We start from the raw sequence: 70,284 nt of genomic DNA on the forward strand, positions 1-70,284 counted from the left end.
CAAACCGGAACACACAGGACGTGTGCGAGGCATGGGCGTAGTTCCATGGAAGCATGGCTTCAGTGGCGACATAGAGATGTATCGAAGCCTGCAGAGAAGAAAGGCTGAAGTAGCAGAGAAGGTGCGTGCCCTAGAAGAACGGGTTGCTTCGATCGAAGGTGCACTTGCAACTAGCCAGCAGCAGCCACCAGAAGCCAGATCAGCGGCTCAGTTGGAGACTAGCCCCATTGACTCGCAGCGTCGTAGCGGCGTCGCTTCAACGGAACACCCAGCCGTAGATCGAGAGGAAGCGGTTGCGGAACATTACCCCGTGGACGACATCGCCGTGAGGACCCCCTGTGAGCTTCTATATCAGCTCAGGAAAAAACTGAAAATAGTCGCTCACGGGGTTGCTGAAGTCCCCGTTCAAGGCGGGACAATCCATGGCATGGCGATCCCAGAAGGATATGCCAGAGTCATGGTTGACCATGTCGAGAATGGATGGGAAGACCTCGACCTCAAGATCCCTGGAGGCGATGGAGAAGAAGAGTTAGGACATGCCCTCCACACTTGGATCTGTTGGAAGAAACAGTACATAAGAATTCCAGGAAGGGATCCTAGCCCGTCTCCGAGGTCACCGCCAGCTGCTCAAAGGTCTTCGAGGCCCATTGTGGATCCACCGTCACCGGCCACTGCCCAGGACCCTAGCGTTAGTCCATCGCCATCACTGGCCACTTTCGGGGAGCCCAGTGTTAGTCCGCCTCCGCCATCTCCCCCCCCCCTCGCAAAGAAGAAGAAATCTGCTTGGGTGCTGCCACCGCCACCTCCAAGGCCGAAGAAGACCCATGCATGAAAGAAGAAAGAGAAGCCCACGCCAGAGAAGTTAGGTTACGAAATGACTCTAGAGGAATTGACTGCTTGGGTGCAAGAAGACGTGCGCAAGCAGTTGAAGCCAAAGAAGCCTCCGCCAAAGGAATCAGTGGATCCAGCAGTGAAGAAATTCTTTCTATCCATGATGTGCCAACCAAAGCCTCCACTGATGTCAGATTACGACCGCTCAATTATAAAATCATGGGAGAAGAAGAGTAATCGGAAGTACAACCAAGTCCCCCAGCTCGGCAAACAACCCAAACAAAGTGTACCGGATCTCAAGGTCCTTTCAAAAGAGGATGAAGCACATGCTGAAAGTGCATCTCGGCCCCTAGTGTGTTTTGGTGGATTGAGTGACACCACGATTAAAGGGCTAACTATCTTGTTGAGTATATGAGCAAGAATTAATTATCACAATTGTAATCTATGTGATGTAATGAATCAAGATTCAAGACACATGCTCATATGACAAGATGAATGACATGTTCTAGTATGAGAATTTTAACAAGCAACAGCTACCATGGAAATTGGGATATGTATCAATGATAAAGAATTTATTCATATATCCAAATGAAGCTTGTTGACGTAAGTGGAATTTAAAATAACAAGCCAAGGTATTGTGAATGAGACAAAAGTGTATGCTTAGGTATAGTCTCACAATTGGAGAAACTTGTCATAAGGAATGTACGAGATAGTTGATGATCAAGCAAGCATGAAAGAAATGATGTTCATTGTAATGGCAAAATCAATGTGAGTTCAAGAGGGCTCTTGAGGATAAATGGATGGGATCGAAAGGCGTGTTTCTAGAGGCTATGTAAGCAAAGGCTTGGCATGAGCAAAGAAACCGATAATGATCAAGTCCAAGAATTCTAAGAGACATGGAGAATTTCATATTGACAAATGTCATTCATTAGAGAAGAAAAATTGCTTGTGGATCAAAATAGATTTCATTGTAAATTAAATGTGATACAAGTCTACATGAAGCTATATGTGATGCAAGTATGAAGAGTTGGAATTCAGGAATGGGTTTCTAGGTACTAAGCTTGGAGAAGGACAATTGTGGTTGTGCCGAGGAACCAATGCTAGGGTGACGAAACGTTCTTTGGGTTCAACTTGAAGAATCTTGGTCATGTGTGGTGTTCATGTTAGCAAGTATCAATTTTTTCTAGAATCTTGTTGTGAAGATGGTGACTTGGACTAGAAGTGGATTTCATTCAAGAATAAAGGTTCAAGGTCACTAGCTCAAGGAAGATATGCTCAAAGTAAAGAAGCCAAGTTGGATGCACACCTCAGATTATGATTGATCAACACACGGCATAGGATGAAAAAGAGAATCTCAAGAAGTTGAAATGTAATTTATCTTTTGATCTTGAGTTTAGGTATGCCGTACTATCAAGAGAGATGCATCACAATGGTCTTTGGTTTAGTCTCAGTGCTCAAGTAACCCATATGAGTTGAGAGAGACACAAAAGCCTCACGTACACATTTTAACATTGCTGCCAGGGCAAATCCGGAAGTTCCGAATTTGGCACACATAGTACTAACGGCTAGTTGGTTTGAAAACCCGGAGGTTCCGGGTTGTAGAATCCGGAAGTTCCGGGTTCTAACTGTCACATAACGGCTAGTTTTGTTGGGACCAGCTATTTATACCCCTTAGCCCCCTCCTTGGTGGGCTGCTGTTCCATGCTCTATTTTGTTCATTGCTGGTCGTGCAAATAAGCTTGGTAGCCATAGTTGAGCTCTCCCCAACCTCTTTTTGTGAGATTGTGTGATTAGTGTATATCCTTGAGTTGGGTTGAGAGAGTGATTGCTTGAGAGCACTAGAGAGCACAACAAACCTTGAGCACTTGAGATTAGCAGTGATTTGTGTGATTCGCATTTGTTACTCTTGGAGGTAAAGCCTCCTAGACGGCTGGGCGTCGCCGTTAGCTCCCAAGGATTGTGGTGAGTAGCGGCAAGTTTGTTGCAGCACCGATCTTGTGCCACGAGGGCACATGGTCATATAGTGGAAGGAGAAAATAGCTTGACCTTGGGGTCAATATAAGCTTCCTCAACGGAGACTAGGATTCACACGTGGGTGCACGGGGTGAATCTGAACTTCGGTAAAACAAATCCTTGTGTTCATTGCATTCACATTTATTTGAGGATTTGAGGAGCTCTCCATTAGACACTTGTGTCTTGGAAATATTGTTGTTTCGTATGTGCAGGATCTGCGTGGATCTACTCAAGGAACTTCTCTGAGTAGACTCTACAATTGGGGTTTGAATTTACATTCATTTATTAGCACTACTCTTATTGTGTTCACTCTGTTCTGAGTGAACTCGGAAGTTCCGGATTGACAAACCCGGAAGTTCCAAGTTCACCTACTGTCTAGTCCAAATCCGGAAGTTCCGGATTTGAAACCCGAAAGTTCCGGGTTTGGAAGACAGTGAATTTTATCCGCTGCGTTTGAGTGAAAACTTGTAGGTGCGCCTATTCACCCCCCCTCTAGGCGATATCACGGTCCTTTCACTTGCACAGTTTGTGGCTGAAACCGGGCTCACAAAAGCTCAGTTGGAAGGGAAAGACAATGTCCCCGTTCATGAAGGAGTAGGCAGAAAACCATTTGTACTGGGACAACCTCTTATGTGCCAGAGTTGATTGACACGCTACCAACGAGAATGCGTGAGTTGCATAACTGGTACATAAAATATTCTTTAGAGGGAAATGTTATGTTCGCTGCTCGCATTAAAGATAGCCATTTCCATCGGGGGATGGACGATGTATGGATTGAACTTGAAAATCTGTGGGATCTATAGCATGAAGATGCTCTAGACAAGTCCCTCCTCAGTACATTTTGCATGTAAGTGTTTTCTCTCTCATTTCTATACTCTCTAGCTATACTAAGTATGTGGTTTCTCATCCCGTCCTCGTATTTCTAATCATGTAGGATGAAGGTGCAAGAATGCCGAAAAAAGGGGATCTACAACATCGGCTTCATTGATCCACATGTCGTAAAAGAAGAGTCGGTACGCAAATGGCCAAATCGCACCAAGAATATTATATTCACGGCCATGGATAGGCAGCACGCTTGCACATTCATTCTATTGCCGTACAACTTTGAGTGAGTCCTTTAACTTTTTACATCACTTCAATTTATCGTATAAATTTAAGTGAGTCCTTTAACTTCTTTTCATCACTTCAATTTCAACAGCTTCCACTGGATCTTAATCTCTATCGAGATTGATCGGTCCCGAGTTGTGGTGTTCGACTCCTTGCGGAGACCAAAAGAAGACTATCAATCTCTCATAGACATCCTTCAAAGCGCATGGGCTCGGTTTATCCATAATCACATAGGGGTTGCGACACCGCCTTCTGATCTTTATATCAAAACTGACTTTCCGGTACGGATACATATCGCGCATCTACTGTGATTTCACTAAACATCATTAATATTTCATAACCCATATCTATATATAGTGTTTCAGACAGAAGCAAGAAACCAACCTATGTAGTTACTATGTATGTGAGCACATACAGGATTTTTGCTCCTCCACCAAGAGGATGACACAACAACAATTCGATGTACGTGTTACATTAATATATAACAAGTTCTTTCATTTAATTCCATGGAGGTACTAATAGAAAATTTTGGTGTTTGCACTTGACAGATTTGGTGTATGAAGGAGGACCTCATCAAACCGGAAAGAATCAGGGCAATTCAAGAATCACTCTGTGGATTCCTGCTAGATGAGGTCATAAATCGAAAAGGAGAATTTTATTCGGATCAAAGGATAAGCGTGGGTCGACTTGATAGAAACAACCGCGGGGGCGACAACAACGACGACGACTACTAGTATTATTTTCCTTTTTGGATACTTGTCGGAAAAAACAAATGATCATGGATACTTGTAAATATTTTTGTACTCCAAATTACTATTATAAGTACTTGTAATTAATGAAGTGTATATCAATATAATATGTATATATAATTGCTTTTGTTTTACGCGAACAATATATATGAATGCTAGATACGAATGCAAATACGCAAATGGCTACGAAATACGAATACTAATTAACTAAAACTAAAATGAAAAGAGGAGAAAATATAATTAAAAGAAAACAAACCAAAAACCATTTAGTACCGGTTGGTAAAACCAACCGGTACTAAGTTGCCACGCCAGGAGCTGGAACGTGGCAGGTAGTTTAGTACCGGTTGGTATTACTGCGCTTTTAGTACAGGTCAGCCCGGCCGATGGGGCGGTACCGGGCGAGAAACCGGTACTAACGTGAGGTTCCCGCTCGGTACAAATGCTAGTTTTTCTGGCAGTGGGCGTACCATGGGTAGTATCTAGCTAGGCGCGGTGTCAAGTGGGAGATCGATGATGTGTGCAAATTCGTGCATGGAAATAGATTAGGTCCCCTGCCTTCATCATGGAAATAGAGTAGGTCCCCTGCCTTCATCATCCAGAAGGAGGTTGGCAGGCTTGTTTGGTTTTAGCTCCGGATTCGCTGCCTGGACCAGGCAGTATACTCAGGCCATCGATTTTCTTAGCCTCGGGTCCAGATTGCTGCCTGGTAGTGGTTGCCTGGCTCAGGACTCCAGCCAAACAGGCCGGCCTGAACCGGGAAAAACATGAGCGCCTGCACAACATCTCATCATCTCCAACATACACGTGAAACTTTCATTTCTGAAACTAATGCGCCCAAGACCGTTATATATATAAACTGAATATATTTGCTGGTCTTAATAAGTTGACTTTGTATTTTATCCTTGTGTGTCTTAATTCACCTTTAATTTTTAGTTGATTCTTGAACGTAACTCACGGTTGGCACATGATTGATCCCTGGATTTATATGGAATGGGTTGTACAAAATTAAATGTTCTGAGGTAGAAGTGAAAATTTGTACTACTTTGAAAGAGAGGGAAAATGTTCTCACGTGTTTGTTCCAATGATAAAACTTAAGGGACACTTACAAGGAATATCCGTTCTGAGATGTAAAGCATTTTACTTTATCCTAAGTTAAAGTAGTCTAAATTTGACCTAATTTATAGAGAAGAATATTAACATCTAACACATCAAATAAGAAAATTATGAAAACATATTTTGTAGTGGATCTAATTATTCTCGCTCATTTGATATTCAAGATATCATTACTCTTTTCTATAAACTAGTATAGTGCCCGTGCGTTGCTATAGGTAATATAATAGACCTACGTAATACCATCAATTTTGTATCCATTCACTTAATTTAAAGGATTTGCCATGATTGTGCGAGACATTGATTGCCTATGTTCTGATTGGGATTCCGACTGATTTGTTTAGGTTCGATTATGATCGGTTTGATTTGTCCGGACTCTGACTAGGATTTCGATCGATGGATCAGGAAACAGTAGAGATTTGGTAAAACTTAGAACAATTTGACTTAGAACAAATCAAAAATATATACATTTCAAGTACGGAGAGAGTATGAATCATATGGTCAACATGTGGCATTGAAGCAGGGGATTTGACGCGGCAGCTAGTTCGCTGGTCAACTCTGCATCAATAGACTCCAAAGGTGTGACTGAACGGCCTCTCGTGATCTTCAAGCAATCACATCACCCAGTAGGCCAGTACGGATTGTTCGGCTGCGCGGTCGTGTCCGGGAGACCATTTCGTCAATGCCGATGATAACGTCGGTACGGGTTGAGCCATTGAGGAAAGCCTATCGTTTTTGGGCTGCCTCACGGAGATGGCGTGGCACCTTCCAAAGTTACAACCACTCCACGCTTTAGTTGTCATCACTGTGCAGTCCATTGCATGCAATTCGTTCGCTCCATTCATTTGGATGTTTGCATGCTTACCTACTGCCCACACGAGCAAAAGTTACCGAAGAAAAATCCAACTTCGAAATATCATTAGCAAGGGAACAAAAGCTATCCAATAAAGAGGAGGCCATCCAATAGTGCTTTTTACATAGCGTTTGGTTCAGATAATACTATGATAACGGTAATGGAATCAGCTCCCGCCGTGATCTGTTATTACAATGTAATAATTATCAGCTTTTGTTTTTTTTGAGAAAGGGATTGAATTTCATTAAAAAATAACTCCTTTTACATCTGAGACCTCAACACAAAATAAAATTACATTGAAGCACGCCACTGGGTCTCTACCCTTCGTCTTCTTTGCAACCGGCGCCGTCCATTGCTTCAGGAAACTCCATCGCTGTGGAACAGCACCAGACCAAATAGAACCGCAGTCCCCACCAACAGAATACTCTACAGATGTGGACGCCGCAAAAGAGGCGCTGTATGCTCAACCACTGTAGGGAGTAAAAGGCGTCGACAGCACATCGACTGTATCTTCTGAACGTTGAACCGAACATAAGATCCGACGCCGCCATTAGCCATTACCAATGGCGGCCAGAAGAGCAGATCCGCCGCCGCCAGTAGTAGCACCAGCGACTGGAAAGACGATTCCACCAGAGGGGAAAACAGATCCAATCCCTCCTCAAAGAGGATTAGGCCAACGTACCTCGATCCCTCAATGAAGGATGTGACGTCTCCGAAGAAAACGACACATCCACCTGAGATCCAATACGACATAGAAAGCCAGATCAAAAACATCGAAAAGACGATCTAAGGTCTAACCTAATTATTCTGGAGGAAAGAAAAATTATTAGAAAAAACCTAACGATGAAGTAGATCTTCAAGAGAATGGACCCCCGCCCCCTTGCCACCGGCTGGGAGGCCGGAGACGAGAGGAGACGGGGGCCAGAGGTGGCGGGTGGCAAGCGCGGCGCGGAGGCGATCCGCCCGAGTCGCCCTGTGGCGACACGGGGGACTAGGCGGCTGGCGGCTGTTTTTTAACCAGATCGGAGTTGCCAACAGTAGTCTAATTATCAGCTTTTGTTTGGTGGTGACGTTTTTCACTAGGTGATTTTCCCGCACGTTGTTGCGGGATTTGAGAGAGCTTTTCAATAAATTGTGACTAAATGATGCAAAATATTTTTAAATAAAATAGTATGGAGAATATGCAACATTACAATATAGTATTCAGATCAAGTTTGTTGAAAATATGACTAATAAAGGTAACTTGTCATTGAGCTAATGAACACACAGATGAAATTAATTGAACTGATATTCACATATAAAATAGATAAATGTTACTTAACACATAGTGGTAGTTTTGATTTAGAGATGTAATTTTAATTGTACTCGGCTTACATGCATGAACGTTTAACCTCTTTGTTGGTTAATTAATAAATAGTAGAAGAAAAAAATCAAGAAGACATATACATCTAATGGATAGAAGACGTGCACGAAGTTGATCGGACGAATATGTTAATTCCGATGATATGGAGAAGAGAGAAATAGCATTTATGAAACTTCTGGTGATCAATTCTGTGGTACTGATATGAATTTGACTTGCATGTTATTTTTTATCGGAAAGAAGATCTGGTAAAAATAGGTAAGATAATAGCAAAAACCAATAGAATAGAATATTTGATCACATTATAGAAGAATAGGTTGATGAAAAAATAACGTATGTACGTTAACCGATTAAAGATTAAAAGTATCACATAGAGTAGAGATGACATGGACATTTTTTGTAATTAATAAGGGAACATAAATATAATGCATGAAAGGAATAAGGAACATAACCAATACGGGGAACAAGGGAATACCGGACCATATCTGCTTTTGCGCCATGACAATCTCACTCGAATTACAGGGACCTACACATATTAGTACAGTATACTAGGGTCCCCGGCCAGAACCACACGTGCAAGTTTCCCTGCATGTGGCTCGTCATTGCTTTTATCCGAGGCGCTGCCTGCGACCCTGCATGGGAGAAGAGGGCTGAACTGCAAACTTTCGTGTTCAGAGCATTGCATTGTCTAAGGGAGTAGGGTGAGTAAGCAGCGCCTACCAGGCTAAGCTTTCATCGAAATTGCAAGTTAGTGGCACATTTAGTGAGGAATGATGTGGACACCTTGCATGAAGAGAGAATACACTTAGTAGAAATCTAATTGCAAAGTTAATGGGACACTTAGTGGAGAATGATGTGGACATCTTGCATGAAGAGAGAATACATTTAGTGGGGACCAACTATATAGGATATATAGATTCCTTTAACAGCATTTGGTTGGGACACACGGTAACACCGGCTGATAATTAAGAAATAGGCTTTGGACTAGCCTTTCCATTGGCGAAAATGGGCTCTGGTCTTCTGGCTTTTTTCTAGAGTTCGCGGCTTCCTGAGCCACCGTGCTAGAGGAGGTCGCCGATGCCGTGGGAACTCGCCGGAGTCCTTAGTCATCGCGGCCAGCACCTTGGTTGGGTGGCTGAGTCTCTCAACTCCGCGAGCAGGACCATAACGATGCGCTCTTTGCAGAGAGGGACTGATGGGATGGGAGCATGGTGCCCTCACAGTCAACCACATGATTCTAAAGAGTTTTTTTTTTTGAGATTACACAGTACAACTCAGACACTCACAACACATGCATACTCACACTCCTATGAACACACGTACGCAAACCCTACTCCTATGAGCATTTTCAAAGACTGAGCCGGCAAATCCTTGAGATTGACGAAGTCACCACAGGTGCCTCGGTATCGACGGGAACGTCGCCTACCACTTAATGCACAACGCCGTTAAATTTCAGAATATTTGCTCCCATGGGGAGTCAAACCCAGGACCTCATGTGCTACCGAGGCTCTTATAACCACTAGGTTACATGCCCTTTCGCATGATTCTGAAGAGTTAATCCTGGCTGATTTGCAGAAGGGAGAAGGCAACGATCTACCTCTCTACCAATCTCGACCATCTTGCCGAGATGGTTGCTCCCTTCCTCAATGGTGATGGTCCTACTGCAGAGCCGATGGTCGAGGAGCGACACCAGCAACAAGATTGCTCCTGCGGGGCCATGGCAACCACAGCAATGCAATAAGTAGGTTATTTGAGATATCTTTATAATAAGTAGGTTAGGATTGTATCCGGACTTTACCATAGCGTAGGATAGGCTTGATCTCCAACTTATGTACCCCAATATATACCGGTTTAACCTCAATGTAATACAATCATCCATTATACAGAATTATATTCTCCTACGCTGGGTGCCCAATGCCGGCGAAGGCATGAAGCCCGGATCAAGGAAGGTTCGAACATGGAGGGGCTAGGGGCGAAAGTTTGGATCAGGGCCAGTGGTCAAGTTATTGTCGTCTTCGGCAGCGCCTTCCTTTTCCCCTCTTTAACGGGATATCATGGAAACAGATTACAGAGCACATGAAAAAAGACATTTAACGGGATACAATCGCGGTGTCACCGGATTGTGCCCGAAAATACCAAACAGCACCAAAACTGTGGATGGGGCATAGGGGGGCTATGCCCCCCTATTAGCTTTGTCCGTGCTCTTAACTAAATTTCAATTCCAATAATAAAGGTTATTAAGCCAAATTCCTAAAGAAGGTGATCCACCCGACCACATATTCAAGATCCTTTGTTCAAGTTCTGAGATCGAAGCCAATGAAGAGCCGCTTTAAACATACGCGTGAGGCTAGAGACAACCGGGATAGTAGAGAGCTGGGTGGAGATTTTCGTGATGGTAGAGATGTCCGTCAACGTTTTGGGAATGCTGGTAGAGAATTCTGGTTACGAACACAGAGAGCAACGGGGTTCCAGAGAGGGGCCTAGAGATGAGGGGCTGTACAGAGGGACCTACGCAGGGCAGAAGAGGTTGGGTGAAGGGGGTGCTGGAAGGGGAGTGTGCCAAATGACAGAAGAGGATCTAAGGCACAAACTCAATACAGAACATGAGGAAAAACGCCGCTTTCCCCCTCAGCAGACCATCCCGCAAGCCTACGAACAACACCGTATGGACTAGACTAGAAGAGAGGATTTCAGAAGACCAGGGAAAGAAGGGGGATCATATGCTACAATTATCACCAAACTGGTCATCACAAATCCCATTGTCTCAATCTCTCTTACTGCTATAGCTGCAAACAAACTGGGCATATTGCGCCACAGTGTCATAATGCAAAAGTAAATAAAGGCATGAAGCTATGTGGGTTTGTGCCTGGATAGTTATTCTACATCATGAATATATCTGAGGAACAGGTGGATGAAGACAAGACAATTAGAGGTATTGTGACAGTGTCTGAAGGAAGAGGAACTAGGTTTAGAATTGACACTGAGTCGAAGTATTCACTGGTAGACTCTGAGTGGGATTAGCAAGTTAAAAGACTCTCCTCTGACCAATTCATGGTGTCCATTCCTTAGTGACGGTGAAGAAACTGCTTAAGAAGAGGGCGCTGCTGGGGTCACGCGGGTGACCCCCAGCAGACCTGTCACCCACTACAAATTTTATGTTATTGGGTCTAAACTGGTCCAACAAACTGGCTCATAGTCAAATTTGTTCTAGAATAAATTTATTTTATTTCGGAATAATTTTTTAATTGTTCTAGCAATACAAAAAAATTGTTCGGAAATAAAAAAATTATTCCGGAATAAAAAGTAGTTATTGGGTCTTGTGCGATGGTTTGACTGCCAGTAGCCCGAGCGACTCTTTATTCAAGAAGATGGGGACCGAAAGGTATGGAAGCTAAAATCTACAAAAGATGGATAGAAATTCGCATTTGAGGCCTGCTCTAATGGGCCGAATCACGGCTCATCCTCATGCATCGGGCCCCTGATTCGGCCCATTTACAATGCGACCCACCCCCACGGCCCCACCTACCCCGCCGCCGGCTGCCTTCCCCGGTCGTCCCCGCGTGATCGATCCCCTATCCAATCGCCCCACACCACCTCCGTCTCGCGGACCTCGCCTCCCCCACCGCCTCCGGCCGGGCCGCGCCTCCCCCCAAGCCCCACCCCAGCCACGCGCCCTCGCCGCGGCGGCGGAGATGCAGGCCGCTGCCGCCTTCAACCGGGCAGCCGTCACCGCCCGCCCGCTCCGTCGCCCCCCGAGGCCTCCTCTCCTCCACATGTATGTATCCTCAGCTTAATTCCGTCCTCTTTGTGCCTTAGCCAGTTAGCTGCTTGCTTCCGCCTCCACGCGACGCGCTGATTACAACGTGTGGTTTTGGTGAATTATGCAGAGCCGAGGCGGAGTATGGTCCGGGCGGAAGGAGAGGCGCGCCCCTGACACCGCTCCGGTGCGCCGGGAGCCTCTCCGTCGGCGCCGGCGGCTACGGCAACGGTAAGGACGGAGAAACCGTAGCTCAGTTAGTGCCGTACTCGATGTCCACATTCATCCTGCTACCTTGCTTACCTAGGAAGCTAAACCTGGGAAGCATGTGTTGTAGTTTCTTTGGAGAATAAAAACAATTCAACACCCTAAAGGAAGAGGCCGATGCAGAAGGTTTTGATTTAATATATAATAGGGTATTGGCTGTTGCCACCAAATAAGGTTCTTTCAGCCTAAACAAAAAAGCTTAGCAATTGTCCGAAGGCACTCAATGTGACCAACTGAGCCTGCCGCCATCTTGTTGCCTGTCTGCGAGAATCATCTCATCTAGTCGTTGCTATCGTTCTGTGAGATAATTGGAATGACAGAACACAATTTTCCCTGTGAAATCCACAAACTTTTAACTGTTTGGATTGGAGTCACCCATACCCCAATCCAGTTTGCCTAACTAGTCCTCATTTTTTAGTGAATCTGGGAAATTGTTACTTTCTGATAAGAACTGTTTCCCTGTGGACTCGTTGTTCTGATACGATCAAACCAGATGGAATCTTAGGTACAAAACTTACTCGTCATATCGTGAGACTGAGATTTACCTGTCTTTGTTTATTAAGGCTCTGGAGAAGCACCTATAACTTTTGGGGGCATTCTCTATGACTGCAATTGTTTCTAGAGCACAGTTTGTTAACAGAGTTAGTCAACCCTGTTTCAGCTCAAGCTCCTCTATCCTATTGTCGAACCAACTGGAAAAGAAATCAAAAGTTTCATTCACTTAGTTGGGACAGATATTTTGAACTATGTCTCGCTATTTTTGAGTTTTGATGTGTGAAGTGAAAATCTTGCAATTGAAGCCTCTTGTTTGCCAACTGTCCCTGGTGGAAATGAATAGCCTAACTTGTAACGAATAAACCTTGAATGCATTCCCTTTAATGTTGGTTTTGCCAGCTAATATTTAAACTTTCTGTAGTTTTTTCTTCATCATAGCTGTTACTTCAGTTATTTGTTTATTGTTTAATCTGGTAGGTTCTGTCTTCAGTTGTGTTTTTGTGCTGGTGGTTGTTTTAGTACCAGAATCAGCTACTGTTTCTGCTGCTGACCTATTTGTGTGTATCGGCAGAGCGGGTTCCAGTGTTTCCAAGACAACAATCATGGGATCCCTACAAGCTTCTTGGTGTTGATCATGATGCATCCGAAGAAGAGGTCCGGAGTGCAAGGAATTTTCTTTTAAAACAATACGCTGGGTACGAAGAAAGCGAAGAGGCTATTGAAGGTGCTTATGATAAGATAATAATGAATAGCTACTCACACCGTAAGCATTCCAAAATGAATCTTAAAAGCAAGATAAAAAAGCAAGTTGAAGAATCCCCATCATGGGTTAAGGCACTGCTTGGATACTTTGAGGTGCCATCACTAGAGATTATTTCAAGGAGGCTTGCATTTTTTGGTTTCATTGCTGGATGGAGCATTGCAACTTCTGCTGAGTCTGGGCCTGCATTTCAGGTATGCTTTGGATTCATTTCGTATCTTTCACGATTCAATTTTAAGTTCTGGAGTTTTTAAATTTAGGGAGCTGTTATCCCTGAATCATACAGGTTTATTTAAGAGCCAAAACTGTCAGTTCGTGGGAGAGGTCATTAGTTTTTTCCTCATTATTAAGGCCTCAAGGGTGCAAAAGGGTCTAGATGATTTTCTAGTGTTTACCTTCAAAGTTTTGCTCTCTAGTGTCTACCTCCAAAAAAGTCAGATAGTCAGTGTCTGGAAGATCTTTTCCTATTTGATTTGACAATTAGAATCATAAATGGACTTCATATCTAAGATGAAGCTAGTACAGTAATCTTTTCAGCTGTAACAAAATTTGGACACAAGCCATTGACATCTTTCTCTTTCGCAGCTTGCGTTGTCACTTGTATCATGCATATACTTCCTCAATGACAAGATGAAGAACCTTGTTAGGGCATCCACCACAGGGTTAGTGAGCATTTCCACTGCATGCTATCTTAGATGTTATTGGTCATGCCCCAAGTTTTGATTTGTTTGTTTTTTCCAGGCTTGGAGTCTTTGTGGGTGGCTGGATCTTAGGTTCTTTACTTGTTCCAGCCATACCAGCTTTCATCATCCCACCTACTTGGTCCATTGAGCTCCTTACTTCGCTGTCAGCTTATGTTTTCATGTTCTTGGGCTGCACTTACCTCAAGTAATAGTTCTCCTTGGGAAGTCCTGCTGTTGCCACAAAGATTGCTCTTGCTGACATCTCCACTTGCAAATCCAAAACCTGATGAGTGACTGTCTGACTCGTGAGCAGCCTTCACATTTTTGGTCCGAGAGTATATTATGATCAATGCTCTACTGTACCTTGCCCCAGGATGGTTCAAACTTCAGCTACATAGTTCTTTTTAGATATGTACGTTTTTGTTGTCCCCTTTAGTCCTACCCAAGTGTATTGATTAGTATTCTAACCCATACCTACCTTGTTGATTAACTTATGTTAGTACGTTGTTAAAGCATGCTATTGTGTTTTTCTACCTGTTTATTAGTGTACCACAATTGCAATCATGCATTGCTGCAGTATAATTTCAGTGTCTTGTTTGTGATTCCTCTCTGCATGTTAAAAGCGATGGAACTCGAGTCCAGCTCGAATTTTGGGTGTTTCCAAACCTGGACAGCTGGTATTTTGGGACAGGCCTCCTCCGTAAAGCAGAGACTAATGTGTACTTATTATCGCTTCCGTTAACACTGTGACAAGAGTATCAAAATTTGCAATTTTTCTGCTGTTTTATTCGCTTCTTACAAGTATTGTTCTTTCAGCAGCCAGACAATTTCATCACTGTTGAAAAGGGATGTAAAAGTTGGATTCTTCCACGGCTGCAACACTGTATCCCTCTGTAGGTGAACAGAAATCACGCAGCTTCATCAGTGGAGCTCCGGATTTGCTCGCTCGGGTACTCCTCGTACCTCACGGGCTTGTACACCAGCGGTTGGTCGCCGCCGACGAGCTCGTCCATCGCCCTCACCATAGCGTTGTCCCTGGCCCGGCAGGCGAACAGCACCGAGAAGCGCTCGCGGTTGCTCGGCGTCCTGACGCGGTGGAGGCACGCCGGCACCCTCCCGTTCGTGACGACCTGTAAGATGCCCGTGGGTGAGACTACTCAATTCGGGGAGAGTAATCGTGACGGGTCGGAGGCACGACGTCGATCCGGACGTACCCTGAGCTGCTCGCCGGCGACGAAGGTGACCGTGCCCGGCTCGGGAGGCACGGCGTGCCAGCGCCCGTCCCCGGCCTGCAACTCGAGGCCCTCCACCTCGTGCTGCACGATCCCGGTGACCATGCTGTCGTCGCGGTGCTCCTTCATGGACACGCCGGTCTCCCTGTCCGGGGGCGCGCCGTAGCGCGTCAGCCGGACGCCGTGGGTGAGCGACGCGAGGTGGTCGCCGATGCACTCGTCCCGGACGCCGAGGCCCTCCAGGGTCAGCGTCTCCACCATCCGCTCCAGCCTCAGCATGCTCTTGGCGAACGACACGATCGTGTCGCTGGAGTCGCCGGCGCCATGAGGAATTTTACACGAGATGGTTCTGCTATGTTGAAAGATCATCGATGGTATGAAATGCTAAAAGAGTCGGCGGTTTGCATACCAGAATTCCTGGTTGCCCCGCGGCCAGAGGACGCCGGCGAAGTCGCGGACGCGGCCGGCGTCGTCGGCCTCGGCGACGCGGATGCTCTCCATGGCCATGCCGGAGATCTGCAGCGAGATGTAGGCCTTGAACGGGCCCCAGCGGGAGTCGCTCCGCTGCTTGGTCTCCAGCGGGAGCGCGAAGAACTCCGGGATGGCGCGGCAGAACAGCGCGCGCCGGAGCTCCGGGCCGAGCGCGTCGTGCTCGACGACGACGACGGCGCAGCCGTGCGCCACCATGGACGCGGTCACCGCGGCGCGGGCGTCCTCCCACCCCGGCCCGCCGGGCTCCACCCCGCGGAGGTCGATCTTGTCGAGCTCCATGGTCTGCTCCCCCGCGGCTTCGCTGAATCCGCTTTGCCTTGCCCCCCTGCTTTATTACTCCCTTGGGGATATCTAGCCTCGATTAGAAGTCAACCTATGAGCAATAATTGAGCAGAGCAGGAGTTAAGGTCTTGTTTAGATGCAAAAACTTTTGGGTGTAAAGCATTGTAGCATTTTCGTTTGTTAATTAGGCTTAAAAGATTCGTCTCGCAAATTATAGATAAACTATGTAATTAGTTATTTTTTTAGTTATATTTAATACTTTATGCATGTGTTGAAAAATTCGATGTGACGGAGAATCTTATAAAATTTTGAAATTTTGAATGGGCCTTAATCGTATGCGCAAGTGACGTTTTATCCTGAGCTAACAGTAGATGTGACAGAGTGGCAGACTGGTAGTCCAAATCATTCCAGTTAAACAAATCTCATGTTATAAAAATACCGTGCCCCACTAATTAGTTGCTGAACACCAAACCGGCTATTGAAAATATTTCAAATAAATACTCCTTATATATCCAAAATAAGCTACTTTAGCATTTAATTTTTTTCTCATAATATAGCTACTTTTAAATTCTCATGTAGGTTTTTTTATATCAGGTCTAAAATACCGCTTCTTGCATGCAAATTAATTATAGCACGCAGATATGTACGCAAGCTAAATAGAAAACTATGTTTATTCTCTTAATTAGTGCATGGTAATTAAAGAATGGTATATTTTTGAAATTTTATAGCTCCGGAATGTATTTGGTAATACGGTATTAGTGTTAAAACAATATGTTTCTGTTAGACATCGACATGTATGAGTATGACTATGGACCACCAACCAGTGCGGCCGACAACCAAGAGGAGTCTCTCATGAAAGGGGAAAAAAAAAGAAAAGAAAACCCCCAACCAAGAGAAGGAACCAGTACCAGACGTATCACCAGGAGGCATCGTTCGTCATAAACTAGACCTTGCTTTTCTTGTTAGTGCAATTAGTTGCTAGTCATGTGCCTAAAATAATATATTGGACTTTCCCTGTGTTATGGCGACTATGATGTGTAACTAACTTTGGCATATTGCTCTCTTTTAACCTTCAGAGCCACTTGATTTTTGACCTTTTCCTCTAGAATTCCTCGTGCATATTCTATAAATTCCAAATGACTTTTGGCTAAAGACCATATCACAGTTCTGCAGCAACTGTTGGTTCATTTGGCTGCAAGAGTTGTCCTGCATGCTCCCTCCGTCCCCAAACATAAGGCATTTCAAGTTTTTAGAATAGATTTTGGCTGCATAGAAAAAACTCCCTACCCCTGATTATTAAGCATTGAGACTATTTGGCTAACTAAATATGTGCTAATTAAAGCAGCATGCCGTTCCCATGCATCGATATCTCCCCTTACATGACTATATGCACGTCTTTCTGCTGGGAAAGAGCCAGAAATGATGCACAATTAAGATGGTTGAATCCACTCGCAACTCAAGATATTTTACATTTGAGTACAAAAATTTGAACTCTAGAATGTCCTACATTTCAGAACGAAGGGAGTATGTTGCCCTAGATTGTCCGATGAGAATCTTTCCATTGGCCGTTCAGGGACTATCAGTGCTCTATAACAGATAAATTTGTTTTCAAAGACAAATATACTGTCATCACTTTTGAATTTATAACGTCCAATTTCTGTTTAAAAGCTGATATTTAATAGAGTCAAAAGTTTCCATAGAATCAGTGTATGCAACTTAAACCAAACCGTCATTTAATTATGTCACATACGGAGCACTGAATAACAGTAGAGCACATTCACAAATCGCAATGGCGACTTCCGAACGGCTTGACAAGCTGGCATGTCAAGCTTTCCATCAAACGATGGCTCCGACTTTGTCCACACCACAGAACACCTTGAGTGGATCCTCAAACTTGAGCCCCCCTTCCTCCGAGTAACGCCACTTGGAGTACTCCTCGTGCCTCAGGGGGCTGTACAGCAGCGGGTGCTCCGCGTCGACGAGGTCCTCCAGCGCGCGCACCGCGACGCCGTCTTTCTGCCGGCGGCCGAACAGCACCGAGAAGCGCTCGCGGTTGCTCGGCGTCCGCACGCGGTGGAGGCACGCCGGCACGCGCCCGTTCGTGGCGACCTACGCGCGCGACGGGTGCACAGCAACTCAGCCGAGGAATAATAGCGATGGCCGGCGGCCGCGACCGAGGAGGGTGTGGTAGATCGTATCGTACCCTGAGCTGCTCGCCGGCGACGAAAGCGAAGGTGCCGGGCTCGGCAGGGACGGCGGCCCAGCGCCCGTCCCCGACGTGCACCTCCAGGCCTTCCACCTCGTGCTGCACGATCGTGGTGACCATGCTGTCGTCGTAGTGCGGCTGCATGGACATGGCCGTCTCCGTGTCCGGCGGCGCGCCGTAGTGCGACATCCGGATGCCGTGCCCGAGCATGTCCAAGTGGGCGCGGACGCTCTCCCCACGGACGCCGAGGCCTTCCAGGACCAGCGTCTCCACCATCTCCTCCAGCTTCAGCATGTCCTTGGCGAACGACACGATCGTCTCGCTGGGCGTAGGAGGACATCACGAGGAAAAGGGATCGATTATAATTTGTTCCCCACAATTCAGAACAGAAGAGCATCTCAACTTCTCAAGGTGTTAGCAAATCAAAAGACAAGACGGCAAAGGATCTAGCGGGTGGCCTCACCAGAACTCCGGGTTGCCCTCCGGCCAGAGGAGGTCGGCGAAGGCGCGGACGCTGGCGGCGTCGGTGGGCTCCCCGACGCGGAGGCTCTCCCAGTTCATGCCGGGCCGCTGGCCGATGTAGCCCCTGAACTGCCCCTTGGTGGACACGGTGCGCTTCTTGGCCTCGAGCGGGAGCGCGAAGAGCTCCGGCAGGGCGCCGGCGAACAGAGCCCGGCGGAGGTCCGGGCTGAGCGCGCCGTGCGCGACGATGACGAAGCCGTGCGCCGCCATGGACGCGGCCACCGCGGCGCGGGCGGCCTCCCACCCCGGCCCGCCGGGCTCCACGCAGCGGAGGTCCACCGTGGCGATCTCCATGGCTCGCGCCTTCCGCCGGATCACGGGGCCTCTCACCTCTGTGCTGGCTTTCTGCTGGATCTTTTGCTTCGCGGTGATGTGACGATGCAGCTGCAGAAAGTCAACAGGGTGGCAGTGGATCAATTCATCATGTGACGCCGCTGGGGGGCTTGGCCCTTTTGCATTCGGACGAGCCTCGTGGGCAGCTCAGCAAACTTTTGATTTTTATTTTTTTGGGGCAGGAACAGCAAACTTTTGATTTTGTGTCCATTTTCTTCAACTTTTGAAGACGCAAGGTGCACTAACAGCACAAGAAAACAGGCACCGTAAATAAACAAGTTACTACTCCCTTTATTTCAAATTGTTAGTTATTTTGACTATATATATATGTCCAAATGCATCATAAAAACTATGTACATAGAAAAGCTAGAATAATTTGGGATGGAGAGAGTGCCTACCTGATGTTATTGTGTCTTGTGTTGAAGACAACAGGAGAGAGAGTTCCGACTTCCAAGTATGTTGTAATAGGCTGGTGGCGTATAGGCTTAACTCGGATTTTTTTTTGATGGTCACCGGGGGGAGGAGAGCATCCCCCACCTGAATTTTGATTAACGGGCTTTTTGCAAGCCAAAAGTTTTACACTTGGTCTTCAGCAATTTTAGGGAAAAACAGGGGGCCAAAAAACTGGAAAAGGATTACATATTCGAAAAGAGAAAACACCAGGCTTCGTTCACTGCGTAGTCTGCTGACTTCCACCTATAGCTCCATTCTCGAGCATCAGTTTTGCAGGCACACCAGAGTCTCTCATGCGAAGGGGGGAGGCTGTTGAACACCACCTCGTTGCGGTGCTTCCACAGGTTCCAGCATACTAGCAGAAGAAAGCTGTCGTAGTGCTTGGCCGGGATTGTTGCTGGGCGCGGCACCTTCCAGACTTCCTGCACGGCGCACCCTTGAGTATCCACGCCTAGTTTGCTCCAAGCCTGAGCTGCAAAGGGACATGTCAGGAAGAGACGATCGCAGTCCTCATCTCCACTCTTGCATAGCTCGCACGAAGCTTCTTCCAGTATGTGCTTGTGCTTCAGGTTAGCACGGCAGTTGAGGCGTTGCAGCACCAGTAGCCATCCAAAGAACTGTACCCGTGGTGGTGCCTTGTTCTTCCACACAAATTCTGCAAAAGTGCATTCTGGTGCTCCGGTCGCAAGCATGGTTAGCCGGTAGATAGGCCCTGTTTTCAGTTCGGTCTTCATCTCTGAAAGCGGCGAGAAACGCTGGTCGTCGGCGTCAGTCAGCTCAAGGTGTTCGAGGATCGCCTTGACTGCAGCCAGTTCTTCCCTGGCACCGGCAGAAAATCGTGATGCCAGGAAAGGCTCGATCCCATTGCGGTGCACCTCAGCCACCGAGGCCTCCGTTGTGGTAGCATGGCTGTATAGGAGCGGGAATTTGTTCATGAGTCGGCCCTGAGATAGCCATTTATCCTGCCAGAAGCTGGTTGTCTCCCCGTTCTCCACTTTGCTCACGGTTACTGCACGGTACATAGGCAGCAGCTCCTCAAGGTCGCATGTAAGGATCGATGGACCAAGAGGGGGGGGGGGGTGAATTGGGCCTTTTTCAAATTCTAAAACAAAGTAAAGCAACCTTATCCTATGCAATGCTAGTAGGGCACCAATTCACCAACCGGATAACTAAGCTACTAACACAAGCTAAGAGAGCTAAAACAAAGTAAAGCCTAGCAAGGTAGAGCTAAGTTATGATCTCTAAGTCAAGCACATGAGTAAATTGCATGAAAGAAAATGCTTGAATAAAAGGAATGGACAAGAGACAACCGGATTTTTTCCCGTGGTATCGATGTGTTGGCACACACCCCTAATCCACGTTGTGACACTCACAAAGAGTATTGTCACCTCCCAAGTCACCGAGACGAGGGCGCTCACTAAGAGTCTCCGTTCACCATCCCGGCGTGGTGGAGATCAAGCCACGTACAATCTTCTTCTCCGGGCTCCCACAATCCTTGGCAAGCTCCGCGAGAAACACCTCGATCACCAAGATCGCCTAGGTGATGCCAATCACCAAGAGTAACAAGCTAAGGCCTTCACTTGAGCAAGAACCGATCACCAAGAACGGATGCACACTAGCTTCTCTCTACTCAAGTCCTTAATCTTGCTTCTTGATTGATTGAATGCACAAGTATGTGAATGATGAAGCTCAAGGTGGCTCTTGACTATGGTATGAGTGTTTGGATGTTGCCTGGTGTCAAGAGTGGGCGAAATGACCCATTGGAGGGGTATATATAGGCAGCTCACACAAATAGAGCCGTTGGAGAAAAGCTGCCAGAAAACTGCGTAGCGCCGGTTAATCCGACGTACCCCCCCTTGACATCGTCGGTTTAACCGGTGAATGTAAACTGCCTCTTCTGAAAACTAGCCGTTACAACTGGGGCAGATTAACCGACGTAGCATCGGTTTAACCGGTGAGTGTAGTTGTCCACTGAACCACTGAAAAATCAAGTCTCTGGACAACTGCACCGACGTTAACTCAAACCTATCGTCGGTTTAACCGGTGAGTACAACTTTTAAATTCCTCTGAAAAACCATCTCACTGGTCAATTGCACCGACGTCTTGATTCAAACAGCGTCGGTTAATCCGGTGAATAGAACTTGAATTTCCCTGGAAAAACCAACTCTGGACCAATGCACCGACGTTAAATTCAAACACGTCGGTTTAACCGGTGTATTGAATTTGTCCAGACTCTGCTGACTTCGTTTAACCGACGTATAGAAAATTGAGAGCGTCGGTTAAACCGGTGTATAGACTTTTTCTGATTTTGTCTTTTCTGATTTGAGTCTTGAATGAAATCCAAATATTCTTGAGATATAGTTTGAGAACCACTTATTTGAACTTCTAGAAACCTGAGTGACCATAGTGTGCATCCATTTTCAAATGATCATGTCCATGCTCAAGTTACTTAGCCTTAACCCCTCTTAATAGTGCGATCACTACAAAACTATAAAACCTATACTAACCTAAGTGTCCTTCTCAACCTTATGACACTTAGGACTAGAAAGATCCTTAGTCTTGACATAAAATTGAGTTGAATACCGAGATCGCCTTTTTGAATAATGAAATTGAGGGGCCTCTTTTGACATATGACCAAATGAGCGATAATGATCTATTAAGCTGCACAAACTCATTAGTCACAATAATGGTTGTCATTAATCACCGAAACATACCTTGAGGGCCTAGATGCTTACATCGCGCCAGTGCGCTCCGGCTATGTCCCTATGCATCGATATCATATCGATTTTGCTGCGCACCCAGCATGCCCACGCCGATCCCCCGGGGTTGTGCAGGCGGTGGAGAAGTTTCAGTAGAAGACACTTGTTCTGGGCTGCAAGATCTTTGATCCCGAGACCACCCAATTCCTTTGGCTGACACGCCAGCTCCCAAGCAACCAGGCATTGCGCACCAGAAACGTGGTCATCCCCCGCCCAGAGGAATGCACGACGTCTTTTGTCCAGGGCATCCAGTGTACCCTGGGGTAGTAGCAGGGAGGACATGGCATAGATAAGTTGGCTGTCCAGGACACTGTTTACCAGTACTGTACACCCCATTGGGTTCAGGAGAGTGCATTGCCATCCCGCCAGGTAACGATCAGACTTGCAAATCAGCGGCGTGAATGCACTGAGTCGCAGCTTGTCACAAGAAAGCGGCAGCCCAAGATAGGTTTGAGGGAAGGAACCTTCTTGGCACTCCAGTATGTTGGTCAGCCTTGTCACATGACGAGCAGAGGTGTGCATAGGCACAATGGTGCTCTTGTTGTAATTGATCTTGAGCCCTGTTGCCGCCGAGAAGGAGTCAAGGATTTCTTTCAGCTTCCACGCACTACCGGTGTCCGCTCGAAGGACAATCAGTGTGTCGTCCGCGTATTGCAGGACGGGACACGATAAGTTGTCATCAGCGGGGTGTTTGATCTCTGAGCAACTCTTCACCATCTGCTGGAGAACGTCGGCCATAATCGAGAATCAAGTAGTGTGGAGTCGCTGCTATTTCCTTTTTTAAATCCAGTACTGACTTAAGCAAAATCAATCAACAAATTATAGAAGTCAACTGATCTGGTGTGGTAATAGTTCAGCTGTTAGGGCACCACCAGTATGCACAAAAAACCGAACCGTGGAGAGGACAAGCCGAACCATTACCACTGTGGCACCCGAACCATCATTGTCAGAATACAATTCGAACTCCACATACAAGTCCACTCCTGGCGAATAAATTATTAAGAAGAGCACGGGTGGCCGTTACACCACCACCCACTTCCAGTAAAATAATATATTCCACTACATATGGCCGTTGGCTGTGGATGCTCGTTGCCACCGCCAGCTTGCTTGCGTCCATGGCTCCATCTATATACATACATGAAGTTTACACATGCAAACATTCAAACTCACACATAGCTACAACGGAGCACTCTTCCTCATCTAGTTTCACAAATCTGATGAATTCCTCAATCCCAAGCTCAGATCCTGAAAACACAAACACACAGCAGCATGGTTTCCAACCCCATCAACCTATGATTTTTCCTCCACATCAATATGATCCCAGGTCCTTTCCACCTCCCTTCTACCCACAAAATTTTAATCCTTTTGGAGTCCAACCAGGTTATCATCAGTTCCCTTCCTCAAACTATCACCATTGCATTCCTTTCCATGGCAATTTCTATGGGGGTGATATGGCTGCCAATCCATCATCACCACCAGGTTCATCATCTATGTTTGCAGCTGGTGCTTCAAGATGTCAGGACTCAGCTTATCCCGTAACTTCTCCAATAGCTCGTGCAGAAAATACAAACATAGATCCAATCAGTGTTGAAGAATGGAGTGATGCTGGTTCAGACGAGGAAAAGATAGGTGGCCGTATGTTTTGGTCTGAAGAAGACAATCTGCGGCTGATAAGTGCTTGGTTGAACAACTCAAATGATCCAATTGATGGCAATTAAAGAAGGGGTCACATTACTGGAAGAGAGTTGCAGATGAGTACAACCTATATGCTCCAAAAGGAAAGTAAGAGGACCACAACACAGTGCAAAAACCATTGGAATGCAACTAGTGCACTTGTTTCCAAATTTCATGGATGTTGGACAGAAATATCAAACACATATCAAAGTGGGCGGTCAGATCAACAACTTATGCAAATGGTTCATGTGAAGAATACAAAAAAGTGAAGAAAATAGAGAAGCCTTTCCCATTTGAGGATTGGTGGAGAGTGGTGAAGGATGAACCTAAATGGCTTAATCGAGATGTGGCTGCTGTCATTAGGAATAAGAGAAATAAGGTGTCAGCATCAGGAGCTTATACTTCCTCTTCAAACCAAGACACTGAAGAGGCACAAGAGATTGACCGTCCTCGACCACAAGGGCAGAAGGCAGCAAAAGAACAGAGAAAGAGGAAGGGGAAGGGAAAGGGGAAGGCCGGGAATGGTCGCTTATCAGATGACAGTGTGGGACAATTGTCCAGTAGCATGGAAGGGACAATATACTCGCGGGGATCATGGAGTACCCACTGTCATGCTTGAAGCTGTTGCCTCGCATGATTTATGGATATGGCATACGTTTTTGGTGTGGCTGGGTCTAACAATGATATTAATGTTTTAAATCAGTCACCATTGTTCACAGCACAATGACAAGGGATAGCTCCGGGAGGTTCACTTTTCCATCAATGGTAATGAGTATGACATGGGTTACTACCTAGCTGATGGCATATATACTGAATGGGCAGCATTTGCAGAAACATTTAAACTGCCTCAAGGTGAAAAGCAGAAGTTATATGCTCAAAGGCAAGAGTCAGCAAGAAAAGATATTGAGTGCGCATTTGGGGTGTTGCAGTCTCGTTTTGCTATTATACGCACACCAGCGTGTGTGTGGCAAACACAAACTCTTGGTGAGATCATGTATGATTGCATTATTATGCACAATATGATTGTCGAGGATGAGAGGGACTCTTACGAGGGCTGCCATGACTACAACTATGACCAGGGGAGCTCCCCTGCCCCACTGAATGCATATGGCCAGGGGCCAATTCATGGATTTGACAGGGTATTGGCGATAGGTGTGGCTATTATTCGGAATAAAGATATGCATCGTTGACTCAAGAACGATTTGGTGAGCATATATGGCAAAAATTTGGGGGCAACCAACCTGAGCAGTAGTTAGTAATGTTTTTCTTGTACTGCATATTGCATTCCTTTCAAAGTTTATTCCAATGAAACTATTTTCTTATTTATGCAATGTCACTGTAATGCTACTTCCACTATTAATATATGTACGACATGCTATATTTTGTATGAAACCATTTGTGAACAAGATTGAAATCGCAATTATCACAGCAAACACATCAAGTGAGTAGATGCTTGAAAGAAGGAGCCACCTTGCTGTATATGTCGTGTCGTGCATCCGGGGCGGACGCCCACGCAAACTCGTCTGTGTTGGCGCCAACCTCCCACGACCGTGTGGATAACATCGAGCTCCTTGACGAGCGCGCGGCCGGCGAGGTTGGCGTTGAAGGCCGACGACGGGCCCAGGAGGGAGATGTAGCGCAGGAGGATGTCGACGACGACGACCACGTCCACCGTGGAGTGGTGCGCTCAGCGAGCCCCGCGGCCTCCGGCGCCTGCGCCACCGCCGCCCGCCCGAACTCGTCCACGGTGCCGCTCCCGCTGCCTCCTTCCCGCCCGCGGATGACCAGACCTTGCCGAGGAAGCCATGGACCGCGAAGGACCCGATATGCTCAGATCCGAGGCGTCCTGATCCGATACGCTCTTCTCCCTTGCCCAATTTGAGGATCAATCATCTGATTTTTTTGTTGGGGGGGGGGGGGGGGGGGGGGGAGGGACAGGAGAAGGGACAAAGGGAGGGGAGCGGAACCGTCGAGAGGGAGGCGGATATTTCCGTCCCTTCGCGCGAAGGAAGTGCCTCTGGTGAGTTCCGCATTTTTTTTCCCCGTAGATGGGGCCCATGTAAACGATGCCAACACAGTAGAACCGAACTCTGGTTGTATCCGACTTGTGCTGCCAGTTCAATTTCACTGGAGCTGGCCTTAAGATTTATCGTGGAACACACATGGTTTAAGTCCTTGACTCGTTATGAGTGCTTATATTTTTATAAGTTTATTTTAGGATTCAATTGGTGCTGTCATTATTCCAGTGATAGGACTGTTTGTGGATAACGATATGCGTATATGTGACTTTGTACATCTGCTAGTTTAGCCTCTCGAAGGTGCTCATACGAACATAATATATGCCTATATTTATAAGATGAGCATGCGTATATTGTTTATCGCGCTGTACTGTGTTTCAAAAGAAAATTAGTATGCAAATGTTGAGGGAATTTTCTGCAAGCGGTGAGCACCACTGATGTGCTGGTATTGAGCACATACAAGAGTAGTGATGTTTTTTTTTTGAAATTGGAGTAGTGATGTTTTTTCTTCCTAGTTCGTAGAGGCTAAAATTTTCATTTCCCGCTTTCTTATCTTCTTTTACGTTTGCTTCCACCATATAAGTCACAATTTGATTTGGTAACTAGTTGAATGCCCGTGCGTTGCTACGGGAGTCGAACTTCTTTAACATGAACAAAAAAAAGTATACGGGGACAAATCTCGATGCAAATCAAACAACCAATCGGATAATCACATCAAAATATTCAAACAAAGCACAACATAATGGGCCTGTTGCTATTTACATAGACATACAGATTTGTGCGGGGGCTGCTAGGCATTCTTGATAAGCAAAAGGTTAGACAGTGATGCATATTTCTTAAATGACTTCCTCACTGCCTCCCACCATGAAGAATGACCGTTGAGGGAGGCATTGTACTTTCCATCCAAAAGACGTAGCACGATACAAGATCCTTTAGAAAAAAAAACAACTTAAGCAAGTTTTACATGGCTGAAGCAACAAGTAATGAAATGGTGTTTTCCTATGAACCTAAAAATAAGATCTCAAAAGAAAAGGTACTGAAGCTCAAGATATCAAGTAAGGTTTCCAATTGCACTTCGCAAAAACAATTATGGTCATTTTTTTACGTGGAGCTACACATAATTTCCAGGAGCATAGGTGTGAGATATTCACGCAAAATTGATTCGACTCAAGAGTTATAAGTATGTAGGGGCACAACTGAGCAAAGCTTTATCTTATTAGATTTATGGAACAACATAAGTGAAGATAGGCAAAATCTGATCGCTAAAGTCGAGCACTCTTGACCATTGTCTTGAAATCCTGTCAGCACCATATCCAAAGTGACATCAGTTTTAAAGCAGTGACTGGATTATGTATGCAGCAAAGTACTTTTTAAAGAAAGAAAATGCAAGTAGGAGGTCAAGAACCTACCAAGGTGCCATCCCTTGCTTGGGTCCTTGTCCACTTCACAGCAGCTTGAACCTGAAACGAAACAGTACACAAGATCAATGTACAGGTATGCAGTACCCAATAGATAGAGGAAGGGTTCAAACGCTGGAGCCGAGGAAGAAACTAAGGAAGAAGTGGCCGTAGCTGCTAAACCTACTTGAACTTTGTTGAAATAATGCAATCAATCTAGGCAATCAGCACTTTGCAGGGGCCAGGGGGTAAAAAGGAGTGAGAAACAAATGGGTGATAAAAAAATTATCTTTATAAGTATCAATTTAGTATGCAATATTTGTAATGATATATAACGATAAAGTCATGCAATTAGCTTAAATTACATGCAATTAGCTTAAATTAGAACTTGGAAGTATAAAAAAATGTTTATACAAAAGGTCATGTCTACTTGATAATTTGAGCACCTAGAAAGTATTTTTTTTTTTGCTATTGCTGGAACCAAGTAACAGACAACACAGCTTCATCATTTTCCTTCCACCCAAATTGTTGGCTCGCTTCCACCACCCAGACGCAAGCAAAGCTGCCACCTCCCGCAGCCGACATAACTTGATGTAGCTAGTGGTGCTTTTTAGGTCTTTGATCCAAGGAAGATCCCAGATCATTTGTATGGCTATCATCATTTGTATGGCTATCTGCAAGGAAAAATACAATTAGAGATTGTATAGGTTAACAATAAAGGTAACATGAGTCCAGATTTGTAACAGAGGAAGATTGAACCGAGCATTTTAACTATTATTACTTTAGTTTGAGAAAGAGATTATTGTGTTATCTTGATTGTTTCCTGGCCTATAAAAATTGATCAAACTGATTGATATTGTCCAACACCTTCCATGCAAAAATTGTGTCAGTTTCTCTAACCCTGACATCAAATCCTATTCTCAATACCAACAACTCGATCAAAAGACAATTCACCAGGCCATGAATATGGGAAATTTGTACACTATGTAAGGTTTGTCTGTGACTTGTGTACGACAGTTCACTTCTTTCTTTTATGTGCATTGCAGTGTAGAGTCGAATGAATGCCAGGAGCAAATAGATTACTTGTGCCGGTGTTCATTTTCTCTTCATCCTCTCTACTACTTCCTAATAGAAGCTTAGGAGCACACTTCTGGCGCTTATCCTATTCTTCCATACGCGATCTTCACCCAAAATCAAAGCAGCAGCCAGTGCATCAGAACCATACTTTTATAGCACCTCTGTTTTTTCCATCCTCTCCGACAGTGATAGAGCAGAGCACAAAGCAATGCGTTCAACTTTCTTCCTGTGTAGCTGGACATTACTGAAGCCTCCTCCTTCTCTAATCCTCTCTTAATAAGATTATAATCCAAGCACCAGAAAACATCCATCCTCATTCCCCTCTCCATGGGGAGCAGAACAGCACAAGCCTCACCATATATGAACAACATATATTACCGTAGAGATGTGGGGGCGTCACTATTATCTGCAATATCACAAATAGACATTCCAGATTAACATTGTGAGAAAAATGAATAGACCATAAGTTAATCAGTTGAGTACAGCAAGCATGCCATTTGTTGTTGAACTATACACCAGATCAATATCAGTTTTTAGGGCTATACTAAAAATCATTCCCTTGGCCGAACTTCATTAGAATGGAGGCTATGGAAACCAGTTATTGGTCTGAATTCTAAGTGCTAATGCAACTAAAGTTAATCAGGTAACCAAATGACGAACGGAAGTAAAATTAGTTATCACTTACAGTGTCGTGCGATTTGCAAGCAAGCGTTGCTGTAGTTTGGCGTCTACAATACTATGATGACGCCTCACACAGGTGATCCCACTGCTCAACCCATGACCAAGCGTCCAAACTTCCACCGCTGAAGCACGCCATGAGCGGCCGCGCCAGCATGTGGTGGGAGCAACCAAGCAAGCGAGCGACGCAGCCCACCGCACGGCTCCGTTGAGGTCAGGGGCCACAAAGTCGAGGGTGCAAGGGCAGCGACTGTGCGGTGGGCAACCATGGGTGCGCGGCCGGGGCAGCCATCAACTGCGTCGATCCATGTGGTTGGCGGCGGCACTGATGGGCGACTACAAAGAGTAAAAAGAAGTAAGAGTAGATGCACAGGCAAATGGGGAGTCGTGCGACATGGCGGCTGCGGATCCACGGCGGCGCGCGGCGCCAGGGCGGCGATGGCACCGCTACGAGGCGGTGCGGAGTCGTGCGCGCGTCCGGGGTGGAGCACCCACAGCTCGGTCGCCGGATCCGCGAGCATCGTGGCCCCTCCTCCCAGACACCTAATTCAGCTCCTCCTTGCAAACACAGGGATGAACTCAATTGCAAACTGTAAGAGGGGCTCACCTGACGTGGAGACGACGACGAGGGCCTCGAGCCGGATCAGATCGTCGTGGAGGCGCAGGAGGGCCGGCGGCAGGGCGGGATTGGGATTGCAGTTTTGACATTGGCCCCATATTTCATACACATATAGTCCTACTGTGTCATTCACTGGGAGTGGCAAATTCACGAGTGGTCAGTGTTTGCAGTCCCCAATTTTTTCGGCGGAGAGGGCCGGATTTGGCCGGAATCCGGCCGGCGGCGGCCGGCTTCGGAGCTGCTTCGTGGTGGCGATTCTACTTCGGAGCTGCTCCATGATTTGGCCGGAATACGGCCACCGCTGGCGGCGTGTCGCGCGGCGGAGTTGGTGAATCGGCCTCCGGTTGGTGCGCAGTGGCGGCGGCGTGTCGCGCGGCGGAGTTGGTGAATCGGCCTCCTGTTGGTGAGCAGTGGCGGCGGCATGTCGCGCGGCGGAGGTGGTGAATCGGCCTCCGGTGGGCGAGCAACGGCGGCGGAGGCGTGTAGCGCGTGCGCGCGAGAGAGAGGGCAGAGGTGGCGTGAGGGCGGCGGCGAGGTGGAACTGCCTGCTCGCGTGCCTGGTGGAGGTGGAGGACAAGGAGGCGTGACCGCGTGAGCGAGGAACCGTCGGGCACTGGGCGGTAAGGGGATGACCGAGCGGGCGCGGAGGAAGGGCGAAGGGCGGACACATCCATGCGCGGAGGGAGGCGATGGGCGGACACACCGCGCGCGGCAGACACATCCGAGGCAGACACATTTGTCACTTCGTTCTTTTTTTAAGTAGCAGTAGATTGCAGTTTGCACAATCGATCTGCTCGCTCACCCACCAGGCCACCACGGTCCGGCGAAAGCCCGTGCCTTCAATTTGTGGCTTTAACTTTCAAAAGCCAATGGGCCGAGGCCGAGGAGCTTGAATCAGGCGTCTTTTTCTTTTTTATATTTAAAAAAATAAAAATTTCAAAAATATATGTCCGTTTTGAAAAATTTCGAAAATGGCCCCGGTCGCCCGCCCCAGGGGCGGCAGGGGTCCTGTCGCCCAAGCAACGGGCGACAGGACCTTAATGTAATTTTTTTTGAATTTGCAAAGAGGTCCCTAGCCGGGGGTGTGTGGAGGGAGGGGTCTTGTCGCCCCCCCAACAAGCGACAATGGCCTGTCGCCCCCCCACGGGCGACGGGGGGTCTCCCATCCTATATAAGTCCTGGCCTCCATACCTCCATTCTCTTCTCATTTGAGCCCAAAAATTATATTAAAAATTAAGAAAAAAAGAGAGGGGTGAGGAGAAGAAAAGCGGCGAAGCTCTGCCGAATTGCGCACTTGTGATCTACCGGTAACTTACATATGAATCCATTGATATTGTATAACAATTTAATTTAATTAGCGGATTAGCTGAATTAGATTTGGTGCTTTAGAACACTCGTTTAGTATTACAATTTCAGTACTATTACAGACTTGTTTTTAAATTAATTATGAATTAGAATAGAATTATAACAGTACCTTATTGATATTGCAGCATAAGGCAATGATTGCCTCCAATTGTGGAGGATTTTCATGGACCGAAGAAAAATCTAGTATAATACTTAATATCATGACCAATCTTGTTATCAGTAAGAAGTTGGATCCGTTAGCGGATGGTACGATAGAGATGGTGTTGTCCAAAGTAGTAGAGTTTAAAGATTTCACATTATTTCGAGGTATTACAACGCAAGATGTAAATGGACACCTGCTAGAACATCGGAAGATATACATGAGAGTATGTGAACTAGTGAATCATCCTAATATCATTGGATTCTTACAAAGTTCTTGTAAGATATGGATGCAGCCAGAGGTGTATGAGATGCACATTAAGGTAACTCTCATTCAGTTCTAATCCCGTCCGTCATTTGGAATCCATATTTATGAAACAGTAACATTGTTGCTTAATTATATGCTAGGATTACCCTGAGGACACGGAGTTGATTAACAAATCGATACCAAATTTCCGTAAATTGGTATGTATCTTCGGTGGACTTATGCCGCAAACTAGACGAAGGAGATAGATAAGATCTTCGGGTCATAGTACTTGGCTTGCGCAAGAACAGATGACCGGAGGTTCGTCGAGTCATGCTGCAGCACCTCAAGCACCAACTTGTGTTAACTGGGATGACGACATGGATGACTTCATGCCCCCCAAACCATGGCCTTCAACACATGATGTTCCTCCCCCTTTACATGAACCGAGAACCAGAAAAGAGACAAAGGGAAAGGCAAGAGGTTTGTCAAGTCATGTTGCACCACCTGCAGCACAAACTTGTGTTAACTGGGATGACGACATGGATGACTTCATGCCCCCCAAACCATGGCCTCGAACACATGATGTGTCGTCCCCCTGTACATGAACGTAGATCCAGAAAAGAGAGAAAGAGAAAGGCAAGAGGTTCGTCGAGCCATACTACACCACCTGCAGCCAGGGTTTACCTTCCCGACCGGTCCGGCGAAACCGGAGGAGTCCGGTTCCGCTATACCGGTCCGGTTTGGCCGGTAACCGGTCAGAACCGGTCAAATTTAAATTTGAATTCAAAAACCGCCGTGCAATCGGTTCGGACCGGTATACCGGTCGGTTTGACCGGTTTATCGGCCGGTTTGACCGGTTTACCCGTCGGTTTGACTGGTAACCGGCCAAATTCAAATTTTTTTCTTTCTTGTTTTAAATTCAAATGCCCGCAAAGTATACTAAATGAATGTTTGTATAACATGTTTTAGTCTAAATGAACCCTCCAATCCTTTTTTGTACTACTTTTACATTGTATTTGTATACTTTTGTATGCACGCTTTTTTTTGTTTAACTTCAAATCCCCGCAAACTATACTAAATGAACGAATATTTTTAGGATTTTTTTGAGAATTTTTCATTTTTTTGAATTTAAATTTGAATTTTGAATTTGGACCGGTTTGGTACCGGTCCAAACCGGACCTGGGCCGGACCGGTTTGACCGGTAACCGGTCAAACCGGACCGGTTCCCACCGGTTTGGTGAACTCTGCCTGCAGCACCACCATCTGTCAACTGGGATGACGACCTAGATGATTTCATGCCATGATCTATAATATATGATGTTCATTGATTTAAGATGTATTCGCATTTAGTATTGTTAATGTTGTATTATGTTTGTATGTATGTCTCGTACCTAACTTGCATTCATTGGACATGTACATAATGTCGAATTTGAATCGTACTTAGTCGTAATGGAGCATCGAAGCATAAACATACCATCGATCGTATGTAATGGAAAATACGAGAGTGATCAGAGGCGAACGTTGAAGTGTACAAATAAGCGGTCCACAGCTATCTCATTACAAATAAACATCAGAGATACAAACAATGGATATATCTAACCACCCCTAGGGCGTCGGACCCTCTTAGCCATCTGCTGGGCACAGACATGGCCCTCGGAGTAGGTGTGACGATCCGGAGACCTCACCTATCGCTCAGGACGCAAAGAGGGCTGCGGGGTCTGCTGCTGAGAGATCCCAAGTGGTGCTCCTCCTAACTGTAAATACCCCAAGACATCGGGGCCACCGTGCGCGCCAGGTGAGTCTGGAGTCAAGCTGTCGAGTTCGTCTATGGTGATGCCTTCGTTATCTGGAACGAACGTACTCAAAACAAACCCTGCGTAACATATAAACGTAAACCAACATATGTTGCGTGGTAAATTAGTGAGTGTTTTGTACCAGTCGAAAGGAGGAAGAAGGTTCGGCGCCAGCATCGGGGTAGAATCCTACGCATAAAATGCGGATGTTAGCGTACGCTCATGTCTTTTGTCATGATATGTAGAAACCGAAATACGAAACATAAAATAACCTGTGTAGGCCGGTATCTGTGGCCCCAGTACCATCCCTGGATACGGTCCGCCAACTGGTGGTGCCCCTCTAAACATTGCAGTATGGCCGAACGCAGTAGCTGGATCGTATCCTGTTTGTGATATTAGTAAATATGTAGCAACACTTGATCTAATTTTAAAGAGATATCTACGTTACCTGCAGTTGTGTAGTACTGAGACGTCAGCCGGTGCACGGTCGCCAGACACGGGAACGACGGCGAGGCCTGGGACGACCCGTGGCTGTCTTCATACTGCACATGACTTCCCAAGTTGTGCAGTACTGAACGCAACTGGTCACGCTGCCCCGACCATGCCTCCGTCTGCTCAAACTGGGTCATTGGGGATATGGCACGTACCCTCGTCAGGTAAGTTGAGCAGTCCGTCTCCATCATGTTGCAAAGGCGAAACTGCATCGATTGAGTAAAGGAACAGTTAGTAACACATGAATTATCTTATGAATATTAATATATATATATATATATATATATATATATATATATATATATATATATATATATATATATATATATATATATATATATATATATATATATATATATATATATGCAAATATGATCAAGAGACTCACCGCGCCAGCTAGTGCCTCCACGTGGTGCCGGGCATAGCCATCCTGAGGCCTCGCCTGGTGTGCCTGCGGGTGAGTGTCAACATAAACCAGACGAGCCCGAGTCCAGGGTAAGTACCAGGTGTGGTAAGCCCTATAGGAGCTGTCTGTGTGTGGTCCTATTGGATGGACCAAGTGCTCGTCTGCCTGTTCCCATTGGTCCACCCACGGCTGCATCTTGGTGAGCCAATTAGCAGAGCACGGCAAGCCACTCCTTCCTACAAAAGTGGACAACGAAGAATCGTTAGATTCAACATGAATATATGAGCCAAGTTCATTCATAATAACCTGTGGTCCTGGCGACTGACACGCTCCAACGCGGTGGGCACCGAAAACTCCTGGCGCTGCCCAAACTGTCTCCTGACTCTCCTGGGGCAATATGCCTCAACCGCGATGTCATAAACCAGGACGGTTGTAGTAAGCCACAGGCTCGCATTCGCGGAGTAGTGCGAAGACAGGCCTGCTGGTGCATGGGTAGCCACAGCCTCTGGGCTGTAAGGCTCACAAACAACATCCTCGGGCGTCAGCATGTCGAGCTCCGAAACAAACTCAGGATATGCGCGTCTAACCTGCGCATGCTCCTAGGACCTCTGTAGTCCGAATAAGTAAAATTAAAAGTGCGCTAATGCATCATGTAACAATGAATAACAAAATTAGATTTGTTGCGAACGTACCTGACGCCAGATCCAGAGAGTTCCCATAGTGGGTCTGTCGTCCTCCTCGTCGCCGTACATGGCCTCGTGGTAAGGCTCGTGGCTGACGATGGGGCGACCAACGGCTAGCCTCTCGTACGACCAAAGTTGTAGCAGTAGTGGGCAACCTGCCAGGATAGCGTTCCCATGTGTCTTCCTGCAGCCGTCTGTTGACGCTCCTTAGCGCCCCAATTTATATACCGCAAGCGCACGGGATCGTGTAGCTTTTCCCTTAGAGTATTCCCCCAAGGTTTATCAATCCGTGGATCGACAATGAACTACCTAAGGTTTTCCATCTAATCTAACGGATCTATCCTAACATGAAGCATTGATTGCATATAAAGGGTAAACCTTTGATAGATATGAGTGATGTACAAAGGTTGATCTCATCCATGAACATCGGTAAGTATAAAGCATAACCGAAGACATGACTAAACCGATCGCTCGCATTCTAGTTGTAGTTCTAGCTAAACGAGTAAGCACAACATGCATCTCATCCAAAGCCTCTTTAAACCAAAACCTCTAATCCAACCCCTCGGGAACCCCCCCTACTCAGGCCACGCCCTGTCACGACACTCCCTTTGGGACTAAGCCCCCAGAAGCACGCTAGTGTCGAACCCCCCTGAGTAGATCCGGTATGAACTCCTAGCCACCATAGCTACAAGAACACCCCATGCAATCTATCTCGAGAATAGATCTAGGAATAAGCACACCCAAGGCAAGAACGAAATCAAAGAGGAGAGACATGATCGCTAAATAGATAGGATGACATGAAGACATTACTCACATAATAGATTCGTTTGGATCGTCACCACCGCATATACACCATTGACGACTCCAACTAGCTCATGAACTCCACCATGACACAACCACGCATGGAGGCCATGGCGGCTAGGGGTGGCCTAAGCCATCTCCTAGACAACTTTGAAGACTTGCGGCGGCCGTCGTCTCTCTCCGGTCTTAGCCCTAGGTTTTCGTCGAGTTCTGGGTGGATGGATGCTGCGAGTTGAATAAAGTGCGAGCTATTTATAAGCCGAGGAAGCCACCGGTCGAAGGAAAGGCCGAACCGCCTCAGAAACGGGCTACGCCGGCCGGCCTACCCCCTTTCGGGCTTGCCTCGGTCTCATCTTTTGCGTGTAGACTCCTCGCATCTTCTAGAGTTTATGACCTTCACGATTGCACCCCTTTGGACGTCGTTATCTTGGAGATATCTTCGAGGAAAGGATAGGATAGGGAATCCTTCCTTAAATCTTCATTTGCTTTACTTAATCCCGAAATATCTTGATCTCATCTTCGTGGGCTCGGTCCTTTGGGCTCTCTTGGAGGATGGATGTGCGTGAATGGGCTTCGAATCAACATGGGCTTTGGTCCTCCCTTTGGGCTTTGGCCTTCGTCTTTCTCCGTGTTAGCGCTCGATCACGGGCCTCGTCATTTCATGTTCCAAAATAGGACAAAAATCTGCAAAAACGAAGTTCCTCCAAAATATATGTGCAAACGTGAAAATGACCAATAATTAGGCCGGGGTTAGGACAGTTAGTGATTTTGATATTAAATTCATGCCATTATCAAGGATAAACAAGGGATAAAAGAGGTACTTAAGGAGCGCCAACATTCCCCCAATGCTTAAATCTTGCTCATCCTCGAGTAAGTCCAGGAGCTTTGCTTATAAAGAAATCAGCGTTGCCCCTCAATGTCCTCTCTGCACTTAGTCATACATAACAAGACATATTGCTCTCTCAAGTATTTAGCATTTAAGTTCATGTTGTGACCAACTACTTTTTCATTATGGGAGATAGACTAGCAATTAAAGAACAAGCCACAATAATAGATAAATACAATGCTCTCAAACTTAAGTGAACTTCAAACCTTTACCTTGTTTCATCGTGAAGAGTTTTCAAAAGAATGCATATCAAACATAAGTGAGGTTCTCTTGCAAAAGATCATGGAAATACTCATCTCATCAAGTCTCTCAATCCTACATTAGATTGTCTTCAACCTATTCTACTCATATATAAAAGTGGAAGGCTTATGTGGAGCTTGGTAGGTAAAAACAATCCTAGCAAAGCATTATATCTGAAATATTGTCAAACTAAGAGAGAGATCTAATGGAATTACCGAGACTAGTCAAAAAGACAATTGGAAAATAATGTTGGAGAGGGAGAAAGATGAAACACACACATTTAGATAGGTGGACATGTGCAAGTGGCAAATGGATGATCCCGAGACACAAATGAAGTTCTCGTTATCAGATTGCACATGGTTGGAAGATTTGAGTATGAAATAGTTCTTCAAAGTAACTTGGAAAATTAATGAAGCCAAAAAGAACTAAGGGGCATTTTATTCTTCTCTTTTTTCTTTCATTTTTCTTTTCTTTCATTTTATTCTCCTTTTCTCCAAAGAAATCAATCTTAATCCAACTGATCAAAATATAAGTTTGCAATCTAAATGTTTCATCATGAAAGAATATGTATGTATAGGCTTTGGTAGGTAGAACTTTGCAAGAGATTCACAAATGTAGATATTATAGGAACTAATTTTTCAAATTAAACAACACAAGGTGTAAGGTCATCGGTAGACTTAAATCAAGAGCAATATAGAATATGTGGGTCTAGAATTTAGTCATTTAACCTCCACAAATAAAAGAGCCTGTATCTAATCATTTTAATTCCATTTAATTGAGAGCAAAGGGACAAGTCATATACAACATAGCGTAGGTAAAACAAAGCAGCAACTTTCATCACTTTTCGATAAGCAAGAGCATATAAGAATATCATCGTGGTGAGCTCAAGGTGATGGTGGTTATCCTTCATTGAAAACAAAAACAAATCTAGGTTGTACTCCTAGTAGCCATGTTATTATAGGGAGAGATATACAAAGATTGCATCTATGGTTGAAGGCATATATGTACAAGCATTTAGAAAAAGAGAGAGTTGAGGAAGAATTACCGTCCTTCTCGATGCTCATAATGAAGTGTAGCGCGGCCTCTCCCATACTTAAGCATTGTGCTAAGCATGGAAGAAGAATCATGAGCATCTTGTGGCAACCGTGATTATCTTACTCCATAAGATCTTTCTTCCTTGTCCACAAAATCCTGCCCCATGCTTAGCATGATGCTAGGCGTGGAAGGAGAAGATGGACCATCTTGCAATTCTTGAAGTTCTTCCCTCATGTGTATGAATATCATCTTTAATGTGTCTTCACCGTTGTTGGCTCAATTTCCTTCAACTTCTTCTTGTACTAAGTCATGGTCCCAATCCTTGCTTCTCATCGTCGTTGCCTCCTTCAATTCCTCGTTGTCCCATTGCTGCCTCATCTCCACGAATTTTTCTTTCAATTTCCAGAACAGAAAATATACTGAACATTGCTCCATTGCGAAATGCACGAATTTTTCTTTCCAACGAGTTCTTATTCGCCCCAAATTGATTCCGAACAAGAGAGTTATGTCCATTTTATCCTAGCGCTGCAATCTGTTCCGAATTTCAGGACGCGCAGCGTCCAAAGTTTTTGCCATATCTCCTTGTACGGGTCTTCAAATTCATTGATCTTGGATGCGTTGGAATGGGAATTTGATGGAGCTTCTGAATATTAACTTTTTGCTTCTTGTACAGCTCTGAACATGTTCTCAAATTGATGAAAACAGCTGCGTCCTTCTCGGGTTTCAACGATGTTGACGATCTTGATTGAAATTCTTTTGGTCTTGAATTCATGGGAGCGCTTCTTCATGCCTGCAAAATATTTTAAACACACACTACCCCCGGGGTGACGGTCGGGAGTAGAAACAAATGCCAACAAACCTACCATTCCTAAGATCTCAATTTGTGGCATAGCTAGCTTAGCGAAACTAGTGAGTGTACGTGTGTGCTAGTGTAAATGCTAATGAGAGGAATGTATATAAACAAAGACAATGTTTACACCTAGTTCTAAACGCCAAGTTTACAACTAGGTTGCCGAACTTCTGCATAGCCATAAAGACTTATTTAACCGAGGTCAGAACACCATGTTTATCCCAAGATCAATAGGCCTTCATAGCACAAGAAAAAATAAAGTGCATTGCAAAGCTTATAAACCAACCAAATGCAACCTCATAGCTTGGTAACTAAATGATGATGGTCTTCAATCATGTCTAAACACCATGTTTACACAAGATTGCAAAAAGGAAAATGCTCACGTGAAGCATTAATATGGATATGAGGAATGGACGCAAAGTGCAAATGCAAAGTTAGCAAAAACAAGTGTTAGCAAGGTTGAAAGGACCTTTCGATGTTGTTCCGCAACTAGCTTATTCAAAAACAATTGCTAAGAGTGACAAAAAGCCTTCGCGACACTTCATAAGAAGTGAGGCTTTTGTCAATGAAAATGTTATTTATCAAAAAAAAGACCAAGCAACCGAGATAACAAGATTTTAGAAGTAGGTTTATGGGTTTCCTATATTTTTTGGCTTAAAACAAAAATTTTGAAGAGAGAGTGTTGGGTATAGAAATTCTATCTAAGGTGGTTTTTTTAAAAAAAACTAGAGAGAAACAAAAGTTAGATTTTTTTTGAATGAAAAACATAACCTATGGTTTTAGGATTGCTCTATGAGTGGTTTTCCTAGGGGTTTTAGGATCTCAAAAGCGAGGCTAGTCAATGTTTTTAGAAAAAGTGTTTTTTAAAATGCAACATGTAATGCAATGCAAGGGTGAGACGAACAACATGGTATGCAATGCAACATGGGGTAGGTGAACAAAATGATATGACATGATGAGGTAGTCTAAAACAAAACAAAAGGTTAGCCTAAGTTAACTAGCCACAAGTTTAGAATCAAAGGGTGGTGCAATGCTTCATAAATCTCTCTAAAAAGACACAAAGAAAAAGACTCAAAATGCTAATAGGCACACAAAAATGTCTACAAGTTTTCCAAGATCAAATAACAAAGTCCTCCCTCAATAACATTTAGAATGAACAACATGAAGTTGTGGTTTTTGTTAGACCAACGGTACAATGTTACTTGATATTCCGATTAAAGAGTGCAATGTAGACGGTCATATTAATATATATAAATAAAATGAACGGGTTGCCTCCCGCAAAGCGCTTGATTTAAAGTCATAGAGCTTGACTTTATCACATACCTTCTCATTGATGTAAATCCATGGTCCTTCGTGCGAGAATTCGAATTGTCCATGCAGCTTGATGTCGCCTCTTGTAATCCATCGCGGTTTTCTTGCAACATCTTCGTTTGTTGAATGTCGACCGCTTGTACCTTCATTTGCCAATATCATTGGGGTTCTTCCTCTGCTCCAAGCCTCTGAATTTTATCATGTACGCTTGATGTAAGCGTTGCCCAAGCTCCTCCTCGTTGTTGTCATCGTTATCTTCTCTATCTTGTTCTCATCGCGTTGCTCCTGCCTCTTCTTCGTGGAATCTCTCCTATATACTCAACAGAACATATATAGCTCTATTGAAAAGTTTATAAAATTACCTTTCCAACAAGTGGTCATTCGCTTTAAATGGAGTCCAAACGAGAGAGTTATGACCGTTTTACTTTAGCGCTGCGTGCTGTTCAGAAAATTTCAGAGTGCACGACCTTCGATGTTTTGGCCATAACTTCTTGTAGGAAACTTCTATTGACTTGGTTCTTGATTTGTTGGAACGGGAACTTCGTGGAGCTTTTGAATATCCAAAAATATGCTGCTATTTGCTTCTGAGGTCCGGCTGGACATTGATGAGAACAATATCTTCTTGTGAATTCGCCCGAAGATGTCAATGATCTCGATCATGTGGTCTTTGGAGCATAGTGTCGTGCGTCCCTAGGCTTCAAGGTCATCACCATTGATTCACCAGCAAATATCACGACTTCAATGATGTGTCTTCTCCATTGTTCTTGCTTTACCCTAGGTGTCGGGATTGGAAGATGCTCCTGTACTTCGTGTTGATGATCGGAACGGTTTCCTTCCTTGATAGCATTACTCGATTAGAAGTATATCGAGCATCCCACTGGAGAAGATAGGTGGTGTCGTGGTTCTTCTAATCTTGTTGCCTCCAGCTTTGGTCAACTTCAAATCATCATCTTTTGTGTATACAGCCTTCCAATCATCCTTTGACATCATCATCACCTTCTTCGTCGGTTGCTACTGCCTCTGTCCTCTTTGAATTCCCCTTCATCTAGTGCAGAACATATACCAAACTTCTACTCCATTACAAGGTGCATCAAATTATCTTTCCAACAAGTGGTTATTCGCCCCAATTGGACTCCGGATAAAGAAGTTATGCTTGTTTTATTACGGCGCTGCAATCTGTCCAGAGGGATTTCAGAACACGCAGCGTTGAAAGATTTTACCATAACTGTTCACACCGATTTCCAAAGTTGATGGTTCTTGATCCGTTGGAAAGAAGACTTGATGGAGCTTTAAAATAATCTATTATTTTCTCAGGGTACTTCTCTGATCTTGGACGAAAAACTCATCACAACAGTAATACTTCATAGATGATGATGATCGCACGATTTTCTTCGCGGGCATGCTTCATACCTATTGCGTGAACAAAATTTTTTTTCCCCAAAAACATCAGTTTTTAAAATCAATTGACACGGCGGCATACCTTATTTATCATATTTTTCTTTGGGGAGTGGGGACTCGATAGCGGATGCTGGGCAACTAACAAAAGTTAGCATCTACCACTAAAGAGCGGGTCTTCACGTAGCCTTCGACTTGCTTGAGTGAGATTGGACTTGTCAAAGTACGAACGCTGAGAACTTTTCAATCGCTTTGTGTCTAGGGTTTTACCTGCATTCATGAACACAAACAAGAAACACATGATATATGCAATAATAAAAATTAGGGTTAGTCCAAAAAAAACTAGATAGATCGCCCTAGGGTTCAAGTTGCCGATCCCCGGCAACGGCGCCAGAAAAGCTTGTTGATGCTCCTTAGCGCCCCAATTTATAAACTACAAGCGCACGGGATCGTGTAGCTTTTCCCTTAGAGTATTCCCCCAAGGTTTATCAATCCGTGGATCGACAATGAACTACCTAAGGTTTTCCATCTAATCTAACGCATCTATCCTAACATGAAGCATTGATTGCATATAAAGGGTAAACCTTTGATAGATATGAGTGATGTACAAAGGTTGATCTCATCCATGAACATTGGTAAGTATAAAGCATGACCGAAGACATGACTAAACCGATCGCTCGCATTCTAGTTGTAGTTCTAGCTAAACGAGTAAGCACAACATGCATCTCATCCAAAGCCTCTTTAAACCAAAACCTCTAATCCAACCCCTCGGGAACCCCCCCTACTCAGGCCACGCCCTGTCACGACACTCCCTTTGGGACTAAGCCCCCAGAAGCACGCTAGTGTCGAACCCCCCTGAGTAGATCCGGTATGAACTCCTAGCCACCATAGCTACAAGAACACCCCATGCAATCTATCTCGAGAATAGATCTAGGAATAAGCACACCCAAGGCAAGAACGAAATCAAAGAGGAGAGACATGATCGCTAAATAGATCGGATGACATGAAGACATTACTCACATAATAGATTCGTTTGGATCGTCACCACCGCGTATACACCATTGACGACTCCAACTAGCTCATGAACTCCACAATGACACAACCATGCATGGAGGCCATGGCGGCTAGGGGTGGCCTAAGCCATCTCCTAGACAACTTCGAAGACTTGCGGCGGCCGTCGTCTCCCTCCGGTCTTAGCCCTAGGTTTTCGTCGAGTTCTGGGTGGATGGATGCTACGAGTTGAATAAGGTGCGAGCTATTTATAAGCCGAGGAAAACACCGGTCGAAGGAGAGGCCGAACCGCCTCAGAAACGGGCTAGGCCGGCCGGCCCCATGGGCCTAGGCCGGCCTACCCCCTTTCGGGCTTGCCTCGGTCTCATCTTTTGCGTGTAGACTCCTCGCATCTTCTAGAGTTTATGTTCTTCACGATTGCACCCCTTTGGACATCGTTATCTTGGAGATATCTTCGAGGAAATAATAGGATAGGGAATCCTTCCTTAAATCTTCATTTGCTTTGCTTAATCCCGAAGTATCTTGATCTCATCTTCGTGGGCTCGGTCCTTTTGGCTCTCTTGGAGGATGGATGTGCGTGAATGGGCTTCGAATCAACATGGGCTTTGGTCCTCCCTTTGGGCTTTGGCCTTCGTCTTTCTCCGTGTAAGCGCTCGATCACGGGCCTCGTCATTTCATGCTCTAAAATAGGCTAAAAACATGCAAAAATGAAGTTCCTCCAAAATATATGTGCAAACGTGAAAATGACCAATAATTAGGCCGGGGTTAGGACAGTTAGTGATTTTGATATTAAATTCATGCCATTATCAAGGATAAACAAGGGATAAAAGGGGTACTTATGGAGCGCCAATACCGTCGCAGAGTCCACGGTAAGTGGCTACAAGTACTGCCTCACCCCCGCTGTAGGGAGGCCGCCACCACACGCGGACCTACAGCCTCCCCAACGATAGGGAGGCCGAGGAGGTAGGCCACGTCTTGCAGCGTAGGAGTCATCTCCCCACACGGGAGGTGGAACGTGTGTGTCTCCGGCCTCCATCTGTCAACGAGCGCCGTCAGGAGGGATCGGTCGAGCTGAACAAGCCCACCCTCGACAACACGGCCCAGAGTTAGTAGACCAGGCTCACGTAACCTGCAATAAACAAAATTGTCGAAACAAAGTATTACCAACAAATACATAAGTGATAAACAATAATATTTCATTACATACCTATCAACCCAATCGTGGTGTATAGAGATCGCCTCCCCAGGTGGACGAGGACGTAGCACCTCTAGGGCTCGGTGCTCAACTGCTGCAAAGAAAGACCTATGGCTCGAGTCGATAACTGGGTCTAGCGAGGAGTCCATCTCCATACCTACATTCAAAAATATATGAGAACACATAGGTACATATATGTTCCATACAAACTGGACGCATAACCATATTGAAACACTCTGCATGGTTCGTTGTCTGAATACCATACCATATTCCGTTGGTATCATAAAGGAATTACCATTTCTCCTTAGGTGCACCTCGAATCCAGTGTGAAAATGGCTTCTCAATTGAATCCCTAGCCTCTATAGCCTGACTCGTGCTTGTTCCTGATGCCCTTACCTTCACTTGCTCTACAGTCAACTGATCAAGCATTTGCCATAATGCATTGAATTTTCTCTGTTGATTTTGGGTGCACAACCTCTTAAACATGTTCTTAAGATCCTTGTTCTTGAAGTGGTCATAGAAGTTTGCACCCATATGCCTAATGCACCACCTGTTTTGGACATCGAGCCACAATGGAGGCGTTGTCGCAGTTCCATGTTGCAATTTCAGTATTGATTGTAGTAGACCTGCATGCCTATCACTAATAAGGCACACATCTGGACGTGCAGCAACAACATGAACCTTCACTCGTTCAAGGAACCAATACCAACTGTCTAACTTCTCATTCTCAACAAATGCAAATGCGAGAGGAACTATTTAGTTGTTGCAATCTACCCCGATTGCGGTGAGTATCTGACCTTTATACCTTCCAGTCAGAAATGTGCCATCAATGCAGATCACCGGAAGACAACACTGAAATGTCCTAACACAGGCACCTAGGCAAAAGAAGGCTCGTTGCAGAATGCTTTGCCCCCTAGTCACGGCTGGTACGAGGTATGTGTCATAAAAGCTTCCAGGATTTCTAGCAGCAACCTGGGCTAACATACAAGGTAGGTTATCATATGATGCCTCGTATGTGCCGAACCGCATCTCGAACACCCTTTGTTTAGCCCGCCATGCCTTCAAATAACTAATGGTGTACAGGTAAGTCTGCTCAATGTGTCGAACAATTATTTTTGGCTCATAATTTAGGTTGTCCATAATCAACCCATATATTTGCTTTGCAACAAAGTCGCATGATATATTGCGATGTGAGGGAAGAACTTCTGATAGCAAACAAGTGTGCTCTGTCACAATGGAACATTTCCAGTTCGACTTCCATTTTCCCTTGAATGCATGTACTCGCCATGGACATCCATCATTCACACACTTCACCTCATATTCTTTACTGCCAGACTTTACGACTCTAAATTCTCATTTCAATGATATTGTCCATAGTCTCACAATATCTTTTACGGCTTCAATGTTTGGATATGTTGCACCTTGCACTACCTCATTCCCTCTGTACTCCCACTCCTGATTTCGTACGTCTTCTATGACATGATTGCCAAAACCATGCTCCTTCCACTCTTTTGGCAATGAGTACTGCTCGTCATCAGATGAGCCCTCATATTCTTCCATCTCCATTGTGGTTTGGTCTTCTGCCTCCATCTCGTCCACAATGCTATGTATCCTGTCTCCCTTGCCAAGACGGATGATCAGGATACCTCCACTAAACGAGAATGCCGTTAGTCTCCAATTCTCATGCCACCGCAAGTCGCCAAGATACTAAATCAAGAAGAGCATGTTTTTGATAATGTAGTGGATGCCTGAGGATGTTTGGGAAGATCGAAATTTCATAGTTGGCTTATGTTCGTCAGTTTACTTGAAGTTTAAAGGATGTGTAAGAGGATTTGAGAGGTGATACAAGACACCCAAGTTAGAGAGAAGCAATACAGTTCTATTCTTTATTAAGGCACGAGTGAAGTATTCAACAAATGGACCAACGAAGCTGAGGAGAGAATTGATAGTTAAAGGTGGAATTAGATCGAGTGTCCGTGAAGTGTTTTGTGTGAGTTATCGGGAATTAAGAAGCATACATTGTAAGAAGGAATGACTGAGAAGAAAGTTAATATGTGTTGGATGCTACCCACCTAAATCTTTATCTCTTGCTAGCCTTGTGAATCTCAGGACGAGATTTCTTTTAAGGAGGGTAGTTCTGTCACACCCTGAAATTTTTGGATTTCAGGATGTGATTAAAATTAAAAATAAATCAACAATTTTCTTGTAATTTTAAAAATTAGTCCAACACTTATTTTCTTTACAGGGAATTTAGTGTAAAATAAAATATATGTTGGTTGTTTTCCAAATTAAATAAGGTTGTTCTTTTGTGTTGCATTCATGCCACCCTTGCATTGTTTTATTGTTTGTTGTTCATATTGAGTTTGAATTTGAACTTTTGAATTCGAATTCATTTTGATTGTGGTTGAATCGGTTTCGAAAATGGAAAGCCTTTTCTTTTTCTCCCTCTAGCTTTCAGCCCAGCCGGCCCATCTCCCTTTCTCCCTCTCCCTTTTTCTTTTCCTCCCTGCGCCCAAAACCTCACCTCGGCCCAATCCAGGCCGGCCCGGCCCAGTCCGCCAACCCCCCTCTCCCTTCTTCCCTCTGTCGCTGACGCGCGGGACCCGCCCATCAAGGCCGTCCCCTTCCTCGTGCCGAGCCGGGACTCGCCTCCGAGTCCGGGTGCCGCAAGAGCCGGTGCGGCCTTCTTGGCGTGCACGCCAAGGCCCCTGGCCACACCCTATTTAAGGTGCCGCGGACCCCGCCTTGGATCCCTTCGAGCTCGCGCCGCCCTCTCCAGCAAACCCTAGCGCCGCCGCCATTAGAGCTCCGCTCGAGCTCGGACTCGACGAGGAGCCGCCGCTCCGCCACCTCCACTCGACGCCCGAGCGTCCCCGAATCTCCGCCACGGGGTGAGCAGAGTTGTGTCTCCTTTTATCGCCCTCTCTCTCGTCCTCTCGCCGCCGCAATTGTTCGCCGACGAGTCTCCGCCCCCACGCCGCCGCGGTGCGCCCCTCTCCGGTCGCCGGTAGCCCCTTCCGAGCCCCTACTCGTGTTCCCCGTCGCGCGCTCTCCCTCCCTGGCCAAAACCCGAGCTGAACCAAGCCCCGGACCGCCGTTTGGGCAAAGTCCGGCGAGCTCGCCGCCGCCCGCCGCCGCGAAAGCCGCCGCCGGCGTCACAGCGCCGCCGACCGCTCCACCCGATCCGTTCTGAGCCGGCCGATCGAGATCGAACGACCCAGATCCAATCTAGTTCGAGTCAAACCAGCCATATACCGGTCAACCGAGGATCATTTGCACTTAAACCCCTCTATTTTCCTAAAATCAACCCACGCTCTGGTGTAGTTCAAAAGTATTTACAAAAGAGCCCTTTTATTTATGTTTTAGACCCTGACCTTTTAGGAAATAGAACACGCCGTCTAGGAAGTGTAGTTTTGCTTTCTAACCCTCGCGAGTTAGGTTTAATTTTGTTTTTGTCCCTGGTTTCTTTAGAGTTAGCCCCTAGAAGTTTAAATCTATCGCAAACAAGTCCTTAGAACCTTGTTTAAGCCATATCTTTCACGTTTTAACTCCGTTTTCATCGATTCTCGCGCTCACGTGATCCTTGCAACGTGTGTGATAGCTTTATGACCTTGTTATCCTTTGTGAGCACAGTTTTCTGTGTCTTGCAAATCTTTTCCGCTAGCTCTTAACTCTATAGTTAATCGCGACTAGATCCCTGAATCATCGTTTATCCCATTGAATCGCCGTTTTAGTTCTGTTTTCCGCGTTTCTTGCGCTCTCGTAATCATAGCAGCGAGCCCTATCCTTTAGTACGCTCTTTTAAAGTCTTTCTTTTGTTTTGTGTATTGTTCTTAGATGTATCTTTTTGTTTGCTTTGTATATTTGCCCGAAGATTGTTCCGAGTAGAAGGATCATTGTTCGAAGATCGAAGATCAAGTTTACAAGAGAAAGCCAAGTGACCCTAACCATCTTTCTGTTTATGCTTATTTACAAGAGTATTATGATGATTTAATTGGAACATGGAGAACCACCCAAAAAAACCGTACAACCACAATACTACATGGTCTGGTCTTGGCTGATTAATTAGAGACTCTTGCTTGTGACAATCTTACCGAAAGGGCAAGAGAGGATGTATCGACAGGGTATAGCTCGGTCCTCTTGGGGCAATTGGTATTGTTTAATGGTCCTTTGGCAAGGTACCACCTCATTAGGATAGTGTTATAACTGCTTTGGCTTGAAAGCTTAGCGGATTGTCATAGGTTAGGGAATCTTTGTAAAAGGCCTCGTAGCGTCCCTATACAATCACACCTCGGAAGTGTAATACTGTGCCTAGCTAGCACATTGCGTGGTTGGGTTCAAAGTTCTTCGGAACTTTTATGCGAATTGTGGTGAAAATGTACAACCTCTGCAGAGTTAAAACTGACCAGTTAGCCGTGCTCACGGTCAAGAGCGGCTTGAACCCTCACATGATTAATAAACTTAAAGATGAATATAAATCACATTCTGGTTATTTCTTGTGGCCTTGCTGAGTACCAACCATAAGTGTACTCACCCTTACTGCTGCTCAGAAGGAGAAGGTGTATAAAGATTTTGAAGATGATGCTGAGTTCTAGGCGTACGCAACCCCCAGTCGATTGCCTGTGAAGTTTGGAGCCTTCGTTTCCAGGATAAGCTGTATAACTCTGATAATCTTTTAGTTGTTGTTTTTACGTGATACTGTTACTGATTATTCACTTATAATGTCTCTATATGTATGAAACTTGATCATGTCATACATATAGCTATGCATTCGATTTTGTCCTTAAAAACGGGTGTGACACATTATCCCCGGCCCGTTTGCGGCTTTTGATTTGAAGTTGGCGCGGATGCCATTGGCGCCGAATCCTCAAGGATGGCGAGCCCGTGACGTATAGACTCTTGTGACCAACTGATCATTGCTAATTTCATTTGCATTTGTCGTTGCCAGGAGCTCCGCAGAAGGCCCCCCAACGGGTCACTTAATCTGTGGCCGTCATGGATTTAATAACCATGGAGCAACGGGCACGAATTTAATTTTCATCGTTCGTTCATCCTTGGCCACTCTGCACAAGCTCTCCAACGGGTTGCTAACCTTAATCGGAAGCGGACGTACCCGTCCAAGTCGCAGGGGTTGTAAAACGGCGGGATGCACCGTGTGGTCGACCTTGGGCTTGGACACGAACTGCGCCGACAGCAATGTTAGCCTAAACGGTAAACACTAAATAGTCGGTCACCTAGCGGTGAGTTCTTTAAATAGTCATTAAATGGAATAAACGACTGATTAAACAGCATAAACGGGCTAAGCGGCCTTGTAGCCTAACAGTGTCGGGCAACGCGCTGAGTAAGGCCTGTATATGTCATGGTGCCAATGGAGCTATTGCACCGGACTCTCAAAATTAAAGGCCACCCTAATCAGTAGTTAATTAGTTGGTGCTCCTAATCAGTAGTTAATTAATTAGCCTACAGCACATCCTTTCAATTGTAAGTACCAAAGACCATGGTAGAGTGGAGCCAAGGCGCTGGAATGAGCACGAGATAAAACACTCGGATGAATGCTATGCCTCAACCTCGCGCGATAGGGCTTTAATCATCAAACTCCTGCAGCTTTTCTTGAAATTTAATCATCAAACTTAGCTATAGGGCTTTAATCTAATAGATTCCACAAGTTTTGGTGAATTATATTTTGCAGTGAAATACAGAGAAAAACACAAGTGCGCACAAGCAAAATACACAAGATCCTGATCTGTGTCTCACTTAAAAAGACTTGTGTCTCACTTACAAAAAGGACCCACGTGACATGTTAAGCCCGCTTAACTTCAGGCCAACACCCAAAAACTCGCATAAGAAAGCCCACAAGAATTGCACCGACCAAATATGGGCCCAAATAGCCTCTACAAAGGGATTGCGGAGAACTTTAACAAAAAAATATATAAATATAAAATATATATTTAATATTTTGTGTAAATAAGTTCGTGCCAACATACATTTACTAGTTGGTAACAAGTTTCAATATAGCCTATACTTAAACCGGAAATAGTTTCTCTTATTTTGATCCTGCATTCGTATTCCCCGTATCATTAACCGGCCCAAAGCGAGGGAGCGACCACTGCTGGAGTGCTGGATAACAGCGCATTATTTATAGTGGCGACTTCCAAACTAACAGAACAACAAGCTGGACATGCGAGCTTCTATCAGACCAAGGCTCCGACCTTCTCCACGCCGCAGAACACCTTGAGTGGATCCTCGAATTTGAGCGCATCCTCGGAGTAACGCCACCTTGTGTACTCCTCGTGCCTCAAGGGGTTGTACAGCAGCGGGTGCTCCGCGTCGACGAGGTCGTCCAGCACGCGCACCGGGACGCCGTCCTTCTGCCGGCGGGGGAAGGGGAACAGCACCGAGAACCGCTCGCGGTTGCTCGGCGTGCGCACGCGGTGGAGGCACGCCGGCACGCGCCCGTTCGTGGCGACCTGCGCGCGCGACGGGTACACAACAACTCAGTCGAGGAATCGTCGAATAATCGTGATGGCTCCGGCCTCCGAGAGAGCGAGGAGATCGAGTGTGGTAGATCGTGTCGTACCCTGAGCTGCTCGCCGGCGACGAAGGCGAAGGTGCCGGGCTCGGCAGGGACGGCGGCCCAGCGCCCGTCCCCGACGTGCACCTCGAGGCCTTCCACCTCGTGCTGCACGATCGCGGTGACCATGATGTCGTCGTAGTGCGCCTGCATGGTCATGGAGGTCTCCGTGTCCGGCGGCGCGCCGTAGTGCCACTTCCGGATGCCGTCGCTGAGCATGTCGAATTGGGCGCCGATGCTCTCTCGCCGGGCGCCGAGGCCCTCCAGCACCAGCGTCTCCACCATCTCCTCAAGCATCAGTATGTTCTTGGCGAACGACACGATGGTCTCACTGGGCATAGGCGGACATCACGAAGAAAATGGATCGATTTTGTTCTACCCTATTCAGAACAGAGCATCGCAAGTTGACAGCAAAAGACAGACGAGAAAGGATCTAGCGGGTGGTCTCACCACAACTCCGGATTGCCGTCCGGCCACAGGAGGTCGGCAAAGCCACGGACTCTGGCAGCCGTTGGAGGTCCGGGCCGAGCGCATCGTGCGCGACGATGACGAAGCCGTGCGCCACCATGGACGCCGTCACCGCGGCGCGGGCGGCCTCCCACCCCGGCCCACCGGGCTCGACGCCGCGGAGGTCGATCTTGGCGAGTTCCATAGCTCGCACCTCTTTGCACCTAAGATCTAATAGAAGTAGGAGGGAGAGGTGAATCTTTGCAATATTTCTAGCGTTTACAGCTTCTTCTCTTATATAATGGGGCTGTTTGGATCCACCTAGTGAAGTTTAGTCCCTTTTTAATCCTGTACATGTGTTTGCCATTGACAAAAAAAAAACTTAGTCGATCACGACAAAAAAAACTTGACGAGTAAGAAAAAAAATGTTATTGTGTGCCTGTTTGGTATGGCTCTCGAGCTGAAGTCCACCAACTTCAAGCTATTTTGTGCCAAAGACAACAACTTCAAAACTCCACGGAGCTCTAAAACTCTCAAGCTGTAGCACATTTTTTTTGGCCGGTTCCATCCCAACATGATTTGTTTCCACAGAATCCACATATTTTGGTCCGATCCCATTTTTTTTTGGCAAAGGTGTCATACCGAACGGCCGTTCCGCCTCTATTTTTGCGGCCTGTGACTTGTAGTTCAATAGATTGGGAGTTTCGGAGCACGTCTTTTGTAACTTCAGAAAGCTCCAATATAGACCTAGACATGGCGTTGTGGAGTAATTATCCACCAATCTCGAGCCCCCCTCCCGGCCCGCCTCCTCACGAGCGCGCAGGGTCGCCGCAACCTGCCCTTCTGCCGAACGATGCCAGGTTCCTCCCCTCTGCCTAGCGCAGCCGGTCTCCTCCCCTTTGCTGATCGTTGCCCCATCCTACCCTGCTACTGGGGGGCACCATTGAGAGCTGCGCCGCCGCTGCCAACAGCTGAGGGCGAGTGCCGCCGCTGCTGCCTCCCCGTGACCTCCTCGCGCTGCTGCACCACACCACCGACGTGGGGAGAAGGCTGTAGGGCCGAGGTAGGGAGCCGAAGTGCGGCGCCAGGGGAGATGAAGGAGGAAGCAACGCCCGCCACATCTGGGCTCCCGCGGCTCGACCTGCCGGAGCTCGCGCTAGACCGCATGCTGGAGGAGCACTCACCAACCTCACTCTCGTGCGATGGCGTCCGTCTGCACCGCACTTAGGGAGGGGTTCACTGGTCGTGCTCCCGCCCCCCACCCTGCCCTATCCTGCTACTGCCTTCCATGGCTTCCACCGGCGAGGCATTCTCGTCGAACGGCGAAAGCCAAGCATCGTGAGATAGAAGAAGATACAGATCGAGTGGATGACAGTTAAGGCCATGAGTTGGGGGTAATAATGGCAGCAATGCACCCTCAAATCCTTCTATTATGGAACGGGTGGCACTCTTCATGCCAAATACTACATCCAATCAGCTCCAACTCCACCGAGAGTTAGCTCCTGCAAGAGTTTTGGAGTGGAGCTTCTCCGGGCAGAGTTGGAGCATTACAACAGAAATAGTTTTTGATCCTTTATATTTGTCCCGAATTATAAACATTAGTACCGGTTCCAACGGCTAGGGGACGAAAAGGGTTTTTAGTCCCGGTTGGAGCCACCAAACTAGTAATTTGTATAGACCGGACAATAATATGTGAGCTCGGTGGCTAGCTCTAGCGGTGTCTAGGCAGCCCACCACGGTTGGATCCCTGTTGCGGATCATTCTGGTGCTGCACCAGGGATTTATCCCTTGAAGGGGTGCTGGGGCTCCAGCTGGTGTGCGGATGTGTCGTGTGGGTGTGACTGTGTGCGCGGTACTTGAGCCGTGGTAGGCGCATCCCCAAACTTCTTTCGAAAATGAGTAAATTGGTTTGTTGACCCTCTAGAAAGTTGGGTTTAGATCTTTGGTCCTACTTGTTCGAACTTTGGTATATGGCCTCAAAGCGAAATTAGTTTTGGTATATGGCCTCAAAGTGAAATTTTAATACTCCATGCATGTCGTCGTCGCACAACACGCATCCCAGCGAATAAAGAATATTGATCGATCTTTTCCGATGCTAGGTTGCTCAGTCCGGTGCGCTTATTCTACCTTGATTGAGCTTTGAGCCGTTGAATCACTCGCCGCGGGCACGGTACAGCTTAACCACCGAATACAGCGAAGACTTTTTTATTTCCATACGGACTAAAGCTTGGCACGCTCAACTTGGTGTTCAATACAAGTCTGGTACGCGCCTATGCAATCTGTGGAGGTCCCGCATCATTTGTGCACACACAGCACAATCAACTTCTATTTACCTGTTCTGCAGAGTAACACTCTTTCTTGGTTTGTTTGTTTGTTTTGTTTATTTAAGCGTGGATTGCGATGCGAACTTTGGAGCATTTTTGTAACCCGTTTGGTAAAGGTGTTGTGCTAATGAACTCGTTGTGCGGAGAACTAAGGGTGAAGTTCCTTGTGGTGAAACCTGCTCATCCGGATAAGAGTCCCAGACTCGACACGGATGTTCATATTTTTTTGATTTTATTTCAAAATTTAATTGGCGCTATTCTTTCTGTGGTAGGCGACATTCTTGTCATCACCGAAGTACCTGTGGTGACTTCGTGAATCTCAAGTATCTGACGGCTCTATCTCTCGGAGCTGTACATAGATGTAGATAGGGTTGTGTGAGTGGATTCGTACAGATGAGTGTACTTGCGTGTTTGCAAGCGTTTGTATTGTGTTTCTTAAAAAACAAACTCGTGCAATGCGTGGTAACTTGTAAGTGATCAACAAAATATAAAATTCGGATTTCTTCACAAATGAGCTTTTATAAACTCTGATTGATGACATCTGACTCGTGTACTACTTGCTACTGTCCCTGTTGTCTAATCAGGCACACAACGCATCTGACGCGAATAAAAAACACTTGTCTTTTCCTATGCTAGGTTAGTCAGTCCGGTGATGCTGATTCCGCCCTGACTGAGCTTTGAACTGTTGACTCACTCCCCAGCGACACGGCACAGCTTAACCACCATATCCAGCGAAGACTTTTTTTTTTATTTCCAGGCTATTAGGCAAAGCTTGGCACGACGATAAACTTGGTGTTTGATTCGAGTCTGGTACTTGCGTACTTGCGTTACTCTATTCAATGCAATCTGTGGAGGTCACGCATCATTTGTGCACACAAAACACTCAACTTCCTTTTATCTATTTTGCACAGTAACACTTTTTTGATTTGTTTGTTTGTTTTAGTGTGGACTTACAATGCGAACTTTGGAGAATTTTCGCAACTCGTCTGGTCAAGGTGTTGTACTAATGAACCCATTGTGTTGCGAACACAGGGTACGGTTCCTTGTGGTGGAACCTGCCCATCCGGGTTCGAGTCCCAACTGGACATGAGTGCTCGCATTTTTCTGAATTTATTCCAAATTTTAACCGGCGTTGTTCTTTTAGTTGTAGGTGGTGTTCCCGTCATTACCGAGCGTCTGTGGTGACTTCTTCAATCTTGAGAATCAGTCAGCTCTGTCTTTTGGAAATATTCATAGATATAAATTGCATGAGTGTATTCATAAAGATGAGTGCGTACGTGTTTGCGAGCATTGTAGTATGTTTTTTTGTAAAAAAAATAAACTCATGGACTGCATTGTAACTAGTAAGTGACCTATTAAATATAAAACTCGGATTGCCTCAAAAATGACTTTTTTTTTATAAACTCCGATTGATGCCATCTGACTGTTTTGTACTACTTGTTACCGTCTGTACCGTCTAATCAGGCCCTCAACGCATCCCATGCGAATCAAGAATGCCTAGTTGCTTACTCGTCTTTTCCAATGCTGGGTTAATCAGTCAGAGTCAGGTGATGCTTATCCTGCCGGCCTGCCCTGATTGAGCTTTGGCTCTCCGACACGGTACAGCTTACAGCTTAACCTCCCAATCCAGTGAAGACTCTGTGTTCCAGCCTGAAAGCTTGGTAGTACGCGTTACTCGGTTCAATGCAGCGGCTGGTAGCAAAGGCACAACGGCCACCATCATTTCTCATGTATAAACTTGATTACGCGGCGATGACGCCTAGCGCCGGTGGATTGTGTTGTGCCAGCTCCAGCTGAGCGCCAACGGTTGCTTCTTTGCTCTCGTAGTCTCGTCTAACAATGGTCGTAGGCGGGGCGGGTTTTTCTACAAGCCCAAAACCCCACCCCGTAAAATCGTCATATGTGGATGTGGCTGATGCGGTCCAACTGCAAAATTCTAGAGGCCCCATATTACCCAGACTGCCAAAGCGCAGTGTTGGTTTTACGGTTGCCCGTTCGCAAACAATCTCACGATCAATTTTCCATTCCAGTGATTCACGTGGTGGATCCCACCTCAAGCAGGCAGCAGGCTCTATCTTTTCCTCTGATTCCTTGCGGGGGGGGGCTCCGCGGGGGCGGCGGGGAGCGCGCGCGGCGGGCAGCACGCTCCCCGACGGCAGCGGGGCAGGCGGCGGGAGGCGCGGCGGCGCTCGCCACCAGCGCCGGCCCCGACCAGATCCAGGTTTTTTTTCTTTTTTTTTGTTCTTTGCATACAAATTTTTTTTAAAAAAATATTAGTCGAGTTTTTTTATTTGGATGTACATTTTTTGTTTCTTCCATTTGATAAATTTCTCTCTGTCAAAATTTTTCTCGTAATTTTTTTATCTCACCAATTTGTTTCTTGAAATTTTTCTACCCACCAAATTTTCACTTGAAAAATTATTTGACTCATAAAAAAATGTCTGAATTTATTTTTCTCAGAAAACGACAAAAAAGTTTCTAAAAACGGAAAAAATTCCTATCGGAAAATCAACCTTACGGAGCACTCCCGTACGGTTGACCGTAAACTAGTCATGCCCCTGCCAAAGCCCAATTATAAGAGAGCAAAACCCGCAAGAATCCCCAACACCCGCTTGCCTCACGGAAAGCCGGCAGCCACAGTCGCCGTCGCGGTCGACATCCGCACCGGTCGCCCATCGTCTCCTCACGCCGCTCACCGTGAAGTTGCTCGAAGGCCGACTCCAATTCCCCTACGGCCGTGCCGCCACTACACGCTGTGGAGCGGTGGAGATGCCTGGCAGCACAGCATTGTGTCAACGCTTAGGCCGCCGCCGTCTCCGCTATAGTCATAAAGATTCGGGGTCGATGGGGTCGAGGGACGGGGTCGAGGAACAAGATAAGGTCCTCGTGTGAGGTTTTTACAAGGCGAAAACAAAAATGACCCCGCATTTTCGGGTCAGGATCGGTGTTTTCGGGTTGAGGAACAGTACCCTCGACCCCGAATTCTGTGACTATGGTCTCCGCTCGACTCCACCAACCAGCATCGCTGCCTCCCTGCGGGCTACGCCAGCACGCGCTGCCCTGTCACGAAGTGCAGAGCCAACCCTGCGCCCTGTTCTTCAAGTCTGCATCTCAGGTATGTAGTGCGTAGATTTGTTTAGTTGCTTAGCTTCAGCAGAAAATAGTGTGTGTTCAGTAGTACTAGTATTTCAACGGTTGAGGATTTGCTTAGCTAGTCTACGTCTCATGTCAGGAGCAATTAGAGGGTCAAACAGTGGTAAAGAGACATGCAGCAGGGCATTGCAATGGCTCGATGAATTATGCTCGCATCTACGAGAAACAAATGCTATGGAATGCTACTGCTGTGGACATGCAGCAGGCATCGCACTGGCTTGTTGGCATGTCATCTCGTGTTAGGTGTTAATATATATTAATATGTTTTTTAAATGAAGATACACTGATATATATAGTTCATGTTACCTGTGTTCTATAATGCTTGCTGTTAACTAGAGAAGTAGTGTAGCTATCGACTTTGACTAAAAATGACACATGAGTTAGGGACTGCTTGTATGTTCATAGTAACATTAGGTATGTCTTTCACGTTGTGCAACCAGAGTTACACGTTGGAAAATATCAGTTGGCTTATTCTTTCACATTTCTGATTGAGCTAATTTGATGATGTATATCAATCTGAACACTACAATAAACTATTTATTCTGTGACGGAGTTCTTATAACGTTTTCAGATAACATCACGAATGGCACTACATCTATGATGTTTTTCTATTTTCCGTCATGGATGTGCATTGGTGGATATTGAAGCCCAGAACACAGTGACGTTTTGTTAAATTCGTCAGTCTGGCCCAGAACACTGTGGTGTTTTAGAAAATTAGTCACAATCATTAAATTAAAATAATCAGGTTTTGTATCCAAGAAATAGAGAAATCTAGAGAAACTGGAAGAAAAATAAAAAAAAGAGAGGAGGCTAGAGAACGAACCTGGAACCTTTTGGAACAGAATGTATGCACTTACAGTTTTGATTTGTTCATCATATTGGTCTTCAATCTTTTTATACTAGCCGCTTTACAGGGTCATCACCCGCCGGTATTGGAACCTTTGGAACAGAATGTATGCACTCACAGTTTTGAATTTTTTTCATCATATTGGTCTTCAATCTTTTTATACTAGCTGCTTTACAGCCAGGTCATCACCCGCCGGTATTTACCCAAAAAAGTAGAGCCTCTATGGGGGCCTTAGAACATGAGATCAAGCACTCAGGTTTAGTGCGGCTTTCCACAGGACCCAAGCTTGGTTTCAGATATTCTCGACATTTCAACCGTTTTGACTAATAGCAAAGTGCCTTTTTTTCCAACCACAAAATTAGTGAGCAAGATTCGCACATCTCTGCATAGCAAGATCCCGCTGGTGCTCTGCACATCGCCGTGCTCACCGTGCTCCGCATCGTTGCCGCCTACCAGTGCCATCCCGCACCCGGATCGTCACCGCCACCTACCAGGGCCAACCCCATTGCCTCAGGCTCGCACCATTTGCACCGCCGCCGCCACTAGTAGCCACTGCCCCCCACCTTCTCTAGTGGCGCCACATCTAAGTCCGCCACAGCCGCCACATCTCGCATGATAGCTGTCGCCATTGCCACACCAACATTGTCAACAGACACTCGAGCATGACACTAACAGCATCCAGTCAAATGCTGCCTTGTACGATTGTGGAAGATAGCGTGGAGGCAGGGGTTGGAAATGTGATGCAAGGCCTGCGAGGCGGATTTTCTTCCCCACCTCAACACGGACCGGGAAGTGAAGGTATGGACTGTCTGTCATCCTTTTGTTTTAGTTTGTTGAATTTAGGTATGGACCGGCAGTGCAATGTTTGCTTAGATGGATCGAAGCTAGGTGCATGGAAGATTGTTTTCATCTGAATACATTGATGGCATCAAGGAATTTATGAGCTTTGTTCAAGGAAAATTCAATGATAATGTTGAAATTCTATGCCCATGTAGTAGATGACTTAATCAGAAATACCAACATCAGGTTGTTGTGAAAAAACACGTATTGGCAAATGGCATGGACAGTAGTTATATATACTCGATGGATTCATCATAGAGAGTCCTTGAATGTAGATGTTACTGATCATGGTGTTGTTGTGCATGATCCTATTGATGTTGATGTTGTGATAGAGGAGGACAACTATGGTTATGGCGTTGATCCTTTGGAAGAGGTTTTAGGAGACCTTCACTCTATAGAACAAGCAAGACATGATGATGAAAATTAGGATGTTGAACCTCAAACAGGATTCATTTTTCAAAATAGCCATGATGGAGCCAAAGTGTCAGCTTTATCCGTGTTATACCAAATTTTCAAGGTTCTCCTTTGTGATAAAGCTTTTTCATATGAAGTCCTTGTATAGGATAAGGAATTCTGCCTTTTTTCAAGTAATGAAGCTGTTGGCTGAAGCATTTCTGGAATGCAGTACACTCCCAAAATCATATGATGAAGCAAAGAGCCTTGTAAATGAAATAGGTCTTGAATATTAATCAATACATGTCTGCGATTTTTTTCATTTTAACCCTTTTTAACCTAATATTTTAATAATAACCTGTGTCGATCTAATTTCCAAGAATTAGTCCTTTTGGTCACGCCAAAACTCGTGGCGCGACTCACTGAAGAGTCGCGCCACAATGCTTTGGCACGACCAACCTGCCACACTGGCAGCTTAGCATACCTGGCAAAGCTGAGTCATGCCACATCCTTTGGTGTGACTCTTCAGCGAGTCGTGCCGTGCGGGCGTGGCGCGACTCTTAAAGGAGTCGTGCCATGCGGCGTGGCGCGACTCTTCAGGGAGTCGCGCCGTGCGGCATGGTGCGACTCAATGATCACCTTTTCTTCCTCCTCCCTTTCTTCCCCCTGCCCCTCCCACCCGACTTGATCTCCATGGCACCGCCTCAAGATGCAAGCGGGCCCATCTGCAGACGCTGCAGGGCTACCCGCCTCACTTGTATGCACTAAGGGTGTGATTGGTTACCTGTAGTATTCTTAGCCTGGATAGAAGTTATGCATGGTCAGGCCAAGCCAGGCGTTTTCTAGCTTTTTGGGTCGTGTTTGGTTGGTTGCATTGTAGTTTTCTGTGCTGGCTAGATTTTGTTTGGTTGGTTGCATATGAAGCTGGCTTGCACTATGTAATGCATTTTGACATGTTTGGTTGCTTGGACAGAAGCTGTTGTGAGCACCTTGCACTTGATTGGGGTATGGTTACCCTTCCGCCGCATTAAAGGAGCCACTCATCCTTTCCGCTAGGGTGCGGTCATTCTCACCCCTCTCCGTCCCTTCCTCTCTCACTCGCACATCGAGCTCTCCTCCCCTCCCCTCACTGAGTCCGCCGCCGGCCCACCATGGCCGGGGGAGGCCCTTGCTCCCGTAGCGTTGCGGTGAAGGGGACCGCAGCGCATCGATCTGCTCGCTCCCATTCTGTGGATGTATCCTTGCCGCAGCCCATGCTCATCGACTACTCGCCGTTCATCGCCGTCCATATCGTCCATGTCTAGAAAAACAAATCCGTCATCAGACTTAGAAACACATTCAAGGCACGACACATGAACAATCAGCTCTACAAGCCAAATCACAGGGAAAGACAGATCGACGAAAGATTCACACTTAACCCAACAAAAATCCTCAGATCTACTCACCAAAAACGCTACGCACAATCAAATCGAACAAACAAGGCGTCAAAAACATGGAGAAGGAAAATCATGAAGGCATGGCAGACAACCATGTTGAGGGTCAAGAGGGGAGTCTTTTGGAGCTTTCACCTTTCCTCCACAAGCGGAAGCACAAGCCTCCGGGCTAGCGCTCCCTCAAACGGTGGCGCCCGGCGTTGCGGACGATAGCACGGGCAGAGGCGGTGGCGACTTCAGCTGGCGACGCGAGGGGAGGCAGGAGCAGCTGTAACACTCCAACTTAAATTTCAGCATTTAATAATAAATGTAATTGGCTTTATTTAATTTTCTAAGATTTATATGATTAGTCTTGCATTTAATCTAATTTTGTTTACAAGTAAATAAATTTTTTCTTAGGTCAACATGTTGTGCATTCATGCTGGTGCATAATTTTATTTGATTGAGTGTGGTTTGAATTCAAATTCAAATTCAAATTCAAATAGGTTTAGTTTGGTTTGAAATAGGAAATAGAAAAGAGAAAGAAATAGAAAACCCGGAACCCAGCCCAAACCCCAGGTGATCCAGCCCAACCAAACCCCTCGGCCCAGCCCGCCTCCTCCTCCTTTCCCTCCCGCATTGGCCCAAGCGCTGCGGCCCAGTCCTCTCCCTCCGCTCGCGCTCGGCCCAGCTCCACCCCGCGCCTCAGCCCAGCACGCGGAGCAGCCACGCGCGCGTCGCCCTTTCCCCTAGCGCTGACGAAGCTGGCCCGCGCGTCAGTGTCACCCCGTGCCAGCCCGCGTTCTGCGCCGCGCTATTTTCTCCGGCTGACGGGGAGATCCCACAGGTCAGCGCCGCTCACCAGCGCCGGTCGCAAGCTGCCGTTCCCACCTCCGCTCGCTGACCCCACCTGCCAGTCGGACCCGCCTCCGACCGATCAGCCCCGGCCCACCTGCCAGCGCCCACGCCCGCTCCCCGCACTCAGCCGTTCCCCCCGCTGACATGCCTGGCCCACCCGTCTCCCTCCTCCCGCGTCCTCCGCTCGCGCAACGGCCAGGCCGAGATCCCTGGCTGTGATTTCCGCCGGCCTTCCTTCCCGAGCGCGCACGCCGAGATCCTCGGCCCTCCCCTTTAAACCACCCGCAATCCCTGTGCCCTCCTCTCCATCCCGCAGCCGCCACCGCAACCCTAGCGCCGCCTCCACCCCGCTCCGCCCTGTCCTGCCGCGCAGGAGCTCTGCGCCATCACGGACCCGCTGCTCCGCCGCGCCACAACCCCGGCGAGCTATCCCAGGAGCTTCGTTGTGAAGCCAGGAGCATCACAGGGCCAGTCATTCCCGACCTCGGCCCGTGCACGCGCCGGTATTGCTCGCGAAGCCGCCGCCGCTGGTGAGTCCAATCGCAAGCAATTGCTCGCCACCGGCGCGCTTCAGCTCTCCCTGACCCCTGTGAGACCTCCACAGGAGCACCCCGTGTCAATCCGTGCAGCCCAGAAGCCTGGAGCAGCGCTGCATCGACCTTCTCCGCGAGCTCCACTCCACCTACGCCGCCGGTCAACGTCGCCGTCACCCCGGCACGCCGATCCAACCCGACTCCAGACCCTCGGTGAGAATCCCCTCGGCCCTCTCTGTCTTTTGCGCTAGCAGTTAGGACCAGTGGCACACCCTAGGTGCTGGAACAGCGCTCGCCGTTGCTCCGCCGCCGCCCTTGCGCTCGGTGCCCAGGGCCTCGCCGAGCCTCGCTGATGCCTCAAGTGGACCATGCATAGCGCGTTGATCATCCCAGACCCAAAACCGGGTCAATTTGACCCCAGGAGCACCATTTACGGTGAACTCCGGCGAGATCCCAAGCCGCTTCGCCGCGGGGAATGGTTCTCCGGCGAGCAGCGCCGCCGCCGGCAGTTGGGTTCGATCTGAACCGCCCAATCCGAAATCATCGCGTAGGATTAGATCTAGATCAGACCGGGTCCTCGCCATTAGATCCAGATCCAATGGTCAAGATCCACGCGTACCCTTCGCCCTAGCACTTTTGTTAAAGAGCCCTGGGTTCCTTTGAAATCAACCCGCGGTCCTACACAGTTCAGAAATAATTCCAGTTAGGTCCTGATTTTAGCGTTTTAGCCCCCGAGCTTTCTGGAAATAGCGCCCGTAGTCCAGCCTGTCCGTTTTTATGTGCTAGCCCCTGGATCTAACTGTTAATTCTGTATAGGTCCCTAGTTTTTGCAGAAAAGCCCCTAGACCTTGTTTTAAGGCTAGTTTTCGCGTTCTAGCTCCGTTTTAGGTGTTCTTTATGTCCATGCGATCGTTGTAATGCGTAGAATAGTTTTAGCTTAGTTTTGTTTGCTGTTTTTATGTATTATTTTACTTTTTTTAGTGTTAGCTTTTGTTTGCATGTATGTTTATGTTGTTGCCTTGTTTTTGGCCATGTGTTCGTGAGTAGACGTTGAGCTATCGGAGGAGCATCAGTACCAGTACCCGGAGCAGCCACCATCTTCTGAGCAGTTTGAGCAGCAGGAGTAGTTTGAGGAAGGCAAGTATAACATGAACACCACCTATCACTTTTAAATACAAGTTCATACTGTATTTTAATACTATATGCCTATAGGACTTTAATAGCCACTTTATATCCTTTATATATATCCCTTAGGCTGCATTTTAGTTAGTTGTGCTAGGTTGCTGTGCTATAACTTACTTGATCCTTTTTAATTAATTTGATTAATGGTATATGCAACTTAATTCTGGAATGGCCCGCTTGAGTGGCTCACGTCTCGTTAAAAATTGGTTTTTTCTAGAAACTTGGTTTAGGGGGCTCGCACTGTGTTTTGTGCTAGCTACTCTGCATAAGGACCGTACGTCATTAGAGTGACAACCTGGGACAACCGCGCAACCACAAGATTGGAATGGGACGGTCTTGGCTTACTAATTAGGTCTTTTTGGTTTGGAGTAACTTACCTGCGGGGCAAGGGTGGTAAGCTTCAATGGTCCCTGCTCCTCTGGCTTGGTCTGTGCTCCGTGTCTTGTACCCCCGTGAGGTGGGCCCCATCATCGCTGATCCAACTCTTCGCGGTTACGCCTTACCAACGAGATTCTTTGTAACGGCCTCATAGTGTGTTTGCTAGTCATCTCACCTACGGAAGTGTGATGAACAACTAGTGTAACTCATGACTTGTGGGTAAAGATATGCAACCTCTGCAGAGTGTAAAACTAGTATACTAGCCGTGCTCACGGTCATGAGCGGCCCGGATTCTCCTTTTGATTAGTGGGGTTACCTTGGTGGTTTTAGTTTGGTTCTCAGTAGTTCATAATTAATTTGATTAATTACTATGTAACTGGGTTTATGGTAAATCATCAACTTGTAGTAAATAGCTTTAATAAATTTTGCCAAGGTTAAAAGCTAATGCAGTTGAGTCAGCCAACCTTAGAACCTCATAGTTTGTGTTATACTTGTTGAGTACAGATGTGTACTCACACTTGCCTCCTCTACTTTTTCCCTTGTTCTTTTTGGGATACTCTACTGCTGCTCAGTTCCTACCTACGCGAGGGAGTTCATCCAGAGCTACCAGGAGTACGAGGACTTCTAGGCGTTTGTCTCCCAGTCGACGTCCCTGTGGTGCCCAGCTTCCGAGAGACTTCGTATATGTTTTACGCTTCCGCATACTCTGTATCAAGCATTTTTTCATTATTGTAATAAATAACATTTGTACTCACTTTATTATATCTTTTACGTGATATGTGCTGTGATATTACTGTTCATTCTGTTGTATATACGTGTGACTTGATTCTGGCACGTATATGATTGCTCGGTTTATGTCCTTTTATAAACCGGGTGTTACAGCAGCCGAGCGAATAGGAACAGTGCCGCGGTAACCCTAACGCACCGCCCCTTTTAGTCCGCGGCCACCCGTGGCCTCGCTTGGCCTGAGCGGGCCCACAAAAGTTGGCCCCTGTGAGCGCTATGCATCCTGCATTGCTGGGAACGCTCCCGCTCCGCATTTCTGGTAGTGCAGGTCGTACGCGCCCAAATGCGTTCCTGGAGCCAGGCTAACGACCCAAATCAGCCAACCAAACTCCAAAGCCTGCACTACGTAAGCCTAGGTAGGCCTTAGTGCACCCAACCAATCACACCCTAATTAATGGCTCTGCAGGAGCCCGCCAACTTAGGTTAGGTGTTCTGCAAATCTCCTGTCAGATTTGTGCGGAATAATCAACCAGGCTGCAGGAACCTGCCGAGATATGCGATCTCAAAACAGCCCTCTGGCCCTATGAAGAGATGGATTAATGTTTAATAACAAAAGACTCATACAACAAGACGTGTGTTATGCTATGATCAAATGAGACAATATTGGCAAGCAAAGGTATTGTGGATGATCTGTTATATGTTGCAGATTGCCTATTCATCCCCCCTTTAGACATCTTAAGATCATTTCAGGAATTAGTGTTTAACTTCAGCTATTAAACAAGAGTTGCCAGAGAAAATACAAGCACGATCGCCATAATAACCTCAACCAACTCAAATCCTGGAAAATCCACGAAATGAAGGAAAATCAATCAGTTAGAATAGAGAAGTTACCTACAAGGATTGATTTCCCTTTATTTTCCCTTCGAATCGTGTGGAGGATAGAGTTGATTTAGAGAGGGGAGGGACGGTGCCATGGAGATCAAGTTGGGTGGGAAGGACGGGGGAAGAAACGGAGGAGGAAGAAGAGATGATAATTTATTAAGTTGAGTCGCGCCACGCCGCACGGTGCAACTCCCTGAAGGGTCGCGCCACGCTGGACGGCACGACTCCTTTAAGAGTCGCGTCACGCCGCAGGGCACAACTCGCTGAAGAGTCACGCCAAAGCATGTGGCGCGACTCAGCCTTGCCATGTCAGCTGAGCTGCCAGCGTGGCAGGTTGGTCGCACCAAAGCATGTGGCGCGCCACGATTTTTGGCGTGACCACAAGGGCTACTTTTTTGAAATTTAGATCCAAACATGTTATTATTAAGGTAAAGTCTATTAGACCACTGGTCGCGCCAGCAATCGATCGCGCGCCCCGTGGCTCAGCAACCAGCCACGGGGTGCATCTCTTTCTCTCTCTAAAAAATGTTTTATATCCCTCATACAAGCTCCGTTTTGAGAACCAATTGCACCACTGTGTTCTACTCGACGAGCCGAACAAAACTACATCCCACTTACATATGTTTCGACGACATTTTGCAACAGTACCAAATTGATATATGCTATAACACAAGATGCACAGGGTTGCATACATAAATTGCTACACTTATAATATACAATTTGCCATAGAAAATATCATTTTATTTATATGAGTTTGTCATATAAGCAGAGTGTGCACCACAACTCATGTGGCAACTTATGTGTACGACATCCTTCTGTGTTGTGACAACTTATGTGTTATACATATAGAAACTTATGTTTACGACACCTTTCTGTGTTTGTGGCAACTTATATGTTATATGTGTAGCAATTTATGTGTAAGACGCCTCCTGTTTCCTGGCAACTTCTATATTACAAGTGTGTCAACTCAGTATAAGATTTTTTTTGGAAACTCGTGTGCATGAAATTTTTTATTGATTTTTGTGACAACTCCTGTGCATAATAAAGTATGTTTTCATGGTAATTTTCTTTTTTTCTTGACAACTTACAAAAAAAATGCTATACTTTTGTGGCAACTCTGATTTTACAAGTGTGGCAACTTATGTGTAGATATCTTGGCAACTTATGTGATAGCATATAACAACTTGCCACGAGTGAAAAATATCATCAAAATATATGAAAGTGAGATCTAGTTTTGTTCCCCTCGTCGCACAGAACGCAATGGTTCAAACGGTTTTGAAAATGGAGATCGTATGGTGGAGATAAATCATTTTTTCTAGAAAAACACATGGGCCCCACTTCCTTCAGACAACACACCGCCGCCTGCTCTCCCCGACCGCGACAGGTCACGCGCTCCACCCAGCGCGACCCGTCGCGCGTTATCTTCGTCCTATTATTAAAATTTTAGATTAAAAAGAGTTAAAATTAAAAAAATTCTCAATAATTGTGTGCTGTTCAGAAAGAAATATGCCAATGTTGCCCTATTTGTGGTCTCTCAAGATGGAAAGACCCAGAAAGAAAAAAGATACCACAAAAAGTGTTGCGGCATTTTTCATTGCCACCTAGGCTAATAAGTAAGTTTGCAACCAAAAAGATATTAGAAGAAGCACAGTGACACAAAGTGGCAGCCTAGAAGGAGATGAGTCACCCAACCGACGGTGAAGCATGACAAGATTTTAACCAAGTATATCTTAGATTTTGCAGAAGATCCAAGAAACCTTGGACTAGTTAGGGTTCACTCCTTTTTCAGAAACGTTGTGCCGCTGCTCTCGTGCACCACGCCATCTGGCACCTACCACATTTGGAAGCTCGGCACGGACCTGCACGCGGACACCACGCTAGCGAGTTCGACAGCCTCTGCATCCGTCGCGTCGACCACTCCTTCCTATTCTTCGGCGAGGAGGCCAACGCGGGCGGCCACCGACTACCCCCGGGCTCGCTGCTTGTGCTCCACCGCGGCCGGCGCGAGGTGCACGACGCTTTCACTGTGGCCGCGGCAGCGGGCGACAAACGCCGCCACATCCGACGCGGCCGCCTACCGGCTGGGGCTCAACATCACCTCCGCGAGGCTCATGCTAAGGACCACCTGGCTGCGGAAGGAGAAGATGGAAAATGTCGGCGAGTGCAAGGCTCGGGTGTTCGACGTCCACAAAGTCGACTTCTCCTTCCGCACCCTTAAGGCCACGAGTGCCGGGCGCAAGGATTTCGCCTTAGAGCTGGCCGGAGACAAGGACGGCGGCGTTAACAACGAGTTCCTGCCGCTGGAGATCCGCTGGAGTTCCACGCCGGTGAGCCAAAAGGGTCAGCAATCCAGGGCCATTCCAGCGTAGCCCTTGGAAGCAAGATTTTTAGATGTATGATGACATTTGTTCCAAAATTAAATTCCATATCTCTTAAGCTGTGTGATCTTTCGTCGTCTCACTACTCTGCTTTCATGTTGAAGGTCCCACACCCTCTTCTGGATCTGCACCGGCAGCTAACAGCCCAGGCACATCGAAGTCGGTGGGAGCTCGGTCACCGGTCTCGGTGTTCGCCATAGTAGCCGTTGTGGCCGCACCTCTGCTCTCCTACTACTTCCTCTGCAGATTTGTTGGTTGACTTGATGATTTCGTTCGTGGATTGCTGTGCCCTGTGAATCTCGTGATGTGTATCCGCCGCATTGTGCCGTAATTCAGTGAGACTTGATTTGAGAGAGGCTGTTGCTGTTCATTTTCTCTTGTGCTTGTGCCTTGCCTGCATTTTATTTTCAGGTCTTGCTAGCCCAGTGTCAACAGTTTCATGTGCTCAGGTATAAACCGTAGGAAAAGAAACACAGTTATTACACTGCTTATCCAGGAAAACTGTCAGTCGTATCACATAACAAGCTAGTATGTGACTACTTATAGAATGTTTAAGATATAATGACCAGACACTTTACATTCGCGCCGCATGATGGCAAAAAAAAAAACCATGCATGTTCAGTATTCAAAACAGAGAAGACACAATCACTTAGCAGTTCTCATGTCATTCTGTGTCAGAAACTAGGCACATTCTGAACTTGTATTATCTAATAAATATGATAGAACAAGCACTTAGTTGTGTTTAAATCTTTGAGAGAACAAAGACATGCTTGTAGCCTTACGTTCTTCTATTACAAGCCTAACAAAAAGATAAAAACTGCAAAGGAATTTTTCTTCAGGTTATTGCTGCTGATATTCCCCCAAAGCTGTGCCAAAGACGCTTTGCTTCCTTCAAGGCATGGCATGGACAACTTGCCGCTGGTTGCCAAAGAAAATAATTTCTCTACCTGAAAGACACCACATATGAAAAAACTTGACCTGCGGGGGGCAAGCTGCCCCCACGGCATTACATTTAAGAAGAAGACATTCTCATACAGACCGAGAAAACCTATCTGGGCCATGCACGGTCCTCAGGCCGACCTGGGCCGCTTCTTTACCAGTGCTTTGGCACACGGGACCGGCGAGAGGATTTTTTTAACCCCAGCCCGAAATTCGCTTCCACGGGGAGTCGAACCCAGGACCTGAGGAGGTGCTACTGAGCCCCCTAACCAACTCAGCTAGGAGGCTGTTCCACGGAGTTTTATTTGGGAGCAATAATTAATATGCAGGCAAAGAACAAGCACATGAAAACAACCTCAAGTTCAATTCTGCAACACACTTTTCAAGAACAGGTTTGGGGCATTTTAAAATACATAACAGGATGCTCACATTGGTAAATAGCGATAAGGAAATAAACTATGAGATATAGTAACAAGGAAATGAGCTATGGCCATTCATATGGTTACACAACCATGATAACATGATAACATAATCCATCAAGATAATGCAGCAATTTACTGAATTAACTCCAAGTATTTCATTATAACAATATTGTATTTAAACTGTACAGTACATATATAAAATTCCCATCTGAGTTCCAGAGAACAAAAGGCATAAGAGCAACTTCAACAGATTGATCTTCCCCTTTCTCCTTTCTCATCATATAAGGAAATCCCCTTTCTCAATTTCAACATATATGGAAGAAGTGCTCTAGCAGATTGATTTTTCTCCCTTTCTATATGGAAAGGGAGATGCGATGTCTCCCCATCTATTGGGGATTGGAGAGAAATTATTGGGGATTGAGAAAAAATAAAAGAGAAAGGGAGATGAAAAATCAATCTGCTGGAGTATGTTTTTTCAACATCAATCCCCAATATTGAGAATAAGTGGAAAGGGGAAAGGGGAATCTGTTGGAGTTGCTCTAATGATATCTTAAAAGGTTTTCCAAAATCAGAGCATGGTAATAAGATATAGTGGAGCAGGTTGATTATTTGTTCTCGAGGCCCTTTTCGCTTCAATACAATTTTTCATCTTACTAATGGACTCAACCATGACTTGCCTTTCATCCCCTGTCAACTAAGAACACATGCATCTTATGCACTCAGAAAGAACTATGCATTTGAAGCCAAAAAAAGTTTCTGTACTCAGAAAGAAGAACATAATTCACTTGCTCTCAGCGACCTTTCCCTGCCAGGATGAAACCAAAAGTAGGATGAGAAGCATAACCAGGCTAGTCACTGTGACACCCCGACTCAGGACTTAATAGGATTAACAGGATACTCATATCAACAAGTTGCAATTTCATTTCCGGAAGTCGATCTCTAAAGAACTCCGAGTTTAAGCGTGCTTGGCCCGGAGAAATTTGGAGGTGGGTGACCGACCGGGAAGTTCTTTCCGGGTGCGCACGAGTGAGTACAAAGTGAGAAATTTGGAGGTGGGTGACCGACCGGGAAGTTCTTTCCGGGTACGCACGAGTGAGTACAAAGTGTGCAGAAAAGACTGATGTTAGTCTGTGAGGGCAGTCTATGTCCTAGAAAGCAACCAGATGTAAGCGGGTCCGGCCTCGGGGAGGCGGGATATTAAAGAATGGTATCAGAGCTAACTCTTATGATTTCACGGGCACGTACGGGCGTAAGTGCGGAGGTATGAGCACGAGCGCGTGGGGGCGCAGATGCCACCGGCATGTGCACGGGCGCGTGGCGGGTCAGTGCGCGGGCATCTGGGATGCGCCGTTGGCACTGGACACATGGACGTGGCAGAAGGACCATTGGTACTAGACGTACGGACGTGGCACATGGGCTGCTGGCACTGGACGTACGGGACATGGCCAAGAGAGGACGTTTCTGGCGGGATTGACCAACGAGGACGTCGGTCTCTTAAGGGGGTGAGTATGTGACACCCCGACCCAGAGCTATTTGAATATTAGTTATTCAAAATTAATAGACATAATTACAAACAACAAAATATTATGAACATAAAAAATAGATCTAAATAACTAACAAGTATTGTGCCAACAGATAGGTTACATTCTTAGAAAACTTTTGATACCCATTCCTTCTTTTTGATTTAAAATGAATTATTTACAAATTTTTTAGTTTAAATTTAAATAATTTTAATTCTTAGAAAATAGAAAACCACCCTCGAAACCAGCTAAGGGGCTAAATTTGCCCGGTTTCAACAGTTGAATAGTCTCTGTTATCCGGTTTCTTTGTTGAAAGTTGAAAATCGAACTTTTGTGATAGTTGGAGGGTGTAAACTGAACATTTTCCTATATCCAAATGCCCAAAGAGTAACTTGTTGGATCTTCTATTTCTCTATTGCTTTTTTTGAAACACTCATAAGACAGCGACGATTACAATTTTCAGGGTCCGTTTAGTTCCCAAAAATTTTCACCCAAAAATTTTTGGACACTTTTTCAACACTAATTATTAAAAGTATTAAATGTAGTTAAAAAACAAAACTAATTGCACAGTTTGGAGGTACACGATCTTTTGAGCCTAATTAATGCATGATTAGCCATATGTGCTACAGTAACTCACACGTGCTAATGATGCGGTCAAATGCCTCAAAAAGATTCGTCTCACGGTTTCCAAGCGAGTTCTGAAATTAGTTTTTTAATTAGTGTCCGAAAATTCCTCCCAATATCTGGTCAAGCATTCATTCGATGTGACACCAAAATTTTCATTTCACTAACTAAACAAGGCCTCAGTGACAAAGGATTTTTTTTAATTTTAACCCTTCTTAATCTAAAATTTTAATAATAACCTGTTTGGATCTAATTTTTCAAGAACTAATCATCCATTCTA

At 46.1% G+C, this 70,284-nt stretch overlaps 4 protein-coding genes, 1 long non-coding RNA gene and 1 pseudogene across 10 annotated transcripts; 2 read left to right on the forward strand and 4 right to left on the reverse strand.

The window, feature by feature from the left end:
* The first annotated feature begins 2,489 nt into the window (after positions 1–2,489).
* LOC120639184 lies at positions 2,490–4,724 on the forward strand. 2 transcript variants are annotated; one of them, XM_039915190.1, is made up of 5 exons: positions 2,490–3,691; positions 3,779–3,952; positions 4,043–4,232; positions 4,309–4,413; positions 4,500–4,724. In XM_039915190.1, coding segments are annotated over exons 1-5 (657 nt in total). In that variant the 5' UTR covers positions 2,490–3,689; the 3' UTR covers positions 4,686–4,724. The 2 variants fall into 2 exon arrangements, with proteins under 2 accessions (XP_039771124.1, XP_039771125.1); XM_039915191.1 differs by having other exon boundaries at positions 2,490–3,952.
* A 6,863-nt stretch (positions 4,725–11,587) lies between these two features.
* LOC120712349 (protein CHAPERONE-LIKE PROTEIN OF POR1, chloroplastic-like) lies at positions 11,588–14,591 on the forward strand. The gene is made up of 5 exons (XM_039998112.1): positions 11,588–11,798; positions 11,911–12,011; positions 13,114–13,496; positions 13,888–13,964; positions 14,044–14,591. The coding sequence occupies exons 1-5, from the start codon at positions 11,716–11,718 to the stop codon at positions 14,192–14,194; spliced, it is 795 nt and encodes a 264-aa protein (XP_039854046.1). The 5' UTR covers positions 11,588–11,715; the 3' UTR covers positions 14,195–14,591.
* A 95-nt stretch (positions 14,592–14,686) lies between these two features.
* LOC120712347 (2-oxoglutarate-dependent dioxygenase AOP2-like) lies at positions 14,687–16,133 on the reverse strand. The gene is made up of 3 exons (XM_039998111.1): positions 15,627–16,133; positions 15,200–15,524; positions 14,687–15,115 (listed from the first exon to the last, which is right to left on the reverse strand). The coding sequence occupies exons 1-3, from the start codon at positions 15,986–15,988 to the stop codon at positions 14,894–14,896; spliced, it is 909 nt and encodes a 302-aa protein (XP_039854045.1). The 5' UTR covers positions 15,989–16,133; the 3' UTR covers positions 14,687–14,893.
* A 1,503-nt stretch (positions 16,134–17,636) lies between these two features.
* LOC120712346 (2-oxoglutarate-dependent dioxygenase AOP3-like) lies at positions 17,637–25,848 on the reverse strand. 2 transcript variants are annotated; one of them, XM_039998109.1, is made up of 4 exons: positions 25,409–25,848; positions 18,661–19,103; positions 18,195–18,519; positions 17,637–18,100 (listed from the first exon to the last, which is right to left on the reverse strand). In XM_039998109.1, exons 1-4 carry the CDS (start codon positions 25,499–25,501, stop codon positions 17,828–17,830), a joined length of 1,134 nt encoding a protein of 377 aa, XP_039854043.1. In that variant the 5' UTR covers positions 25,502–25,848; the 3' UTR covers positions 17,637–17,827. The 2 variants fall into 2 exon arrangements, with proteins under 2 accessions (XP_039854043.1, XP_039854044.1); XM_039998110.1 differs by lacking the exon at positions 25,409–25,848 and adding an exon at positions 19,451–19,904 and having other exon boundaries at positions 17,646–18,100.
* Positions 25,849–27,007: 1,159 nt separating this feature from the next.
* LOC120712350 lies at positions 27,008–30,435 on the reverse strand. Of its 4 annotated transcripts, none has more exons than XR_005690856.1 (4): positions 29,116–30,435; positions 27,800–28,836; positions 27,366–27,416; positions 27,008–27,254 (listed from the first exon to the last, which is right to left on the reverse strand). It is a non-coding gene; the product is annotated as an uncharacterized LOC120712350 (long non-coding RNA). The 4 variants fall into 4 exon arrangements; XR_005690855.1 differs by having other exon boundaries at positions 27,366–28,836; positions 29,116–29,444; positions 29,716–29,807; XR_005690854.1 differs by having other exon boundaries at positions 27,366–28,027; positions 28,437–28,836; positions 29,116–29,801.
* A 19,094-nt stretch (positions 30,436–49,529) lies between these two features.
* LOC120712348 lies at positions 49,530–50,837 on the reverse strand (annotated as a pseudogene).
* Positions 50,838–70,284: the final 19,447 nt, after the last annotated feature.

This window comes from Panicum virgatum, chromosome 6K, assembly GCF_016808335.1.
Source record: "Panicum virgatum strain AP13 chromosome 6K, P.virgatum_v5, whole genome shotgun sequence".
Classification (NCBI taxonomy): domain Eukaryota; kingdom Viridiplantae; phylum Streptophyta; class Magnoliopsida; order Poales; family Poaceae; genus Panicum; species Panicum virgatum.

What these genes read in the sequence shown, in the direction of transcription:
- LOC120639184 (XM_039915190.1), top strand. An exon ending in CTATTGCCGTACAACTTTGA is followed by an intron (nt 3,953 to 4,042) that starts GTGAGTCCTTTA and finishes CAATTTCAACAG; the next exon opens with CTTCCACTGGATCTTAATCT. An exon ending in TGACACAACAACAATTCGAT is followed by an intron (nt 4,414 to 4,499) that starts GTACGTGTTACA and finishes TGCACTTGACAG; the next exon opens with ATTTGGTGTATGAAGGAGGA.
- LOC120712349 (XM_039998112.1), top strand. Translation starts at nt 11,716, where the DNA reads ATGCAGGCCGCTGCCGCCTTCAACCGGGCAGCCGTCACCGCCCGCCCG. An exon ending in AGTCTGGGCCTGCATTTCAG is followed by an intron (nt 13,497 to 13,887) that starts GTATGCTTTGGA and finishes TCTCTTTCGCAG; the next exon opens with CTTGCGTTGTCACTTGTATC. An exon ending in GTTAGGGCATCCACCACAGG is followed by an intron (nt 13,965 to 14,043) that starts GTTAGTGAGCAT and finishes TGTTTTTTCCAG; the next exon opens with GCTTGGAGTCTTTGTGGGTG.
- LOC120712347 (XM_039998111.1), bottom strand. Translation starts at nt 15,988, where the DNA reads ATGGAGCTCGACAAGATCGACCTCCGCGGGGTGGAGCCCGGCGGGCCG. An exon ending in CGGGGCAACCAGGAATTCTG is followed by an intron (nt 15,525 to 15,626) that starts GTATGCAAACCG and finishes CGGCGACTCCAG; the next exon opens with CGACACGATCGTGTCGTTCG. An exon ending in TCGCCGGCGAGCAGCTCAGG is followed by an intron (nt 15,116 to 15,199) that starts GTACGTCCGGAT and finishes GGCATCTTACAG; the next exon opens with GTCGTCACGAACGGGAGGGT.
- LOC120712346 (XM_039998109.1), bottom strand. Translation starts at nt 25,501, where the DNA reads ATGTTATCCACACGGTCGTGGGAGGTTGGCGCCAACACAGACGAGTTT. An exon ending in GAGGGCAACCCGGAGTTCTG is followed by an intron (nt 18,520 to 18,660) that starts GTGAGGCCACCC and finishes TCCTACGCCCAG; the next exon opens with CGAGACGATCGTGTCGTTCG. An exon ending in TCGCCGGCGAGCAGCTCAGG is followed by an intron (nt 18,101 to 18,194) that starts GTACGATACGAT and finishes TCGCGCGCGTAG; the next exon opens with GTCGCCACGAACGGGCGCGT.